The 63,058-nt window shown below is 39.4% G+C and overlaps 6 protein-coding genes across 10 annotated transcripts; 2 read left to right on the top strand and 4 right to left on the bottom strand.

The window, feature by feature from the left end:
- Positions 1–9,286: 9,286 nt before the first annotated feature.
- On the bottom strand, positions 9,287–21,875 carry septin3 (septin 3). 2 transcript variants are annotated; one of them, XM_088420411.1, is made up of 12 exons: positions 21,640–21,875; positions 21,143–21,297; positions 20,088–20,684; positions 16,514–16,915; positions 15,449–15,577; positions 12,287–12,368; positions 11,775–11,912; positions 10,745–10,862; positions 10,077–10,172; positions 9,888–9,984; positions 9,759–9,810; positions 9,287–9,634 (listed from the first exon to the last, which is right to left on the bottom strand). In XM_088420411.1, exons 1-12 carry the CDS (start codon positions 21,840–21,842, stop codon positions 9,514–9,516), a joined length of 2,190 nt encoding a protein of 729 aa, XP_088276537.1. In that variant the 5' UTR covers positions 21,843–21,875; the 3' UTR covers positions 9,287–9,513. The 2 variants fall into 2 exon arrangements, with proteins under 2 accessions (XP_088276537.1, XP_088276536.1); XM_088420410.1 differs by lacking the exons at positions 20,088–20,684; positions 21,143–21,297; positions 21,640–21,875 and adding an exon at positions 18,535–18,681.
- A 799-nt stretch (positions 21,876–22,674) lies between these two features.
- serhl (serine hydrolase like) lies at positions 22,675–40,512 on the bottom strand. 3 transcript variants are annotated; one of them, XR_015866269.1, is made up of 15 exons: positions 40,306–40,512; positions 39,639–39,776; positions 39,315–39,428; positions 39,031–39,072; positions 38,925–38,944; positions 38,755–38,829; positions 38,266–38,372; positions 38,102–38,181; positions 37,970–38,004; positions 37,819–37,895; positions 37,635–37,722; positions 36,995–37,211; positions 28,376–28,450; positions 26,997–27,238; positions 22,675–25,504 (listed from the first exon to the last, which is right to left on the bottom strand). XR_015866269.1 is itself a non-coding variant. In XM_088420413.1 (12 exons), the coding sequence occupies exons 1-12, from the start codon at positions 40,361–40,363 to the stop codon at positions 37,071–37,073; spliced, it is 975 nt and encodes a 324-aa protein (XP_088276539.1). In that variant the 5' UTR covers positions 40,364–40,512; the 3' UTR covers positions 35,951–37,070. The 3 variants fall into 3 exon arrangements, 1 of the variants encoding a protein (XP_088276539.1); XR_015866270.1 differs by lacking the exons at positions 22,675–25,504; positions 26,997–27,238; positions 28,376–28,450 and adding exons at positions 33,349–33,903; positions 33,982–34,063; XM_088420413.1 differs by lacking the exons at positions 22,675–25,504; positions 26,997–27,238; positions 28,376–28,450 and having other exon boundaries at positions 35,951–37,211.
- Positions 40,513–42,740: 2,228 nt separating this feature from the next.
- mb (myoglobin) lies at positions 42,741–43,915 on the top strand. Its single transcript, XM_088419285.1, has 4 exons — positions 42,741–42,860; positions 43,204–43,310; positions 43,406–43,625; positions 43,724–43,915. The coding sequence occupies exons 2-4, from the start codon at positions 43,228–43,230 to the stop codon at positions 43,862–43,864; spliced, it is 444 nt and encodes a 147-aa protein (XP_088275411.1). The 5' UTR covers positions 42,741–42,860; positions 43,204–43,227; the 3' UTR covers positions 43,865–43,915.
- Positions 43,916–46,343: 2,428 nt separating this feature from the next.
- Positions 46,344–53,181, bottom strand: cenpm (centromere protein M). Its single transcript, XM_088419608.1, has 6 exons — positions 53,035–53,181; positions 50,412–50,488; positions 49,808–49,906; positions 48,985–49,064; positions 48,774–48,865; positions 46,344–48,088 (listed from the first exon to the last, which is right to left on the bottom strand). The coding sequence occupies exons 1-6, from the start codon at positions 53,086–53,088 to the stop codon at positions 47,939–47,941; spliced, it is 552 nt and encodes a 183-aa protein (XP_088275734.1). The 5' UTR covers positions 53,089–53,181; the 3' UTR covers positions 46,344–47,938.
- Positions 53,182–53,483: 302 nt separating this feature from the next.
- Positions 53,484–59,398, bottom strand: LOC148421027 (putative RNA-binding protein Luc7-like 1). Its single transcript, XM_088419536.1, has 10 exons — positions 58,592–59,398; positions 57,770–57,864; positions 57,188–57,286; positions 56,566–56,676; positions 56,339–56,482; positions 56,069–56,245; positions 55,594–55,754; positions 55,492–55,521; positions 55,235–55,390; positions 53,484–54,365 (listed from the first exon to the last, which is right to left on the bottom strand). The coding sequence occupies exons 1-10, from the start codon at positions 58,698–58,700 to the stop codon at positions 54,134–54,136; spliced, it is 1,314 nt and encodes a 437-aa protein (XP_088275662.1). The 5' UTR covers positions 58,701–59,398; the 3' UTR covers positions 53,484–54,133.
- On the top strand, positions 58,581–61,818 carry LOC148421026 (essential MCU regulator, mitochondrial-like). 2 transcript variants are annotated; one of them, XM_088419538.1, is made up of 4 exons: positions 58,581–58,667; positions 59,582–59,645; positions 61,315–61,487; positions 61,586–61,818. In XM_088419538.1, exons 1-3 carry the CDS (start codon positions 58,651–58,653, stop codon positions 61,450–61,452), a joined length of 219 nt encoding a protein of 72 aa, XP_088275664.1. In that variant the 5' UTR covers positions 58,581–58,650; the 3' UTR covers positions 61,453–61,487; positions 61,586–61,818. The 2 variants fall into 2 exon arrangements, with proteins under 2 accessions (XP_088275664.1, XP_088275663.1); XM_088419537.1 differs by lacking the exon at positions 58,581–58,667 and having other exon boundaries at positions 59,435–59,645.
- The last annotated feature ends 1,240 nt before the right edge of the window (positions 61,819–63,058 follow it).

Raw genomic sequence — 63,058 nt, 5'->3', positions numbered from 1 at the left:
TAAAACCGTTCTCGAAAGAGCAGTACGACATCGTGTGCCATGTGTATCGTCGGTCAGGATCACTAATATATCGAAACAATTCACTAAAATGACTGAAAAAAATCACACTCACCAGACATGCATCACTGAATGTATTTCATTTGTGACCGGCCACTCGGCGGTGAAATGCTGTATCAGCTGATGCAAGTCTGAAATCTGATTGGTTTTAAGGGGAAACTCAAGTCAAAAACGTCCATTAAAATATGTTCTATGAGGAATACGAAAGCAATAAAATCAATCATTTTGATCTATCTCAGTCGAGTTTGCCATCAGTTGAAAATGGCATCAGACGGCTCAGCTTGTGAACGTCAGCACGTCATTTGCCTTCGGTGTGAGTGTTCAACCCTTGAGGGGGACTATATTGAAAAATGAATGTTCAAAAATCAATGACCCCTTTTAGATTTGACGATGCTTAAAACTTTTCATAAAACCCCATGTATGTTTGTATCAAGGGTGTCTAGGGAACTCCAGATCCTTGCGAGCTGTACCCTGCAGTTTTTGTGGTTCCGTCTGTCAACGCACCTGATTCAAATGATCGTGGTCACTATCAGACTTCCACGGAACTCGCTGGTTTGCTGATCATTTGAATCAGATGTTTTGGGGAGAGACATCAAAATAGGCAAAATACGACCCTTGAAGAGACTGTTTATAAGTTTTCATCTTTTTTTTTTCAATCCATGCCCTTCCTTCTATATGGCCATTACAATTTGATATTTGGTCATTTGATATTTTCATGCAATTACTTCTTTGACACGTTTACCTGATTTCATCAACTGAGGAAAATACGATATTATGTTATTATACACTGCATTAATAATATGTTCTATCCTTACTGCTGAAGGCAGTGCGGGCAACATTTTCCAAACATTACACACAGGTCACGAACAAGTGACAGGAGGCTTGACTTAACTAGTTGTATGAAAAATCGACTAAATCAATAGTGGATATTACATGATTTTCAAGACGGAATTGTAAATACAATACAAAACAGGTCGTATGACACCCGTGGGTCGTACTTTGCCTTCCACATTGTTTGCTCGAAGATGGACTTACTGTATACTGCAGTGTTCAATTCCCTTTTAATTCCTATATCGCTGTTTGAATTTGATTCGCTGAATGAAGGAAACAAGCCACTAGCTTTTTAAATGTATGTGAACTACAAAAGAGAAGAAAACAACCAGTGAGTTAATAATTTTGCCTAATCATTGCAGATGTTCAGGAGAGAGTCATTTCTAGATTAATCAGAGTTGTATTCACCACTTTAAAAATAAGCACACAGTTTCTACACAGTAATCGTATGACGGTCATAAGAATGGAAGGCCATGTTGTCTATTTCCTCATTCTGCTGACCTCATGCAGTAGTCAGCCATTTTGTTGATGTTCCTGAAATGTGCAGTTCCCAAGGCAGCCACAAGGAGGTAAGTCATGCTAATGTAGCACAGCAGCAGAACGCTTCAGTGTTCCTGTTTCTACACTGGCTAATTCCCAACCTGTTGAAACTGTTATGGCACCAAAAGTCTTATGGTACAAAGCAAGAAATGAAAGTTATATCGATGTCCTTTGTTGCTCACACAATTGCACACCATACCTGACCAGTCAAATACAAGTTTGACAGTACCAACTCTGAGCTTTGTCCATAAAAACAGCTGGTGTACAATGAAATTGTACACAACCTATAAAACAGTTAAGGGTTAACGATATATTGATAACCTATAAACGTAACACTGGCTTAAAAAGTTAACATTAAATTCAAGAACACTTAAAAATATTTAAATTTGCTTTACCACTCACGATTTTGAATTGACGCAATATTGTCAAAGAAACATCCATCCATTTTCTAGAGACGCTTATCATTACAACGGTTGCAGGCTTGCTGGTGCCTATCCCAGCTGACTTCCGCAATCGGCGGGGGACACCCTGAACTTTTTGCCAGCCAATTGCAGGGCACACTGACCAACAAGCATTCATGCACTCAATCATACCTATGGACAATTTAGTATGACAAAATAACATATATGATCAAAAAAGTTCAAACTAATTACAAATGCTTAGTAAAATCCTCATTTATGATACATAGCAATGATATCATGTCGATATCATTTTGTCCCTGCAGCAAAGACCTTCATGTTTATTACGCCAGGTGTAGACATAACTTTTTATTATCATTCTTTTGGGCGTGTTTCTGACGCTAATCAAATGCAACACCCAAAAATGCTACGCATAGGTCTACTTTTGAAATGTTTTTTTCAGAATTAACGTCTCTGAAATAACACTAGAGACGGACCTCTTACTTTCCCCTACGGTGAGTTCACTTAAACACCGTGTTATCGGTACTGTTGCTAACCGTCAAATTCTTCAGCGTCATTACGTTCAAGACTTGACTCGGTTCGTCACTTACAAAGAAATTGATGCCTTTGGTTTAGTGACATCTACTGGTTTTTGGAGGGAAATTCCCTTTTGTTTCTTGCGACTTTGAACGATAATTGCACGCACCTCTCAAGATTCTCTGAGAACCAAGAAGTAGCGTGCTAATTAATCTTAACAGACAAACCTAAATATAACACTTCATTCTTTTCCTTTTGTTAGCTGCTGCCTATTGAGCCTTATTCTAGTTGTATACTGTAGGCTTGTTAGAGAATTGGTAAAATAGCAAATCAAAGTTAGACTTGACAGCAGTGATTTGGACAATCAGACTTGTAGAGGAAACTAATACCATTTTGTTCCTCCTCTACACACCGCGGTGACTATGAATAAGATATCTTAAAAAAAAAGAAAAACCTACCTAAAATTATATATATTATTAATTATATATATATATATATATATATATATATATATATATATATATATATATATATATATATATATATATATATATATATATATATATATATATATATATATATATATATATATATATATATATATCAACTTTCAAAAAAGGTTTGCTTTTGACAGGGTTTATACACATTGCAGGTTAGTCTTGACACTGACAAAAACAAGTTAAAGTGCATCAAAGTGCCTGAATAAAAATGTCAATACATATTTAAACTAGAAACATTTTTGAACAAATGATCAGTTTTGATGCTGAAAGAAAATATAAATAATAAATTCCATATGCTGCGTGTCCTGTGCACTGCATGCTGCGTAAGACTTGAAAAATCTGGTCCACCGCCATCCTCCCTGTTCAATTCCACAGTACAGAAAACACCAAACAGGAAAAAGAACTTGGTCAACATCCCGATACAAAGAAGAAGAACTCCACGCGGGCAAGATTTGGTTCACCTTTGCTGACTGATTGGATGAAGCCAAAAGTGACTGCTTCTCCTTGTCTATCTATCCCCTTGTCATCGAGACAAAAGGAGCAAACGCTTTCCTCCTGTTAATTGGCACAGTAAATATATAACTGTTTGAGTCACGATTCATTGAATTCACTTAAAAGTTAAAATGAACGTTGTATGTACTCGCCTATTGTAAATGAAGCACGTGTAACATATATGTATTGTGTTTTCATTCAATGGGGACCCGTGTTACAGTAGGCCTTAAGGCTTACGCATGCTTTGAAGTGTTAACCAAGCAAACCTTTCCACTAACGGCGCTTGGTTTGTTTCCAGAAGTTTAGAGAACATTTTGTTTTCAGTGGCACGACTTGATAATCTCTGCGCATGCGCAGTTTGACTTCCTAAGGAATGTGTGACGCCGCACGGCGCACCGTGGCGGACCGGAGACGCACACAGTGGGAGCGGGTGTGCGGAGTCGTTGCGGAAGCGCAGCGCAGCTGAGAGGAGCTGCAACGCAGTAGGTGGAATCCCTGGGCAACAAGAATGGTGGAGCACTGGAGACTACCCCGTTAGAGTGAGTGAAGGAGCCAAAACTGGCATTTTACTGACTTTAAAATGCAAAACAGTGTCAGGAGTCACACTCACCAAGAGCTTTTCCTCCTATCAAAACGGTCCCATGGGAATACAGTATTCATAACAACAGATCCGCCCACAGGTGAATTATTTACTACTGATGTTGATTGTCCAGGTGTGCTCACATTTTGCCATGTTCTTCAGCAAAACAATGTAACTAATAAACATGGCTTTTTACTTGTTCGAATCGGTACAATTTCTGTCCTCCTTAACTTTGGAACCAAAATGAAACTTAAAGATTTGGTTGAGGTCGGCGTGGATTTACTCTTATGGGTGGGATGAGGGCTTGCTATTGTTATCAGGCCTCTCGCAAGTCATGTTTATCTGCTCGGGTGGGGCCGGTGCTGCGAGGGCAGCATAAGCAAGGAATGGCTAGAAATGCATCAATGTAGGGAAATAACCCTTTGGGCGTGTTTACGGTAAATCACATCAATCAATTTAGAAAAAAAGCAGTGGACACCAATTAGAAATGTTTATAACTCCCGCACAGACTTTATTATTGAGGGTGCCACTGTACCACCTGGTGTTGTGGATGTGTAACTACACTTCACACGGCAAACGCAAAGCCTGTTCCCTGGGGTCATCCGTGCCCTCTCTGGCACTGTGTCGCCCCGGACTATTTGGGAAGGACTGCTGTGAGCAGTCACATCAGTATTTTGAATGAAATAGTGGATATTCATATCCAATTGAGTCTACCAGCAAACAGTCTGTGATGATCAAGAGAATCATTGCTGGTTTAACATATGTGTTTGGTCTATGATTCTGAAACTGCAGCCTGTCCTTCCTTTTGTCCATTCCTCCGCTCAGTGTGTGCTTCCAGACCCTGTAAGGGGAAGGGAGGGAGTGGATGACTTAAGCAGGAGAATCTTACATGAATGCAGATTTTTTTTCTTCAACTCTTTATGTGGGTCTGTATAAGTTAAATGAGATGACAGTCCTATTATTTTCCTCTTGAGGTTGGTGTCAGGAACATTAAACGTGAAATCCGCAGGGGAAGCTTCAAACGCAACTAAAGCTCCACATATGACGATTTAATCTCATAATTTCTCCCCTGTCTAGTAAAAATCTTTGGCAACGACACACTCAGTACAAGTACATCTTTCTTGTGTGTTGTTAATACTTGATGATCCTGCTCATTCTGCATTACCTTGTCAAGACCATTATTGTCAAGATGATACAACTACAAATACGAGCAGCCAGTTGGTGCCAGAACCACAGTAGCCAAATGAGCGTTTGAAATTGTCCTGTTTTATATTTGATGTGCTGTATCTCACAGTTCTGGGCTTGAATTTTCTCTCGGGGTTTGCATTACATTAACATTAACATTACATTAACTGGAGAGTCCAAACTTGTGTGAATGCATGTTTGTCTACACGTGGCCTCGGATTGGCTAGCGACTAGACCAGGGTGTATGCCTTGTTTTGCCCAAATTTAACTTGAGTTGACTCTGGCTCACCGGTGACCCCAATGAGGTCAAGCGCAATAGAAAACAGATGGATGACATAAAAATAACAGCATGTCTTCCAGCCTCTTTAGACTAAATGGTACACCATTCAGTTTGGAAAAAAAAATGTCAGGGGTTGGGGGTGTCCAAGTTGTTAAAAAAAAAAAAAAAACACCATTTTTTTTGTTTGGTTTGTCTATCTCACCAGTGCAAGCCTGACCTCTAGTGGCTACACAAATACACAGCGTGTTTTGTATTTGGATAATATAAGTGTTTAAATGCCTAAATTGCACTCAACGGTTATAAAACCTGCATACAGTTTGCATGGGGCAGGTGATGCCTGGTCTGGTGTGTATTTATCCTCTCTTCTGCTTTTTCCTTCAGGGGTGAATCAAATTTCTCTTGCATCCTCCTCTCTCACAACAACTTCCTTCATGTAATCTTTAAACCATCTAGAAACCTACCCTGTGGTCTTCCTCGAGGCCTCCTGCTTGGCAATTCAAAACTTGGCATCCTTCTACTAAAATTTTTACTGTCTTTTCACCGGACTTTTTCTCCAAAACCCCCAACATGGGCTGTCCCGCTGATGTATTAATGCTTGATCCTATCCATCCGGACCATTCCCAGAGAACCTCAGCATCTTCATTTTTGCTACCCACGGCTCTGCCTCCTGTCTTTTCTTCAGTGGCACTGTCTCCAGGCCAAATTGCATCGCTGGTCTTGTACACCTTTCCCTTCATTTTGATAAAACTCTTCTATTGCAGCTGAGCCTTACAGCCTGCCTGAACACGCTTCTTCACCTCATTTCCACAATCTCCATTGCTCTTGACTGTTGACTTTAGATACAGTAGTTTTTTGCTGTTCATGGGGACTGAAAATCCCCGCGGAAAGTGAAAAACCGCGAAGCGGCATCAGCGCCCCCCTCCCGGTTTGCCGTGCAGAAACTAAGTGTGTGAAATATTTAGTTCAATCCTCCATACCTTTCTTTCTCATGCCCAGTGATCTCCTAACTGTGGTATGGAGGTATAACATTCTGTTTTGTGCCACAAACACTCTGCATTCTGCCAACACCCCTCTCCCCCCGCTCATCTCTGCACGAAAGTCATCTCGGTTGTATCGGCCCACATCCCATCCCTCTTCACAAGTTCAGCACTTTGTCAGACATATGCCACTAATCTGCTTTTTGCCTAACATTGTGCCAGAAGTAGAAAAGCAGTGGTTTGGATTCAAGCAAAAGTGCCTTCATTCAAACTAGATTATGTATTAGGGCTGGCAGATTGCTTCAGACTCCTCATTAGGATTAAGCAAGGGAGTACTGCAGTTCAATATGCGCTTGTGTGAGGTGACGGTCCTTTAAAAAAAATATGTGATGCACTGAGGGCGCGATAGGAGAAGAGCGGAGTAACCAGGGATCACTTTACGTAAAATTCTCCACCTTCTTTATTTTCACTCTTCCACTAGAGTTCCTCCCACCTACACGCATACAGTATACCCTGTCTCGTTGTGGGTAACCTTTATTTCTCCCTTTTTCAGGGCCAACCTCCACCATTCCAGCTTCTCCTACACATGTTCTTTCTTCTCACTACAGATCACAATACCATCATAGTCCATGGTATCCATGGTCAGCCAGTTCAAGGGGCTCAGAGCTGATTCCACCTCCACCTTGAACTCTTGTCACACCTACAGCATACCTCACTCATACTTCTTTGCCACTCCAGACTTCCTCATACATTACCGCAATCCCTCCCTTGGTATCCTGTCATAAGCTTTCTCATTGTGTGTATTTATGCCTTTGTTTAAAGACAGATTCTTTGTAGAAAACAGCCACCGGGTTGTGTTTGAAGCGGCTTAATTTGTTTTCCGTTATTTTCAAAGTGCGTCTGCTAAAGGGTAAGCATATTCACTTGACGGACAGCAAATGTACCAGCTGACTTTTTCACAAACACACACAGTAGGAACGCAAAATTCAACTTGATGGCAAAATGTTGATTTTTAAACATTTACTCGTACAATTACATTTATTCCTTTTCCAGGAATGCAGTGTAAAATTCTGGAGCTCGAGCAAATTTGGGATTTTCATCCTATCAGATCTTTTGCCAGATCTTTGCTTCCTGCTTGTTCATGGCTCTTATCTGCCTTCACTTCTGCCTTCAAAAAGTAGGACATTAGACTGATGCCAGATACTGTATTACCAATGGCAAAACCATATTTTTCTGTCACAAATGTCCAATATCGTGTCACAAATCTCCCCTAATTTATCAGTTCAGTTTGACAGAATTTAACACAATTGATTCAGTTCGATTACAAGAATGTCCTTCAATTGAAATTCTTCATTGACTCTAACTTCCTGTTTTACACATGAGACAAAAGTTAGAATATCTGGCAGAAAAATTCCAACTTTTCTTTGCAAAGATTTAAACCTTTGAACCCCAATTGTGTGACAAATGAGCTAACCACAAGTGTTTTATTTGGTTTGATCAATTGGACAAGTTTCAGCTGTACTGTAAATAATCAATACATTTAAATGAAAAGATTTCTATGGGAATGTACATTTATTAAATAAATCCTAATAAATGAAACAAATACAATTATTAATCATATTTTGCAAAATATACTGTACTGTATTTCAATGATTCACAGGAATTTTGACAAATTATGAATAACTTAAAATGAAAAGGATAGGCAATTTGTGTGGGCAGGCAACATAGTTGCAGACTGCAGTGCTTCAATCCAGTTTCATCCGTTTAATGTATTTAAAATAAACACGTTTGGAAATAATGCACAGACCACGCGGATTCAAGCATGCACAAGTCAACAGACCAAAAAAGAATGATGTCACACTATTTCTTTACATTCCTCCAGACCAGACTACACCAAAATCACAAACAACTACACTATACGTCTAATTTATATCAGACATTCCATCTCAAATTCAAATCACACAAATATGTTCATTCGTATAAAATTAAACTTCATCTCATTTGAGAGAGAGAAAAAAAAAAACACGATCGGTAATATTACCTGTAGTTTTGGCATATTTTTGCACTGCAACAAAAATGCAATTGCAGAGCGTTACCAGTAAATCATTTCAGATTGAGAAACAACTTAACATGTAGGAATATTGTGTAATGCTTGTAAACCTCAAGAGACACGTGATTAATCATGACCTTATGGACATGCAGTATTCTTAAACAATGACCACAGGCAAAAATGTCACAAAAACCCACATGGAATTGTTTTGTGATGATCCAGAGGTATCGAGTGCTGCTACTAAGTGATAGAGGGGAGTATGGCAATTCAATGACCTCTTTCTTAGTCTTTCAGGTATAAAACTGGTTTTAAAATGAAGGAAAAGCTCTCATCTTGCCTCATCTGGGTGCTAATACTGTACATATATTGGAATTAATTCAACATTTTGTGTTAAATATAGTCAACAGTTTAATTATGTTGTCCGACCACACGTTTGATCTCTTCCCGTTGATTATTTGTTTATTTTAAACTGCAGTTTTGTGCATGTAAACAGTTTTGAAATAAAATATAAAATAATAACAAATGTGATTAAATGTACACGTGAGCCACAAATGAATAATGATTGCAATAAAAGTAATTGAAGATCCTATTTGTCAATCAATCACAAAACCTACAGTATGTACTAAACCAGGGGTGTCCAAACTCGGTCCTTGAGGGCCGCATGTTGAGCTGCATGTTTTCCATGTTTCTTTCCCCAACACACCTGATTCAAACCATCGTCTCATCAGCAAGCTCAGCAGGAGCCTGATATCAAATCCTGATCATTTGAATCTGGTGTGCTGGGGCACTCGAGTAATCCGGAAAACATGCAGGCTACCAACCCTCGAGGACCGAGTTTGGACACCCCTGGACTAAACCAAAAAAAACCTTACCGTTCTCGCTGAGACACTTCTTGTACTGTCGTACAAATGCATTGGCAGTCTTTTGTAACATGGCACTAAGTACTTAGTTTGATAAGCACGGGGGATTATAAAAAAATAACATTAAATAATACTGATACGCAGACATTTTAGTGTGTTTTAAGCAGGCTCATATGATGTGGAGCATAAAGGTCAGCATCACTAAAGTTGTACGGCAACCGCCTGATTACAGGTTGCTGTCTTGGGTGTCAACGGGGTGCAGGCCACCGTTCTCGTGGAGTCTCTTGGCACGGTATGTTTCGTAGTGAATGTTATGAGTCACCTCCTTCAGATCCTGTAAGTGAGACCTGTGTAAACAAAAGGGCGTTTCTGTTCAAATGCGGTAAATTCATCTCACCCTTATAAACGTAGCATACAACAGCCCAATCTTGATTTACTCAAGTCCTGAGAATACAAATGAAGCCATTTTACCTGATGATGAAGTCTCTCAGCTGGGCAAACTCACAGTGATTCATGTTTTCAACTGGAACAAATAAAGAAAGAGATACCTTAACCTTTTCACTGGCTAAGGCTGGAAATGTTCAAAGAAGGAGCGCTCACCTTCAACAACTCCCCATGCAGTCTTCCTCCCCAACACTCGCTTGCCATTCACTTGATATTCTTTGTCGCTGCCCACCACAGCAAAGGGCATCGCCTCCTGTGAACACCAGACATTTATTTCCATGGGACTGAATGGAGCGGCGACAAATGCCTTTGGCGAGTGACGTGTGAAGAACACAAATCGCTTACTCTGATTTTGTCATTGTCGCTCTTGTCCTCCATGTCCTCGTCAAACTCTTTCTGCGGGTAAAACTCAATGCCGTTCATCTCCAGCTCCTTCCTCACCTGCATACATAGCCGAGAGTATGATGCCACTTTTTTTTTTTAATTCAATGTCGTTTCTTTGTATTTGACTTATAAATTCAATACAATTGTGTCCAATCCTGAAAACATTTTTTTTTTTTTGCAAAACATTCATTTAGGTTCAAAGTTTAAATCAAATTTAAAAACTAGATGCAGACATTTCTGGAAATTGTGTGTGAATGCTAAAAGAATGAATGCATGCAAGCATGAAAGCATGTAGAATTATGGAATATAATAAAATTATTATATGGATTATATATATTATTATTTGGAATGATATTGGAATTTAGGGGTTCGGAGATGCACAGTTCAACATGAGAATTTGTCAAAGAAATTGTGAAATTACAGACATAAGCAAGAAAAACCAGAATTTCTTGCTTTAATTTAGAAACGTAGGAAAAATATGTTGTGAGTTAAAGACCTGAGCATTATAAAATTGGAACCGTTTGAATCATTTAAAAACTGTGGTAGTTAGGGCAACAAAACAAAATGATTAAAATTTTGACTTTTGGGGAATTTAAATAAATTCTGGAGATGCCCCGAGAACTACTGACCCGCTGTTTGAACTCGTGTCTCTCTTCGGGGGTCAGGGTGTCGGCCTTGGCTATCACAGGGATGATGTTGACGGAGTGACTCAAGCGCTTCATGAACTCCACATCGAGCTGCCGCAGTCTGTCACGTACAGTCGACAAATGAAAGATGAGAAAGTGACTTGAGAGGGGGAGCTGTCACTCTCCATGAATGCACAAACGCTAATAATCAGATTAGCGGACGGCGGCGCGGGAAATTAACTTGTCATGTCTCATATGTCTCATTAACCTTAATTGTTCGGAGAAATGGAGGTTCTCTCAATCGCATTTTGATACACAAACATGACTATAGTGTGGACGGAAGGTTTAAAGCCCAGATGAAGTCGATTTTTGACATACCGTATTTTCCGCACTATAAGGCGCACTGGATTATTCGGAGCACCTCCAATGAATGGCGTATTTTAAAACTGTTTTCATAGATAAGGTGCACCACATTATGAGGCGTATAGAATAGAAGCTACAATAAGTGACAGGGGATGCATTATGCATCCATTAGATGAAGCTGCACCAAAGGAAATATCAACAAAACTATCAGATAAGTCAGCCAAACTGTGAATGTAGAATATTAATTCTATTCTCAGAGTTCTCACAACTCTGTTCACTCTGATTCATTTGATCAAATCGCTCTTTCTTTGACAAAAACTTGGCTGTTTTTGCACCTTGTCCCCATAAAAATTGCTTCAAAATTGGAGCATATATAGCATATCAAAATTTCAAAGGAGGATGTTTTTATTTTCATTTAAAATTTTATTTGTAGAAAATACATATGTAACTGAAAGGCTGAGGTAAATATTGAAGAATTTACATGGCGATTAAGTTTTTTTTTCTTTCCGCGAAAATGAAAACTTTTACGCACAATATAAGGCGCACTTTCAGTCTTCGAGAAAATTGAAGGCTTTTAGATGCGCCTAATAGTGCAGAAACTACGGTATGTCACTGGAAGTGGCTGAGTGAACAGTGGAGACAATTTGAGCCATGACAAAGATCCACTTACGAGTGTCCAGTGGGGGAGATGAAATAGAGACAGCAGTGCACTCTGGTATCTGGGATGCGCTTCTTTCTGGTGATATTCACCTCCTCTTTGAGGAATTTCTCATACTGCTCATTGATGTACTTTGAAATGGGCTCCCAGCTGTGGACGCGATTGAAAATACCAAGTTGAGCAGACGAGAAATAAAGAAACAATTTGTGACTTTATTCAACCCTTGTACAGAAATTTGACCACATTTGGGGCATTTTCTTTTACATCATTCTCACAGTATTTTAGCCAAGGATGGATAACTCCAGTAGTTTGAGAACTAAGTGGTTGTACCATGTTGAAATTTGACATGACATGAAATTTCAGTGTGTCTATTTCAATGCTTTGACTTGAAATGACTTTGATGTAAAGATCAAAGGCAAAATACTGCACAAGGGTTAACAGAATTTTAGTTGCTCAGCTATAATTCATTTTAGTGAGTTTTCTAATGTGAAGTGAGGCTGCCAAACAAGTAGAAAGCCACCCACCAGTTGTCGTTATTGATGAGGTCCCCAAAGCCGGGAGTATCAACGACAGTCAGCTTCATTTTCACGCCGCCCTCCTCAATAACTGCATAGAAAGGGCCATAAAAACAATAAGAATACAATTTAGTTACAAATCTGCTTTAGAACAGAGCTGTCTTTAACACTCTTCAATATGAATTAAATAAGATAAAAGTTGGACTTGGGAAAGAAAAAAAAATCACCGAAGTCGAGTCAGTCGGTTTTAAAAATAGGGCGAATAAACATTAATGCCTCGAAGCTCTGCAGGAAATTTTTGCGCCATTGAGAATGACACGATAACCACACGGACCTCTCTCACACACGAACGCATTGTTGCAAAGGCGGCCACAAGTTTTCGATCATTTCAAATTAAAAAGAGAGACAAAAATAAAGTAATATTCAATTATTTCAAAGTGGACTTGAAATACTATGGCAATACTTAAACTACAACAAAAAAATCACGTATGCAAATACGAGCTTCATTTGTTGTCTTGGTGCACCACCTACTGGCCAGATGACTGAATTGTGTGCTTAAAACGCATTGGTTTTGTAGTTATCAGGCTTTAATAAAAGACAATATCGGCGCACGGAGCTTCTGAAAATAAAGACAGGAAAATGAACTTCCCAAAAAGCACTATTCAAAAATAAAATCTGTCAGCTCAAACAATCTACAATGGCTTGGTTTTAGGTCTTCAAATTAGAGAGGTCGGCCGAGCTCAAACCCAGTGTGAGCTACTCATCAAAAAGAAGAGCGACAAAAAACTGGCAGGAAGTTATTGACCTGGTTTTAGTAACAAGCAGCTCCACGGGACTTGAAAACAGGATGCTGAGAATTTTGTTTGTGTTTAAAGGTAGATGATTAAACCACAATACCACTTGAGGACATAGTGATTCCCATCTACAATTGTTAGATATCTTATCATGTTGCTTCATTTACCATACCATTTGCTTCCTGGGAAGCAAACTGACAGGGCCGCAATTCTGATAAAGGCAACAACGTTTGATTTGCTGGATTAACATCCTGCTTAAAGACAAAAGTTATGTCCAATTAAATTGCCCCATTGCCCAATCAGCAGTGAGTCACCCCACCCACCCCCACAGTTAGTGCGCTCATTTTTGTGTGTGCTTTTTTGAGTGCTCCTTTTTTGTGTGTGTGCTTATTTTTTTGCATTCTCCTTTCCATGTGCTTCTTTTTATTGTGTGCTTCTTTTTGAGTGCTTCTTTGTTTGTACTCCTTTTTTGCATGCTTTTTTATTGTGTGCTTTTTTATTATGTGCTTCTTTTTTGCATACTCTTCTTATTGTCTGCTTCTTTTTTCTTGCATGCTCTCTTTATTGTGTGCTTTATTTTCTTGCACGCTCTTTTTTATTGTGCGCTTCTTCTTTCTTGTGCTTTTGTTTTTTGTTAGATGTTACCATTTTTGTTTGCTTAGTTTTTTTGTTTGTGCGTTTTGCACTTCAGAGCCACCGAAGAAAAGAAACATCTGTAATCGACATACCGACACCACAGAATGCCCACAAAACAAAACAAACTGAAAACAAAACCAGATCAATAACAAAACAATACGAGCAAACTCCAAATGAATTCACAAACACTTATTACTCACGGACATGTAAATGAATATAAAATATTTTCTAAATGTTGTTACTAAATGTTGTACTAAATGTTGTTATACTAAACTATACTAAATGCTAAAATTGTGACTGATAATGCTCTCGAAATGGTGAGAGATGACCAAATTGGTGCACGTTTCATGCTTTTCCCATACTCTCAATTTAGCTGCTCGCTTGAAAAATATTATTTTCATATCTTATTTGTCATAAATACCGCTACTACTATTGTACTGAGAAATATTAATATTTTTCATTTGTACAACACTTTTTCACATATTTTGGTAAAGCAATTTCCTGTGAAATGACAATATATCTTGTTCTACCTTTTCTTTTATGATTTTTTAATTTTTGCTTCATCTTATTTTATACTATAAACACTATACAAACTTACATATAACAGTAGTCCATGTGCTGTTTTGTGGGAAAAGGCATGTTCCAAATCAAAATTTAATAAATGTAAAAGAAAAGACTCTTTGTCTCCCTGCAGACTGAAGTAGTATGATAATATTATGAACATCTATAGATTGAAGCAGATTTTTTTTTTTTAATGTAATCAAATTACATTTTTTGAATCGAAAATTCCTCCTGAATCCAATTCGAGACCCCAAACTTGGAATCTAATCAAATTGTGACCGTCAAGGAGGATCAATTAGAATAAGGAATAGGACGATCAATTTGAAAAAGATTAAATTGTGACAGCAGTCAGATAAAAGGCAGTGTAATGTAAATATAATAAATACATAAAAGGATAGTACAGTAAATGTTAAATGTCGCGGCACGATGAAATGATGATTTGCATGCTCTGTGATTGGCTGGCAAGCAGTCCGGGGTGTAACCCCCGTCTCCTGCCAAAAGTCAGCTGGGAGGAAGCGCTACTAATCAGGACAAATGGAATAGAAAATGGTTGGATGAATTAATGACTCTTTTAATTTATTGCATGTGTTCATTGTTGCTGCAGACATGGCCATAAAAATGGACCACCCAAGCATCTTATCACCCATTTATCACCTCAAACGTCCTTAAAATACACCAGCCAGAATTGCTTTTCATCACTTGCTCTCTCAGCATGCTTGAAACGTTGCATGCTTCTTTTGCCTTTTATTAGGATGCTCTCTTCTCCAAAGCATAGCACACTGGGCATACTATAAGTACACTTTAGCTGAGAACGCGATCAATGCTTTATTTTTGAAACATTAATAAAGCACATTTGAGGCCAGAACCAAAGGCAAATGACTGAGAGTGCACCTACAGTGGCGAAACACTGAACCAAGGGTAAAACAAGCTAAGAAAAAAACACGAGGATGAGTATGTTTAAATTTAATGTAAAAATACTAATATTCTCCACTGCCCTGAATTTTTTAAATATGGATCGACATGTGGGCTCTGTGTCAGAACCAAGATCCTCCGAGTTCCCGTGAGGTACAGAAAGATGAAAACCTCCCTTACAAACACGCTGCATGAGAATGAGCAGGCAAGTGCATTATTTCCTTTCTAAAAATAGAAATGCTGAGTGAGAGTTGCCGCATGTACTCACCGTGAGACACCGATTTAATCTCCACAGTTTTGGGGATCTTGTCATCACGGGTCCATCCTGCGCTCCTCCTGCTCACCTGCGACTTAAACAAGGTGTTCACCAAAGTCGACTTCCCCAGACCGCTGTGACCTGGTTGGGGAAAAGTGTCTGATACAGAGGCCTGGAAAAAAAGACACTGTTTGTGTCCTATGAGAGTGTTGGGATTAAAGTGGGCTCGATACCCCACAAATGACCCAAGGAGAGGTGTAAATAATAACTCAGGAGAGAGTACAGTGAACTGAACTAAATAGTGTTAATTGGGAAAATTTTGTTTTTATGCTTTATGGTGATGTACAATGTTTTATGAGGATTGCCGCTTGTGCTTGGGAGGTGAATCGCTTCACACAAACTGCTGACTGTTAAATGAACATTGACGTTGTCTTCTTATTATTGTCCCTTTACCTAGACTGGACCAAGCATATTGTACAGAGTGGAATGTGCAGCAGACTGATTGAAACTCACACGCTGTGACAACACCGGGCGGAAGGAGTACGGTGAGGATAAAGCAGAGCATTGGGAAGACGTTACAAGTTGTAATAAATTGCTTCCCTGTCACGTTTGGTCAGATCCAGGCTCCACTCTGAGGAGTCTGAGGAGTGCCCTTGGCATGTGCGTTTACAGTCAACTCGTCTGTTTGGCATGCAGAAAACCATCGCATCTCTCCACAGTATATCTTTTTTTTTAACGAAAAAAAAAAACTTGAGGCATGTTACTGTGCTTTCCTTATAATTCATAGCTTTTTAAATGTAAAATGTCCCCTTAGATGCCTCCATATATCATTCTGTTTTGAAAAGCAGATTGCAGTAGATCACGACGATTGTTTGCAAATCAATAGATTGTCGCAGAAATCATGGTCAGTGGAATCATTTTGAACCGAAAAACAATTCATAGACCCAAATCTCTGAGTTAAATAATGAGCCAGTCAAAGATTCCCTGCCCTACTTTAGCCCCTCGCTGTGCCGGAGTCTCACAAAGCTTTACGAGATCTCACGGGAGTCAGCATATGCTGTTGACCGTCTCACTTACCGACAACCATGATGTTAAAGTCAAAGCCCGTCTTCATCGTCTTCTTCCTCATCTGCTCGATGATGGTGTCGATGCCGATGTACCCCAAGAGAGTGGACCCCCCGCCGGAGCTGTTGGAGGTGCTGTGACCATGGCCGCCAATAAGGGCTGCACCGTGAGCCGCACCGTGGCTCACATTATGGCCTACACCATGACCAATGGCGTGAGAGCCCCCGTGGCTCGGGCCGTGACCCCCGATGGGCACCGGAATGGCACTGGGAGGCGGCGCAGATACACCCACTCCTCCCATGCCTGGCCCTTGAGGCGGGAAGGGGCTGGAGGGGGAGGCAGCGCCCACATTAGGGGGTTTGGCAGGGACGGCCGGTTTGGGTCTCACTTCTGGAGGAACTATGTCTGACATGTCTGTAGAGGAGAGAGAAAAAAAAGCATCAATCTTCATCCACAAAGTTTGTCACATGGAAGAAGTAGGCCAGTACTTGTACTGTAGATGGGTCACCTACTTTTTCAACACCGGGGATGAGCAAAGTATGGTTCGTGGGCTTAAAACTGGCACGCTTCATTCTTAAATTTTGAGAGCTTTTTTTTCCTCCTTCAAAAGCACGAGGACTACGAGGTTTGTTGAATTTTTAATTTAGTGGATAACATGTATTTATTCTCGTGTTAATCTCAGTAAATCATTTTATAATTTTCTTAAATATATATATATATATATATACATATTGTTATTAAAACAATACCAAAATGATTATGAATTTTCATTTGATAGAATTAGCAAATGTATTTGCTCCATCAATACTGGCATTTTGTCCAACTGACAAATACAATGAATTTATGATTTGTTGTATTTTTCTTGATGAATGGCATTTAATGATAAAATAGTTAACTGCAGTAATTATAATGCCATTACTAGACTAATGAATGCAAAAGTGTGGCAGGAGGCTCGAGTGCCCAGAGAGAACCCACACGGGCTCAGGGAGAACATGCAAACTCCACACAGAAAGCCAGGAGCGAGCTGGAACTGAGCCATAATGTAGGTGAGCTAACCACTATTTCACCATTATTCTGCCTAATTACTATAACTACTAATCTTCAAATACAGCACATAATGCGCATCCATCTTTTTTTAGCGTTGGAGGAAGGTACTCTTGAGAAAACCCACGAAATTTGGAGCCTCGGAACAGTGAGCCAGTCACACTAACCACTAGGTAACAGTGCTGCCCTACTTTTAATAGCAATTTAAATGCTATTTCTTGAAAATGTGCATTTTTGTTTGTGGGTCCAGACTTTAATTTGGGGACACCCTAAAAGCACCAATCACCTGCCGTAAAACACCTCGAAATACTTGAGCCACAGAAGCTGAACGATAATAGATAAAAATAAAGGAATGTTCCAAATATATCGAGGAAAAGGAGGAATGAAATGAATAAGGATATCTCACCACTGTATAACACCCAGATAACGTTATAAATGCTTAAAAACTCAGACCATCTTGACTGTGATACTTACTTATTGTTTAAAAAAGAACGTATGGGCTGAATCAATGCCAGATGGGAAATAATAACAGATAAAAGACAAGTGAAGTCCTCGCCTTCAGGCTTGTGCACATGTACAGTAGCCGCCTGCACTTCTGTCGGGCTTCCTTTTCCGAGCATCCTGGCCGTCACTGCACATTTTACGACATGCACAAGCCACGCAGTGCACTGTGCTGCCATTTGGCACTCATGCGTGCACACTGTCACAGCGGCGCATGCTGAGACGAATAAGTCTGCACATGATGGTGATGGATTGAATGAATAGTAACGTGAAAATTGCCACCTGTTACTCTTCATAAAACACACCTTCATGTGCGAGGTTAATGATAAAAGAAAACCCCACGTTTAGTTCCAGTCTGTTCCGGTTCGATAAAATACAATCATCCAAGCAGCCGGTGTCGGCCCCTATTGTGTCTCGCGGAGGACAAGACGGCTAGCGGCTAATGGGAGCACCCGTGCAACAATGCTAACAGCTTGTTCGTCACGAACCTGTCGACGTGACGACGTCTCTTCGGGAAGCCGCTGATGTCGCCTAATTTCAACAAAATAGCTTCTGACACAGCGGTGGCGAGATGAGCAGATTGTTCTGGGTACCTCTCCTTCCCTCTGGCTTTGAGATCCCCCTCCCCTCCCTCCTTTTCTTTTCCTCCGTTGCCAGGGCGACAAGACAGGAAAGAGGGCGTGGGAAGATGCTGCGCGCAGGCGCAATGCCGCCACACCCTCAAGGTACATTTAAGCCATCCGTTTTCCATTTCGAAGTGGGGTGCACTGTGGACTGGCTGCCAGTCAAACTCAACACTTATGGACAAACGTCAACCATTAACACAATGTGACAACGAGCATCCCAAGATTGGAACCCCAAACCTATATATCATCATATAAAAGGCATTTTGAAATACAGTGGTAAAATGACATTAATTAACCCCCCCCCCCCCCCAAAAAAAAACAGATGTTGTAAGGGGGGGGGGGGGGGGCACTTCCTAATACAGTATTTATTTTATAAAAACATACAGCATACATGCATCGATTGAACGTGGTGCAAGTCTTTCGTGGCCACCTGGGGGCAGTATTTCACATATGCAATAATTGACACATCTTTTTGTCTTAGATTGTCATCCATCCATTTTCTAAAGCCGCTTGTCCTCACTAGGGTCGCAAGCGGACGTGCTAAGCGCGGTTCTACCGTGCCGCCGAGTTTGTCAGATAAACGCTAATATTAGTCATTTTTTGCAGAGGATGAAAAATATATGTGACCCTCCATCTTAAACAGTTATTTTGGGGAAAATTTAAGAAAGTGAGTTATGTACACTTTCTGAAGAGTTTTAAAATGCCTTCCCATGATGTATACTTTTTATGTGTGTGTATACTGTATTGAGACTCAGAGACTATTCTTTGTTGCACCCTTGAACACACCTTTCCTGTCAAAATCAGCGGTTGGTCAAAGCTGACAGCTTTTCTGCTCATGAGCGCAACGCTCCAGCAGCGTAAATATTCAAGGCCCCACGGATGTAACTGGAGCACGGCATTTTTTACTCTGAGATGATAAGCCAAAAATACACAACTACTGTGTTATTTCAATTTGACTTTGCAATATATGCAAATTACTTTAGTTTTCTCCAAGTGTCAAACAAGGAAAACTGAAAGTAAGCCTAAACGTTACAATTTGTAAATACATATTTTTTAAATGCATTATGTCATTTAGATGAATTTCTAAAGTTTGTTATGTTTTATGCATTAAAAAAATCTAAAAAGTATGTCCCATCCTGCCATAAAAACTGGTAAAAATACACCACACATGCCATTGCTGCAGCTGTGTACTTCACCCGTATGCACATTATTTCATGATGCTTCCATTCTTCTTCAGCTCTTTTTTTGACATACTTTTGTGCGCCCCATTGAAAGGCTAAGGCTCGCAAAGCAATGTTTCCTTGAATAAACATGTCTGCTCCTCCACTGATGAGCAGCGACATCTGAGCCTGATCACGCCTCCCCCCGACACCCGGAAAGAGCCTTCAGCTCTCCTTCGACCGCTCTGTACTCACCCTCATACACCGAATCTGGGTAATAAATGCTGACGTAATAAGGATCCTCCGGCTGGTCCAATCGAAGACGAGTCCTTTTTAAGCCTTCGGGTGCAGACGGCCTGTCAAAGAGATCCTTGTCGAGGTTTGAGGGATGTTTTGTGGTCGGTTCATGACTTTGGGCTCCTTTTACAAAGTCGCTCACTTCACTGGCATCTGCTGATGACATTCCAGTGCGAGGTGCAGGAGATGTTTGCACAGGATGTACCAAACACGTCTTAAATTTTGTTCCTCTGTACGTCCACCAAGGAGATGGCGTTGTTTGCGACTTGTGTCTTGACTCACAGCTGTGTTCCTGATCAACCTCGAAACCCGTCCGAGGAGTTGGCCAGGATCTTTGCTTCTCTATACATTCGTTGACTGATGTGTTGGACAATGTACTTTTCGTATTATCTTCGGGAGGCCATCTGTGTTGAGCATCAGAGAGATGCTCTCTCCGACGCATTTTCCAGTCCTCAACACTGGACATGAACTTTTCAGGAGTCATTGGTCCATCTGCTTGGTTTTCAGAGGGCAAATTTTCAAATCCAGGCTGAGGATAGCGCTGCAAAAACTGGGCTTAAAGAAACAAAGTAAAATGTAATGAAATGAGGAGTATATTACTTAATTAAGCAAAATTATTATCCAGCTGAACAACATAATTTGACTCAGCAAAATGTCTTAAATCAAATAAACATCGTCTGACGTAATTAATTGTAAAATCATCCTAAATTTTCTGCAATTAATTATATGTTTCAACTACCATTTTCTACGATGCTCTTTGACAAATATTGTGTAACATCTTGGAATTAACATAAAATCAACAAATACGAAATAATTTTTTCTCAAATATTGTCGCTGGATAATCCTTTACAAAGATTCTAAGTAAGAAAAATAGAAGCAAGATAAATGCTCTTCCTGGAAAAAAATAAAACAAAAACCAAAAAAAAAAACATCTTGACAGACAAGGAAGAAGCCTTGGAGTTTGTATTTGTGGTCTAAAGAGGAGGATTTTGCTAATGTTTTTCAATGTTTACCTCTACTGGAAAAGTCCGATAAAACTTTCAGATCAAGCCAGTCCTTGGTTTTGTGCTGGGTCTGGTCACCTAATGCGGTGGGAGCTTCGAAATGCTGACCATGTTTACTCCCAGGAGGACACATAGATGAACAAGCAGGTCCATAAAATGTGGAGCTGTCAAGAGGGATGAAAATGTGAAAAACAATGTATTATGGAATGAGCTTTAATGCCACTCACTAGTCATTAGTGGTGGGCCAAGACCTTAGTACCTCTTGGTAGCCTTAAGTGGGGACAGAGCCCACTTAATTCACCTCTTAGTATACCTGCACTAGCATCTCAATTATTAATACGATAAAAGAATCAGGGTAACGTAACAATATATGCTCACAGTACTATAAATTGCATGCTGTCATCCTATGGTCAGGAGTGAAATTACACTCCAATTAGATGGGAGACAAGAAAAAGTAATAGCAGAAACGCTGAAATTTTAAGGAAAAATAAATCATTGATCTTTACCTGTCAGCACCTGAGTGCTTTTCTTTTTTTCTTTCATAAGTGACACCCTCAAGCCTGGATGAAGGGACGTCAATCCCTTTCCTTTTGGCAGGAGCAGACAAAGGAGTGGCTGAAGGTTGAGGAAGATGAGGATGATCTCTTGCTCGTTTGGAAGATGCCGACAGTCGAGGGATTAATGGTGACAGACGGTCAAATACGCTCATTGTTTCTCTGCCTGCTGCTTCTCGAATTGGGGAAATGAGATTGCAGTGTAACCTGGTGGAGAATTAAATAAAAACAAATTTGCCGGAGGCTTGCAATATCTTGTGGAAACAGGGCAATCGGGGAAAAAAAACATGATTTATGTGTGCAAATACAGACTCATCCATGCGTTCATTTTTAGACAAACACGCACATTCACACTGTCACTGTGTGAAAGTCAACCTAGACTAATTGTGTAGCAAACTGAAATAAACACAGTACCAGAACATTTTAGCACAACTGAGTCCCGGTTTTGAGCCATCCGTTGCAAGTCCTGGCGGATTGCTTTGTTCCAATCTTAGTCAGGTCCCAATCTTGGCATCCCTTTTTTATTGAGACCATTTTGCAAGTCGATTGTTCGGACCTCGTTTCTGTCAGTTCCACAGTAGCGATTTATGCGAGAATTCAATTTAAGTGTTCAATTCCTTCCTATTTAGTTTCACATTGATATTTGTCTCATAGAACTGCTTTTGTCTAAAAATCAATGGAAATGTAGTCAGACTGAGCTGAGCATCTCTGGTGGTGTATTTCCAATGTGGTACTGCCAGGTTTATTGTGGCAATTTGATCTTCGGTTGTATGAAGAAGGTTTAGAAATGTGCTTGCGTTCACTGATTAATAGATGTGTGGATTAACAAAACAAAACAAAACAAAACAAAACAAAAAAAAAAAAACCCTCATGTTTGGCAGGTGACACATGGTGCATTTAATGACTACTTACACAGTTGGGAATCTCCAAAATTGATTACAAAATACTTACTGAATAAAAAAAACAGAAATGGCACATTGCAGCGGGTACACGGAAACATTTTCTAATTTATTTGACACACCAAAATCCAAACAACCAAATGTCAAGTCAAGTTGCAGGGGCAGGAGATACACATTTTACTAAATTGACACAACACAAGGAGAAATAAAAAAAAAAGACTGGATAATGGTGAGTTCACTGACTTGGATTGCTGTTGAACTGAAACAAGTCACCATTTAGCATGAGCTAAAGTAATGTTATCATGTAATATTCTGCACAACTTCCAGTCACCAGACTGACTAGCGATCACATTTGTCAAACATTACTAACCTCTGGTGAGAATAGATTTTATATTTCATTTTCAGCTATATGCTTTATGTTCTTGGTTTAAAATTTTGAAAATCTGGTCTTTCTACTCTTGGACTCTTTAAGTTGACAACTGAAACACGCTCGGAAATGGGATTCAAATTTGAATGGCAAAACTGCTACCATGCCCACCTCACCGAGCAGCAAGCACCGTGGCCTGTCTGATTTGGCCAAATTTGAATTGAAAAGTCAAAAACATAAAAACTAACAATCCCAGTTTGGCAGCATTTAAAAAGACTCCAAATGTTTGAAAAAACAATAATGTAGATGAAAAAGAAGTAATTAAAATATCACTAACCTGCTTATGGAGTCTGTTTGGTTGTTGTCAAACTTGAGCGAGAAAAAGAGACAAACAGACTGATGAGGAAAGACACAGTGGGCGTCGCGAGCGGACGAGCGCCATTCTTGTAATTCCTGCACACTGAGGCTGCACTGTTGTTCTACACCCACACTGCATCCTCGCTGGGAGCTCTCTCCTGATCTTAACATCACACATACTCATCACCACTACAGACCATACTTTTATTTTTGGTGTCAACAGATAAAGAAGTGCATGATAGTGGAGTGACTCACTCGCAGTCATTTTCAGTCATCTACAAATACACATTTGCTGCCTTGATTAATCACACATTGTACTATAGTCACTACTACACGGTGGCACAAACCATCCACATGCATCCAGGCATCGATTGCTGCCAGGGACAGGAGAGACACGCCCACTTCCTAAATAAGTCAGAAATATCTTTTAATGATGGCAACTCATATTTAAGAACCCTCAATGATGGAAATGCTCGGTGGGCCACCCTCCGCAGATTTACAGCATCAACGGCCACAACGGTAGGTACACACGGCAGTACAAAAAGGTTTTTTTTACAAAGATACTCATGCGCAGTTTTGTGTATGCAGTGACTATTCAATGGCACTGCATCATACAGACAGCTTTTTGTAACACTTCAGTTAATGGCACTAAAGATATAGCGTTGTCATACATCAGGAGGAAACAAGAGAAACACGGTGGAAAATGCTTGCATTTGCGATTCATACCCTAAATTTGAGTTCCGATTGTATACTTTCAATGGATATTGTTTTGTGGCAAAGTAATCTTTGATTGAAGTTCCCAAGATGCTTTGGAACGCTTGCAAAAGCTAGCATTCCCTTAAAACTGTCAAAATTTTGAAGTTAAAAAAAAAAGGTGAATATTTCCAACTTTTTTCTTGTTCTTCTCAATTAAAAGAAAAATACCCATTCATCAAATAATTTACTAACAACACAGACGTAACTGCAGGGACAGCAAATGCTAGTTGTTTTTACTTTCTTTTTAATAGAATATCTTGTGCACAGTCTTTAATTATTTATAAAATGAACCTTTTATGTTCAAAGATAGTGTTTAAAAAAATTAGGTCAGGTTCAACCAGTTCACTCAATTATTTCAAGCGTGTTATCTCTATTTTGAAATACGAATCTCTGAATGTCATTAAAATAGAAAAGGGGTTTGTCCACCAAAATGGAAGAGCTTTTTTTTTTTTTAAACTTAAATGTCATTAATGTTTCAAACACACTGGTGTATCTCACTAAATATGATTTTTGTTTCAGCAGTTCATTAAAAAATGGACAGCAGTATTTTTTATACATGTACATTAGACTGTATTGCTCTTAAAACTACATAACAAATAGATCTTTTTTAGAAGGCAGAGGTCAAGTAAGAAATTATGTGTTTGACTTTACATGCTCATTTTTTTAATTGCTAAAATCTAATTATTGAATTTTCAAATTCATCGAGACGTTTTGCCATTTGAATGTGAGTATATTGTGTTTGCAAAACATACCTCTCAAGCAGTGGTAGACAGGTGATTAAAAAAAAAAACAAAACTGGATCCAATCAGATTATGTAGGATTACCTGAAGTCTCTAGTGTTCATGTAGATGGCACTTTAACAAAAGGAATTAGAAATACACAAGTCAACAACATTATACACTTGAAATGGCAGCTATAGTACAAAAAAACAAAACACATGTTAAAAGCTGGCACAGGTGGACAATGGCACAAAAATTGACATCAAACATCCCCAAAGGACATCACGTCCCAGCACAATCTCGTTCTGGCTTCATTTACCGTATAGTAGAACCCACCTGCTTCACTTTAGTCTGATTCAGCCCTGAAAAAAACTACAATATGCTTGGGATCAGAGAAAAGTTGGTGTGATGGGATAAGGCTTATCAGATCATCCCTCTTCTTTCCACCGTCGAAGCCTCACTCTGCCCTCCCATGGGGATCATATGAGAGCATCTGTGTCATCATCTCTGCAGTTCACGCTGGCGACCAGCGGGCGATGCCTGCTTTTGTTGCTCCACACGTGTGTGTCGTTCAGCCCGGGCTCCAGGAAGTACAGGCACGCCCCGAAGCCAGCCAGCACCAGGACCGAAACCAGCAGGTAGAGAGGCACGAACCAGTCCAAGAACAACCACGACATCGCTGGGGGAGATCCCGAGTGGATGACGAGGGAAACGGGGGTCTTCATGTTGGAAAGAGGAGACCAAGACAAGTGATTTTCTGGCCCCACACAAAACACTTGTAATGTGTTTTCCAATGAGGAAAATAGTACTAGATTGTAATTTTTAGCTACAAAGAGCAACAACAGAATTAAATAGAACGAAAAGAATTGAACCGTTCCTGCATCAAGATTTAATACCACATTGTGTTTCTCCTTCTTCTTTGCCCATACATACAGACAAACAAAGAAGAGCCTCATTCTTAGTGACTCAATAAGCTTCAATAATTGGTTTTCATATGGGATAAAGAATTTAGGGGAAAACAGTGGTTAGCATAGTGCTTCTCAATTATATTTTGCCAAGGCCCCCCTCCCAAGAATGAGAAAACTTTTCGTGCTCCCAACTCGACGCACTAACTATAAATAAGAGTTAATGATTTTTCACACTAATTTAAGAAACAGCTGTAGTAAATATGTCATTCAGGTGTAATATGAAATGTAAATGTCATACAGTATCTGTCTAGGTATTCGTAGAAAATCACAATGTTCTATCACTTGTAAGCTATTTGCAGAACAAGCCTGCGGGCTATTCATATGATCCTCCTTGTGGAGCTAACGTGTAGGTGACCTCCGCACTACTAGAACCAGAGTAACTAAGCGCCTATTAAAAATGAACCTGCCTGTCTTATACTGCCCCCAGGTGGCCAAGGCAGGCGCACCAGATGGATCCCTCTCCATCAGATAACATGATGTGTCAATTTACAGCAGAAAAACATCTGCTGTGAGGGCTCATCATTTTGGTTCATGTTAAATATTTTTCCCTCTGATTTTAAATGACCTAAAATTGGTCGATTAACTTGACCAGCAAACTGTTTGGTCAGGCCCGACATTATTTTAGCGACGTTTGAGAGAGGTTAATTATCCTTTTCGCAGGCAGTTGTGAAATGTTATGGCAGGATAAATAATTTATGTATCGTACAGTTTAAATGCAGAAGGAATGAATTCGGCGCAGTGTACAAGTGGTTAGTAAGTCTGCCTCGCAGTAATGAGGGTCAACGTTCAAATTCTGTGTGCAGTCCGTATGTTCTCCCCATGGCTTTTCTGCAGGTACTTCATTCCACATTCCCTCAACATGATGGGTTCACTGAAGAATGGACTGTCCAGAAGTGTGAACGTGGTTGTCAGTAATCTCATCCAAATGTAGCAGGAATTGGCTCCAGTTTACCCATCAAGCCAATGAGATTAAGCAGTGCAGAAAACAGAATGGAGGGAATTAATTCAATGCAAATCTACAGGGCTGAATTAGTTTTGAAATTAGAAATCAGTCACTGAAAACATTGAGGTCTCGCTGTATTGAGTGCATGTGTTGTCAAACATGCATCCACAAATCTTGGTTATGTGTTATTCAACATACAAAAGACAAAGGACGCGACATGCATGTACTCGTATCTGATGCCAAACATTTTTTTTTTTTTTTTGCCGTAAAACAATAGTGAGTGAACACACAAGCGCTCACCTGTGCACGCAGCCGGACCGGCGCGAGAAGGTGTGGGAGTCTTTGGTCCACAATCAAATCCGTCCACACGGGATGAGATGTTCCGTCGCAGTTCTCAGAGTGTCACACAAACAGAAATAAAGTCCACAAAGAGGACAGGTGCTCTCCAAGAAGCATGGGAGACAGATGCTGCACGCAGCTTCATCCTCCAAGATCATGCCTCTGACGTTCAAAGGAGGGGTGCGGTTGCTATGACAACACCCCTGCTCATGGCGGAGAGGAAGGAGGGAGTGGGAGGAAAACTTATATAACTATCATCTTTTTGTGCGTGTGTGTGTGTGTGTGTGTGTGTGGGAGGGGGGACGGGTGCAAGCCCTTCAGATGTCTTCGGCTTGCCGCGTAAAATCAATTCCACTCAATTTAACACCCAGGGCCATCGCGCAGTTTCAGTGACATGAAGAAGGTGGATGGCAGTGTTTGGGGGGGGGCTGTCATATCGACTATGACTGAAAGCGGCCGCAATGATGTTGAAGAGTAAAAGCTGATATATTACTATGGCTCACGAGCAAAAGACAAAAGCTCAGCGCAAACAAGTTTTGTGGGTATTTTTAGCCTTGGGGGGATTCATAAAAGCAGCCGGATGACGGGAAGGTCATAATGATGGCATTTCGAAGCAGGGAATGATGATGTGACACTTTTAAGGTGAGAAGAAAGGGTTTCATCATCTTCAGATGTCAAAACGCTAGGCACTTTTTAAAGTTCATTGTAAAAAAACAACAGCTTTACAGATGGCATGTCAGCGCCACAGGTTGGAGGTGGCTTTGTCATACATTTATGGTACTGTTGGCTGGGCTTTTTTTTCCCCCGAAATGTTTACAAATCGGAAATGATAATGAAAATGGGATTTTAAGAATATGTTTGTGTATGTTCTAACCCTAAGCCAAATTTTAGTTTTCAGACTTCAAAATGCAGTAAACAAATAAGACCTTGATCTGTTTTCACTGGTAATGGTGAGGTTACTAAAAATAGCAATTATAATATGTAGTATTGCAATATATTTAGTAATAGGGATGAATAAAGTGTTAGGATCGGCAACTGGTAGATTTTTTTCTGAAACGTCATGGTCATGAAATACAACAGGTAAATTTGTATTGCACAGGTTTTTGTAGGTTAAATGTTAAGAAAAAAACTGGTGTGACAGAAAATAGTAAAATTGTGTTTTAAACTAGCACCAAAAAATACATTGAGAGACACCTTTAAATAAAATTTGCTATTAATCAGTATAATTCATCTGAAGGTGTGTCACATCTAGGGCTCGTCACCCGAAAAACAAAACCTCATCACGATAATGGGGAATTTTACCAACTCAAAACAACGAAAGCGTAAATTGCAAAGCTCACCTGACACTGAGAATGAAAGCATGGAGGCTCTCGTCATCTCGCAGAAGGCAGCAGGATTGCTTCGGCACTGCATCACTATTGTAAAAACAAAGGAGAAAGGCAAGCTCATGCACATATACAGGCCAGACAACTGTGTGGAGGAGTATAAGAGCATTGTCAGTCCAATGAATCACATATATAACTTTCAAAAAATGCCTCTTCGATAAAAATAGATTGAAACACATTGTTTGTAAGAAGGAGCTTGTTTATCACAGAAGCAGCTCAAGTTTAGCCTACCACATAAATGCAAAGCACCCAGTTGTGGGCTGCAGCCACACCTAATAAGAACAACAAAGACACTACTCGTAATGTAGTGAGCCATAGAAAGGCTCTTTGCCAAACTAAACTCAAGAACACCCTACGTTTGAGCAAGTCTCTTACGGACAGGGTGGACAATGTTTTATTCTGTTACCTCATTCAATGCCATTGATGACCGTAGTTGTCAAAGATCCATTTTAACTGGGCTCCATTGACCGCTATGAAAGTCAAAGATCCATTTTGACTGGGCTGGCAGATAATAAGTTCATTTCCAATTATTTGGCTGTTGACAAAGCAAAACTGAACCATTCCTCCTGGTGGTTGAAACTAAGAGTTGCAGCCATTTGGGACTCGTCTCAAATACAGCACAAGGTAAATGGTTACAAACGCATCTGTTAAAAGGGCACCTCCAGAGGTCCTGAATTAAGGTCTTGATGGGTAAAGGGAGCAATATTGTAAGGTTTGATAAATGTCTAGTGTTCTGATTTTTGTGTCCAGTCCCAAAACAGTTTGCATAAAGTCACATAGTTTGTTGACAGGGCCATCCTTTGCGTCCACAACTTGATACGCCAGATCTTGTTATCACTGTTAAAATGGAGTCAATTTCAGAGGAAATGGGCCAACATGGTTGTTTATTTGAGCCACAAAGGGCCTAATTCTGAATCCGACAATGAAAAGATCATGACCCGTTTGTCAGATGAAGAAAATACGGCATTACTTTGGAGACAGAAGGGCGAAAAAGGAGGCTGCTGCTTTGATCAGATGCCAGACTGAGTACTTTTGTTGCCATGAACATAAACCTGCAGTTGATACAATTAAAGAAAATGGACTAAAATTCTTAACTTTGAAAGTTGATTTACCCAACATGTCGCCCACAAACCATCACTCAAACTCATGTACATCAGAGGCTTGCAGAAGAATTGTGTGCGTGCCCTCGCTCAGCTGTCTAACCGGTAAGTTTTACCACAGAACAGAAAACGGTCCTTTCTTGTTGAAATGTAATCCAGACACTTCCCCTGCCATTTTGCTGTTTAAAGTTGGATATTCTCTGATTTAACGCGGTTCCAGCCAGACTTGCGTGGAAAGTAAGATCAATCTTCTGAGCTCCCTCACATTTTTTTTTAACTCAAGCCCTAGGTTATTGTAGCATGGCAAGCTCTGTCTTTTCTTATCTTCCCTCCTCAGTTTTGCTATTCAATATGTACGTTATTTATCAGACACATAATACACATTTTTATCTGCAAACAGAGATGCCTAACCAGTTATTTCGAGCCTTTCGAGCTGTCACTTTTTCGCCCCCCACCATCACACACACAAGACACATAAACACACGGACATGTATATATACTGATTTCACGTAGTCGTCATCAATCCTGCGTATCCAACTTTTTTACACGCCCACTCTATGGCTTTTGGGACCGGTGCTGAAATATTGTCAGCACCGCATCAATTTCAAGCCTCTTCTTAGCCATGTATCCCAGTAGCTTTGCTTGTACATTGTCTTTGTAGCGCGAATCATGAAAATGCTTCTTGCAAATTACACCATTTCTGCCAAACAGTAAAGTTTTCATGTCCCGTATCCATGTTATGAGTGTCACTTGATGTCAGTTTGGTTCTGTTTTTTGTTAGAGAATCTTTTGGTCATTTGCTATCATACAGTATGAATACTGCAGCCTATGTGTATGAACAACACAAATCCACATTCGCACTGGGAGCGTGCAACTGATGGAGTACCTACCCAGTGTAGCCTAACAAAACAATGACAGGATAAAGGAAGCTTGTATGTTTGATGGCGTCTCCAGCCACCAAAGTGTTATGCCTGAAAACAAAAAGGCACTTGGCCTGTTGGGGCCCAAACGTTACGCTTCATTCTTAAAAGGGATGAACAGCGTCTCACAGAAAGAAGCCGCCGGTCTCTGAGGAGGGGAAGACAAATTCTGCCAAAAGAGATGCACAGCCAGCACACCAGGGCAAAGGAAGTGAGATTATTTCCTGGGAGAGGAGATAAAAAAACAAATTCAGCCATTTCAAATTTTATGAGCCCCTCGATCTAGAGCGGCCTTAAACGCGAAGCCGTCACGGCGAACGAGGAGATGCCGCCGAGCAGAATGATGACACATCAGTGTGTCTGATTTGATTTGATTTTCATGACTTCAGCACTCTGCAGTTTAGCCCAAAGTGTCCCTCGTAATAGGATGATTGCTGCCGCCAAACAACTTGTGTTTTTAATTCACTGCACACTGCAGTAGGATAACACTTCTCAAATGCAAACGTTTGCATTGCAAATTCGTCGATTGAACAAATTTTACCAATCCGTCACAATAAATGGAATACAGATTATACTGCAGGAATCTAATTATAATTTAATACAAATGTTTCTTCACAACCTAGGTTTTTTTTAGTCAAAATTTGGCATTCTTCGCTATTAAAAAATGTATACACAAAAACAAACTGAAAATAAAGTGCAATGGTTACAGTATGTACACAGCGGTTTTGAAATGGGGGTACGCGACAGCAGTTCAGGGCGTACAAGAGATTTTAATAGGGTTTTGGATTTAACACTTGAATACTGTGGCAGGAACAGTACATTTTAAACTCAAGGCAAACATGAAGCAACTTATTGCTAAATTGTGTTATAGTGACTCCTTTGTAAAAGATTTTATGTCCTTTATTTTGTTAAAGGTCCCTCATCACGATAATTCAACTTTTGGGTGCTTTTAACTATGTAGCAATGCTAATTTTTCACCAACCCCCAAAGTGTTATTTTCCTTAATTGATGCATTTCTAAGAAGCTATTCTGTGTTTTCAGTACTGGTCCCGCCCGAGCAGATAATAAGAGACGGCCGTTTTCGTCACTTTTTGTAACGTCACAGTAAGAACGAAGGACCTCATACCAATCATGCAAGAGTAGATACATGTCCACGTTATCTATTCAGATTATTTCTTTTTTTTTTTTTTTTTTACTTTTGGGTTCATTCTGGGGTTGGGGGAGGAAAGACTATGCACAGCGTCATCCAAGTAAACGGCAATGTTTCATTTATTAGTTACAGAATTTGACTAGAAAATATCATAGCAAAAATGTGGACAATCACCATAATTAATTCACATACATAATTCACACGTGGAACTGATGTTATGAGGCATAATTTCCCAAGGGGACCGATTTGATAAAAGGAATGGGTGTTACTGTGTGTGCTCTCTTGACACATCTTTTGCTTTGTTGGCTCTCCAGTTCATTCAAATGTGAGTAAAAAAATCACTCCGCCTCTAAATCCCGTTACTGATTGTTACATTAGTTGAAGGGGGCGTGGTAACCACACGGTGAGATGTGCGGCGTCAGTCAACGAGGCGTTTCACTTCCTGGTTAGAAATGTTAGTTCCAAATAAATCTTATATTACATCCAAAATTAATTCACCAATATGTCAAATGTAGTTTAAATTTACATATTTAACTGTACCAAATTGAAAATATCATTATATAAGCCTTAAGGTTTATGGGCATTGTCATTAGTGATGCAAATTGTTGGCAGATGAGGCAGAAATTAAACACCCGTTGTTGTTTTCTTCTTTATCAGATAGTAGTAAGACTTAAAAACTTTAAGATTCAAAAGTAAAAACTAAAATCCTAAAATTCCCAAGAGGTTATAACCTGACATTTCAGCATTTCAGCATTTTTCTTTCACCTTCTTCAGAGTGTCAATGGTGTGTGTTATTAAAATGACGAAATTATGGAACTTTTGGGCGCATTTGTTCATCATATGACGAATAATACTGTTGTGGTTATCGGGAGGCAGAAATGAGACAAGTGCGAGGCAATGCTCATTGTCATGCATGGGAATTTTTTTTTTCTTTTTTGACTATGAATAAAACATTGGCTATTTGTCACAGAAAATTGTCAAACTTCTAACAGGACAAGTAATCTATTATTTACTCAGATTTGCCTTGTAAACATTAACCATGTTGACACGTGAATCACCTCTTGAAACAGCAAGGCTCTGTATTGGAGCTGTCACAATTAATTGATTAATCAACAACTAATTGATTAGCAAATATGAACCTCTAATATAATAAACAAGTAAATATGTTAAAAATGATGAAAAGCCTTCAATTTCAGCTTCACAACAGTAATTATTCCGACCTCTGGAGTCTTTTGTGAAATTTGTTCATTTTTTGTGCATAATGAAAATAAGGCATTTGATCTTACTTTGGAAAAACAATGACCGAACCAGTTTAAAGTACAATATCAATCCCTCCCATGTTTGTTTGTTTTTTAAATCATATACGATACAAAAAAAAACCAAAAATGAAACTATAAATGAGAAAATGATACACCTCAATGTAAAATAAATCTTTATTATTTGATCAATTTAAGGAATAATAGATTCTAAAAATATTTAAAAGCCACAGCCTTACTCTAGAAAGAATTGCACTCAGTTACGCGCTTTAGAAATGTCATTCTGGATTGCTCAAGACGCGCTTTGAAACCTGGGCACATTTTGACACATCACTATATAATTCAGAGCTGTTTAAACATTTTCCTCTGATGGCCACATTCATAAAAAAACAAAAAATACAAGTGCAACTAGATTTTTTTTTAACTTAATTTATTAAGCACACTTGAATCAATCAATCATTTGCATATTGTTTATACTGTATTTTTTTAAGTTTTTTTTTTGGGGGGGGGGGGGGCGGTGGCACTACCTATATAATTCTGTAAGGTGAATTGTTGGGGACTTTAGAAGACTTGGTTCAAATTCAACACAAAAACAATGGTAGCAATGTGTCGTTCTTAGGGCCATACATCTCACACATAGCCCTAAAAATGTCAAGTGCGCACTCTCACACAAACTATTTCAAGTTGGTTGAGCTCAGAGGGCAAAACTGTGTGACCTTACCCGCCGCACTTCATGTCAAATATTTCAAACTGAATAATGCACAGTAAAAAGGCAAAGTTCAAAAGTGGTTGAGCATTTCAAAGAGCTGACTCCATTGTTTATAACGGTTCTTTTTTCCCCTGAAAGAAGACAGTATGCGTGCAACTAAGAATCACATTCAAACATGGGACCCACACACGTCTAGACACGCTTGTGTGATTAACGAGAGAAAAGATGCAATTAGGAGTGCTACATCCTGCTTTGTTCTCTAATTGATGGCAGCACTAATGACATCCCAGTGGCTTACTCTTTCCTGACAGATTGGATGTGATGTGAATCAAGTGGTTCCCTCAACACCTGAAGAGGGTGTGAAAAAGTAGAGTGTCAGCATTTATATGTGATCAGAGCGGCATGTGCGTGCAGCGTTTGACTCACCCGGCTTGTGGGCAACGCTTTTGTCCACCTGTGGCAGATCATCTAGGAAGGGTACTGATCGTTACAGAATATAGCCAGTAACCTTTAAAAATAATCAAGACACACAGAGGAGTGACTTAAGCACTACTAAACATAATGAACACTCTGCTTCTTACTCGTTGGTGCTTTGGTTCATTATCCAACTCTCAAAGAGCAATTCAATCACCGCTTCAAACTTCCTAAGCGATATTACTGTATGTTTTAGTGCAGAAACATGAATCAATTTTTGTTTTGAGTCACTATGTGGGTATATGTATCTATTATCTGTGTGTGATGGTGGACAATGCAGTAAAACCAAGACCAATGAAAGAGGAAGTTCAGGACACCCTAGTAGATTTTGGCCAAAATTAAATGATTTCAGCCTCTGTAATTTCGTTGTTTTCTCCGACAGAAAGTGATGACTATAGATTTGTTTTGTAAAGTACATTATTCGGTCATGATCATTGATGTATACTGTATTGTGAAATGATACATTTGTTGTGAAAAAAATTGTGAAAAAAAAATACACCAGGGATTTGACTATAGAATCTTTATCAAATCTATTACTCTAAAAATTATTCAATTGAATACCCCCCATTTTTTAATCTCTAAGGTTGAATGTGATTTTTTTAGTTTATAATTCTACTAGGGTTAAATATTTACAGTAGTTGAAGTGAGTGGCTATAACTTCTAATTATCTTCCGATCTTCCATACATACATATTTTCAGAAAACCGATGCTAACTGGTTGGCAAATTCCAATCGCTATTAGCATTATCATGCTACCAATTACCATTTAAAGTAAAAAAAATGCAACCCACCATTTAGTTCACACATACAGTACAGTGTACGGTTGTACTGTGCCCTTAAAGTCACATACAAATGATGCTTCAAGAATATCCCATGAGTGCCCCTAAGCGTGGAGCTTCCTGTTAGCAACTATGAAGTCAATAATTTTCTGTTCTTTTTTTTCTGACTGCTTCCTCTTGATTCAATTTATTTTGAACAACAAAAACTGAGCAAAAACTGAGCATGGCAGGAGCGTCCGAGACTCTCCCAAATCTATGCACCAGCGAGGCTTGCCCCCTGCCGCCATATTGAAACACAACACCCATTCGCCGCAATGGAAGATTCTCTTAGAGAGCCATTCACGTCCACTGACTGTAATCGGGAGACACAGGGAGAGCGCATTAGTGAAGAGGATCGAGCTGTTGCCACTGTTGATTTTTTTTGGGCCAAAATGCCCTTATTTAAGTAATGCCATGGCTTCGTCAATGTACAATGACAAGCAGTGGTTTAGTTTTAAGCAAGAGTGCTTTTATTTGCACCCCAACAACATAGAATGTAAACAAGTAGTTAGACTAGTGAAGCCTCTACTAGTCTAAGGGTGGGAGTGTTATTGCAATACACTGGGGTAGGCGCTTGTGTAAAGCCGTGATGTACACTGCATCTATTCTACTACAATATTGTCAAAACATTATGGTCAACACAGACAATCACACATTATATATATATATATATATATATATATATATATATATATATATATATATATATATATATACATATACATATACACACACACACTGTATATACGTATACATACATACTGTATATACATATCTGTACATACATATATATATATTTTTTAAAGGTAAATCATTGAAGTCACAAAGTGAAACATAACATGGCAAGGGAACACTATAAATGTGAAATGTGTATGTATTATTTCAAATGTTTTTATAGACCTTAGTAAATGTTAAATGAGGGCGATAAAAAGGAGTGTTTAAAATATGGGATTGTCTGGGATATGGGAAATATGGGATACAACGTGTATTTAATTCAATATAGAGGTGATCTGGAACATAAACCTTGTGATTGAGGGAGGGGAATGTACACAGTTAATTCAGACACACAATTACAGTACAAAAGAACTGAACACCTAAAAGAGAAACATGATAGATTTTTATTGGCGCCAATCAAATGCACAATGATCACTTTTGAAACTTTTTTTCTGAACAAAGCGCCATCAACTGGAGCTAACAGTGCACGGCACCATTTCATTTATCTAAAACATAGGTGTCACACTAATGTCCTCAAGGGTCGGTATCCTGGTTTTCCTGTTTTCTCTCCCCAACACACCCAATTCAAATGTTTAGCTTATTAGCAACTCTGCAGGGGCTTGAAAATTATCCTAATCATTGGAATCAGGTATGTTTGAGAAAGAAGGTTTGAAAACATGCAGGATAGCAGCTCTCCATGACTGGAGTTTGACACCTGTGATCTAAAACAAAAATTCTAAGCGCCAAGGTGCTTTAGGACTGCTGACCATTATACATTATTGTTGATTGAAACATGGTTGATTTTTTTTCAGCGAGATGGCAAACCCAAAGAAAGCAAACCACAAATGCATCGGAACATTTAACAACACTTTAAAGCCTTGTAAGGCCAGAGAAGCGGAATTCAAGGATGCAAAATGCTTGCGATGCAAATTACAAATCCTCCACAGACCAGAGCAGCCGGACCACCTTACTAATATGCAGCCCCTGAGCCGCTGTGGTGCCGCTGCTTTCCTCTGCTACTAGTTGCCTTTTGATTTATTCATGCAACCTCTGAAATATTAATGGCAGGAGAGTTCAAAGTCAGTGATTTAAAGGGTTGCTCATAGGCAGTGGATAGCAGGTGCTATAGAAACCGCTGTTTGATTTTGCGGGACTGTGGACAGACACAAAACTAAATCAAGCAGACAGGCAGAAAAACAAACAAACAAACAAAAATCACCTAACACCTGAACAGCCCCCCCCCGCTCCAATACTGACTGCGACCGAAGTGCCTGTAGTATGAAACCACATTTTTCCAGTGTCAAGAATAGTCCGAAATTTTACCCTAGGGGCAGCTTAGAATGTTAAAAGTAAAAGTCTGAGGCCGGAAAAAAAGTGCCACATAAGCCTACAACACATTCAACTGTATTACAAATATGAAAAATGGTCACTCACTTCAAGTAACAAGGCAACTTGGATAACGAGCAGAAAGAATGTTGAAATGAGCCGTGACATGCGTGATGTGCTCCTCCTACAGCTTAGCGGAGACTCCATCTGCCTTGACTGACGACGATAAGACTTTGCGGTGGAGGAATTCACACACTAACGGGGCTACCACCTCGGGGTTGTTGAGATGGACGTGATGTCCGCCGGGTACCTTCACCACCGAGTTCTGAGTGAAAGGAAAGAGGATGAGTGAAGGAAGCATTTACTTCACCTCCTTTACCCGCAGGTGGGCTCTACAGGACCTTCAGGCATAGCAAAGCTGCCGTTTCATCATTAGCAGAATTTGACCACGTTCAATTATGTAGGTCACTTGATGAAACATTCACAATGCTGCTTTAGCATCTCTGGAGTTGTAGATGTGCACCGGCTGTTTTCTAAAAAACGTCTGTGAGGCTGTCACAGTTTTTATCTCTCTGCTATCAATTTTCTTATACAGTATGTTAATGCTGCCTTTTGGTGTTTTGTCATTTCGTCTCTCTGTATATTGACCTGTTTGTCAGCGGATGACTGCCTCAATCTTTCCGCCTTTTAACTAACTGTAAATTTCACAAAAGCCACAAGCATACATACTCTGCATTAACCTACTTACATTTTTGTGTCTATAGCCCTGCAGAAGCTCTGATGTAAATTTCTGCTGCTCCGGTTCTGCAAATATTTTCTCAAAACCTTCTTCCGCCCTAGGGAGGATGGAAAAAAAAAGTGAAAGTTGAAAGTTGAAGAGTAGCAATGGAGTACATGTATTATTGTACGTGGCCACTAAATGGAGAACTCACAGAATAACCAGAATGGAGGCTTGTATCCTGGAGAGGAGCTGCAGACTCTGCTCCAAACTGATACGAGCTATGTTTTTCTTCAAGCAAAGAAAAAATATATATTCTTCATGTGTGTGAAATTTTATAGATGAAATGTGCAACAGGGACCTACCAAATTGATACGTAAGTCACGTGAGAAAACAACTCCTACAAGGGAAGATCAAAGTGAATTTATACAAGAAATAAAAAGTGTGAATTATTCCATCTAATGGAACATGAAATCAGACACAGTGTGAAAACAAACCTCCTTCAACTTGAACAAGACCACGTTCTAAAAGGTTGAGTGCAGATGTCTCAGACAGAGTTGGGTTTGCTGCCAACAACCTGTGAAAAAAAAAAGGAAACAAAATCAATAGAAAGAGGCTGAATAAAGCCAATTTCAAAGACAAAAACAAAAATGTGCCATACCTCTCAACTGCCTTCTTATAGGTGTAAACTCGCTCACTCCTTTCAGGCCTCTTTTCATACTGAAGCATTTCATGCATCCCCTGCTGCATTATTTTGGGCATTTCTTTCTGTAAACAAGACTTTACTGTGAGACGTCAGTGTTCTGTGGAGAATTAGAGTGAATTTTATCATTTAAAAAACATCAAACTGCATCCCTTTTAACATTAACAAAAGAAAAAAAAAGCAATATAAATCCATTTTCAACTGTAATCACATTTTTACACGTTAGTCTAAAACAGAAGAAAAAAAATACAACATGCCTGAAATTGAAAGAAAAATGATGCCATTCCTTATTTTTTTGCAATTACGTGTCACAAAGTTCACATGGCAAAAACAACCCTTTTCCCTGGGGTCATCCTCGCCCCTTCTGACATGTGATCACAAGTGATAACTGTAATTGCAAATCAGTGTTGTCCTTGGGAAAAAGAGATATCATTCTTTTAGGTTTACCGAATCGGTGGGTAAGAATCCATAAGAATCCAGCATCACACAAGCTTCCACCATCTCAGGGAAAAGAGCACTGAACTGCATCAAACATAAGGTGGATTCAAGATCAAGATTGATTAAGATGTGTCAAATAAAAATCACGAGAGATGAAACACCGCACATGCACAACTTACCATTCCAGCAATATTACCTCCTGGGGGGAAAAAAAAAGATTGAGAAGTAGAAATTTACCAAGGAGCAATATTCAAATGAATGTGACTGATGTAAGGCTATGCTCACCCATACTATGGCCTAGGATGGAGAACCTGCGCCAGCGGAGGGCTGTGGGAGTTAATTTCACAGATCATCAGGCAGCAACTGCATCTCATCACAATACTACATCCCACAGTGGTTTCACTCGCCATAGAACATCAGGGCTTGTGAGCATGCATGGACATTGAGATTGAAATCAATAAGAGGCTTTTCTATAAACCTTATGTCAAATGATAGCAAGTGTAAGCAAATCAAATTAACAGAACACTATGTTAACAGGCCATACCGTAAAATTTAAAAAAAACACTTACTGTCAACAACTCTGTGAATATCTGCCACGTATGAAGGAAAGGTGTAAAACACACCAGGGGGCCGATGCGATGACAGCCCATGACCTGCCAGGTCCACTGCCACGTACCTGCACTCTGACAGGAAGAAACAATATGACTCACACGCACAAACAGTATTATGTCCAGTTTGTTTATGCCTTGAGCACAAGTAACTATGGATGAATGTGTGAGTGATGAACACAATATTTAGTTTGATTCCCAAATTTCCCAACAATGACTGTTATTATTTAATGTGCAAATAACAGTTATGGTTGATATGCATGTAGATCGGCTATTTTTATTTACCTTTAGGTAGAAGAGGAATAAGAGTGTTAAAAGTACCACAGTTGTCAGCCCAACCATGCAAACACAACACTGGATGTCCATGGTCAGGACCCCAAATTTTTCCTCTGATCTCTCCCCAGGGGACTGTGATAGACAATTCTGATGAAATAAAACACACAGGATCATTTTGATGTTCATTATTGTTCATAGTTGTTCATTTGTTGTTTAGACCTGACTTAATATATTCTATATTAGAACCATACAAATCCCCCATATATGTATATAATAGGTATAAGGGAGTGAGTTTTGAGTGTCACATTACACATACAATACTTGTCTTAACTTAATCTCAGTCAAATTCTTATATTAGGTCGAAGAGTTTGCATTTGTGATTTGTCTAGTAATATTCCTAAACAGAACGCTTAGTTGTTTATGTGATTAGAGTTTAAATGTAAATGCGTACTAGACAAACTTTATTAAAGACAGTAATATATATATATATATATATATATATTACTATATATATATATATATATATATATATATATATATATATATATATATATATATATATATATATATATATATATATATATATATATATACACACAATATGAAAGCAAAACAGCACAAAAACAAAACACAAAAACAGCTGTCATTCAAGGGAAAATTTTTTAACAGATGTCACCTGTTTGTTTCATCGAAGCGGTAGCCAAGTTTCTGACGTTTTTTAAAACTCGTATCATCGAAGCGCACGCGGAGTTCTGCTTACAGCGCAATATGGTTTTAAGGTTTAAACCGTATCGAAAAGATGCCAGGTATGGGAAACTCGCCAACTTTGTAAGTAAATTCTGTTTGCCTTTAGCTGACTAATAGGGCTTTCCGGGTTTGCTAGGTCATGTGATTATTGCAAAGTGAAGTTATTGGATTAACACAGAAATGGTGTTTCAGCGTGACCAATCACCGTTTAGAGAAGGCGGGACTTACCTTTGACCAGCACTAATAATCCCAGTCGTCCTCAAAACCTTTCACCAATAATAATTATTTTTTGGAAATATCTTTTCAAAAGGGAAATACACCCAAAGTCCACCAAGCGAATGGACCATTGGGTAAACGGCCATGCACATTGAAGGACCCTGCATGTGTTTAAACTGGTCACAAATATACAGTATTCTGCAAAAGAAAAAGAAATCTTTTTATAAATACATTGTGTATATATATATATATATATATATATATATATATATATATATATATATATATATATATATATATATATATATATATATATATATATATATATATATATATATATATAGAGAGAGAGAGAGAGAGAGAGAGAGAGAGAGAGAGAGAGAGAGAGAGAGAGAGAGAGAGAGAGAGAGAGAGAGAGAGAGAGAGAGAGAGAGAAAAAAGGAGTGTACGAGGGCAGGTATGAGCAAAGGAGGAAGACTTTTGCCAACGTAATTCGAATAACTTTTTTGGATGTCGGCTTGTGTCTTGTGTGCAACTGAGTTAGTTTCTGATTTGTATGCCAATCATTAATAAAAACAGAAAAAGAGGAAATAGCAGGTTTGTATGCCATCGTAAATAAAATAAGGAGAACAAAGATGGCAGACGTTTCACAACGGTGCACAACAACTGATTTGGGAGTTAAGATGACTAGTTCTTCTACGCATTTGAGTTCATCCACCACCCAACACAAAAGAAAACACCAGCAAAGACATCGCGATACAACAAAAATTTACCTTCGAAAGAACGGCTAAAAAGAGTGACTGTGGCTTCCTTGAATAGTGGACGGCCCGCTGCATGCACCGTGTTGTTGCCTGTTGTTAATCTCAGTGTGCCTGAATCGCTATCCCGCATTCTACATGACAGATGGGAGTTGTGTCTGCATTTAGAAAGTGTGGAAAATGTGCAATTTCGCCCTGGAGTCCGTACTGTGCAGAGCTTATGTCAGTCGTCATGTTGGTGCTGATAAACTTCGCACCTCTCGCTTTGGCCTCCTTGATTATGTCCGTGGGGTATCTGACCGGTGTTGACATATCTGCCAAAGTTTTGTAGATTCCACCCCATTGTGCACAGAATTTGAAATCACTCGCTTGGCATATGCTTCAAATGTACAGTCTTTCTGAGACACAGTAGTTGTGTTGCCAGTAAACGTCAATTCGTAATTCTACCCAATGTGGCTGCAAAGATTAAATGTGAATGAATGTGTTGCATTTCAAAGTTAACCACAACTACATGGTATTTCAAGTGTTCTGTAATGGATTTAAATATGTTTCAACCCATGTGCAAAATTAAGCAGTTATAACAGATTATTTACCAGAGAACAGAGGAAGCCTCACTCAGATTGACTGATGCATTGCATTCAAATGCCACAAATATTTGTAATAATGATTTGAAATAATACAGAACTTGAGTGTTGCTACAGAAAAGGTCACGCTATTAACAGTATCAAATCATGCTATTATGGCAGTAACTTCCATAACATTATTTCATACATTTGAATGAGTGAATATATCAAAAATTGAACAATAAAAATGACCTGAAAATAAAGACAAATATATTTTCTACACAAATAAATCCTCCAATATACTGTACATTAAGTAAGAAAGGTATACACAATCTTTGCTTGCCTTTACAAAAAAATTTCCAATAGTTTTGGTGAGAGTATTATACGTATACATGTTTACTCTAATTACATTTAGGTGGTTTGTCACAAGTGAGCACTAACACATTGTATTATTTAAACATTTTGCAACTCAGTCTTAATTGAAGATCATGAAAATGCACTCTGCTGTTGGACTGTTTTTTCTTTAAGTCATTCAGGAGTATGTGGCAGTTGAAATAAGAGTTAAAGGTTGTAAGTTTCAGATCCAATTAACAGCAGCATTAGACCTTGAGAAAAAAAAATCAATGGATTCCTACTTTTTTTTTTTTTTAGTTTAAAGGGTTGCTGCTCTGCACTACAACACTACAAGAAATCACACACCCACACATTCTATACATGATGTGAAACGTGTTTGATTGTAAGTATGATTCTGCTAATGATCCTGTGGCAGTCTCATGGGTGGTGTTGAGGTGTTGAAGCCATTTGGAGAGATGTGTATGATGGCAGGAGTAGGGGCTGGAATATTTTGGCGATGTGATAGAGGGAGGGGATATATAAGGTTTAGGCTGGTCGAGAGATCATACCAAAAAGAATTGGAACGCAAATTAGGATCATTCATATCTACACAGGTAGGCTTTGCGTTTTTTTTACCGGCTTCATCATTGTAATGTTAAGAGCATTGAATTTCATTGGTTGAGGATGAGGAATTAAGAGGAAATTTTGACTTCGAGGATTAAAAATGAAACGTCCATGTGTTTTAAGAACATAGCACACAATGCAGCTGCATTGAGGTCAAAGCCGATATAATGTATTCAGACTGACTTTTATGCAACGCTTAATGGCTGCTGGCCATTAAAAGTAACACTGGAACAAAAGGATAATAGACTTGATTTTCCTCCTCCTTTCCCTTTGAATTTCTCTCCAATTAGCTTTGTATTCCAGACTGTTCTATAATCTATCCCCCCCACACAGTTTCTTCAAACATATCCTTAAGTCATGGCTGACTTTGACACAATTCTGAAGTTTTGGAATCTAGTAGAAGCAGACTTGAACACATACGGAGGTCTGGTTCTAACTCGGTGAGTTTCTTTTGGAAAAGCATTAAGACCAAGACTAAAAGGTTAATTGATTAAAAAAAAAAAAAAAAAAAAGCCAGCCTTCTTTGTCTTCACAGCTTATTCACGGAGCACCCAGAGACCCAGAAGCTATTTCCCAAGTTTGCGGCAATCGCCCGAGACGACCTGGCTGGAAACTCTGCAATTTCTGCCCACGGTGTCACAGTGCTTAAGAAACTGGGCGAGCTGCTCAAAGCTAAAGGCAACCACGCTGACATCCTCAAACCTCTGTCCAAGACCCATGCCACCAAACACAAAATACCACTTGTCAATTACAAGGTCAAATTGAAAGTCCTGCAATATTTCTCACTCATGTGGCAGTCTTCTCCATGTGTCGTACTAAATGGTCTTACCTGTGTTGTTTCTATCTTTTGCAGCTGATCACAGAAGTCATTGTGAAGGTACTGGAAGAGAAAGTAGGACTGGACAGTGACGGGAAGCAGGCGTTCAATAATGTGATGGATATTGTCATTGCTGACATTGACGCGGACTACAAAGAGCTGGACTTTGCTGGCTGATGTTCAATTGAGAAAATGTGTCATCTTTTAGGGATGCAAATTTTGAAGCATTATATTTAGTAAAACTGTTCGAATATTGCCAATACAGAGTATTCACTGCATACAGGTTGCATGGAAGTGTGACGTGTGGAATGATTTTTTTTTTTTTTTTTGGTGCATGTTTGTAGCTGTTCACAAGCAAATAAAAATGTGTCAAGTCACTCAAGGCTCACTGTGTGTTGAATAAATAAAAGAATGCAAACTGACACCAGGTAGATGATTTTCAGGTTTAAAAAAAAAGCCTGAATGTACATTTATTAATACATTGTTAATGGATACTTGGATCAAATTTAAAGTCTGTCATTCAACGAGTGGGCGATGCAGCCTGAACTTGTATCATAAGAAATTTTGTCTGACACCTTTAAATGCAGCAGTTGTGCAGATTAGAGTGATTTTGTGGCTCTGGACATATTTAGATTTTTAATGGTTATTAAACCCTTAATTTTAACAAATCCTCTCTGGTCTAATTTGATCCATAGGCCATTGCTTGCAAAATACTTATTCATGAATCCTCTAACTCGGTCGGGTGCACAGATAAACAGCATAATTGCTCAAGCCCTTTTTCATGAGAAAAAAAAACGAATAAACAAACAAAAAAATTAGCAACCATGATGCATTGTTGCTTTGATTCAACACTTTATTGGCTTACCATTGAACTGGCTGATGACTGAAAAGCTATACAGACAGAGAGAGGGGAGGACTGTTTTAGAGAGAATTTTTTCATTGTACTTATCTTGCCGCTTTTGCAATTGTTGCTATTTGGGCTATTAAAATGTTTGTTTGTTTTCCACTGACAATTGGTGAACCAATAAACCCAATATCCCCTGTTTTGCTCTTATTGTTACAATGTTGAGCCATTTCCATAGTTAGCTAATCAGTGTTGAATGATTTCGAGGAAAATCACTGTGGGATGATTTCCAAGAAAAACAAAAGGGTGGTTAGGATTTCAGCTACAATTGCAGGCACGCCACATATCTTAAAGTGCAGTACAACTTATGTTGAAGTTTTTCCGATAGACCCCTGTCATATCGTGGATAATTTCTAAAGAGCAACAATGCTAACACCCTCTTGTCCTCCCAATGTTTGACTCCACGTACATGAACTTGAATTATGGATAATTGCCATGATGATAAGCTATTAATAGTGAATGTGCACATGCGCCAATGCTGGAAGCAGACGTGACACCTGACACGACCACCTCATTCTTGGGTCCTCACTGCAAAACAGTGAAAGTTCTAATGACGTTCACGCATATGAAAATGAAAACAAATCCATTCATTAATGAAAATAGTATCTTTGACCATTTTTAGTGTACCGTATGTTACAATAACCACATTCGGACAATCCCGACATACATCTTCAGCTCATTCCTGGTATTAGTGTCTTATTATTAGCATGTTAGCCATTCTCTTTGGAAATAGTGCATATAAAAAATGTGTTCACGTACACTGAAATGCTCATCTGTCTGCCAAAATAAGATTACGGTATATTGTTATCCATAGTGACAATTTAGCTGTCAACATTATTAAATAGGTTGACGAGAAGCATTCTTTCAACAATGAAATGAAATACCAAACGCAAACCCTTTCTTTATGTTTGCTCCATGGGTAGGCTGGCAATAGATTTGACTAAATAGTGAAAGCAACTATTGCTCACTGAGTTCATACATAAGCATGTTCATATCAAGCAACGTAAAGGACAAGACTAATTTGAGAAAAAGGGCATTCAAATACCTTCTAATGACATTTATAACAGCAGCTTTAAGCAGTAATTTCATTGAGTCAGTTATAGTGAATGATTTGGGGATAAGTTCATCTTCCTACTGAAATTAAAATTCATGGTTTCGACCTTTTTGTTTCCACACTTTCATGACATTCCGGTTTTAATAGTGGTGTGCTCTGAAAACTCTGAAATGGTTACAGCAAGGACCTAACAACAAGAGCGAACAGCCAGGAACGCCTTCTCTGCTAGCCTAAACCTCCTCAGAAAAACACATATATTCATGAATCTTTTTAAAATAGGCAGCTCGTCTGCCTCACAGTTCAAGGGACCTGAGTTCAAATCCACCTGGCTCCGGCCTTCCTGTGAGGAGTTTGCATGTTCTCTCAAAGCCTGCGTGGGTTCACTCCGGCTTCCTCCCACACTCCCAAAACATGCATGGCAGGTACATTACTAAATTGTCCTTAGGTGTGATTGGGTGCGTGAATAGTTGTTCGTCTCTTTGCGCCCTGCGATTGGCTGGCAACTAGTTAAGGGTGTCTCCCGCCGACTGCCCAAAGCCAGCTGGGACGCGCACCAGCAAGACGGCGATCCTTGTGTGGATAAGGGGCTCTAGAAAATGGTTGGATGTTTTTTTAAACAAAATTATTCCCCCTGGTCTGTTTTCTGCATGACATATCCACTTTAAATCCAGCTAAATTCACAGACAGTCATTGACATCTTGAGGGAACAAGAAAGGATATCATTTATTTTCAAATGAGGCACTGTGCAGATCCACATTAGTAAGTGCAAACTTTTTTTTGTATTTTTTAAGTTTATTAGGAATTAGTTTATTAGTTCTCTGGAAATGAAGTCATGCTTGATTACTCTAAAATAAGGGTGGCATATGTTTGTATAGCATTGCATTTATGGATGATGAATTGGATATCACCGTTCAGAATGCTATACATGTTAAAAAAAAATAGTCGTAAGAACTACAAAAAAAAAAAAAAAACCCTGGTTTTCCATATATTACTTGTGTCATGTACACTAGATTATTTAAATGCAACATTACATCCCAAAACAAAACATGCTCATCAGAACACGTACAAATGATTTCATAACAATGACTTTAAAAAAAAAACAAGGATCTTTTTTATAACTGATTTTTGCCTCTAAATACTGTACATTGTATGTTTTGTACATCATCTGAGTCGTCTTAGACTCCACTGTCATATAATTTGAGAGTATTAATTTAGTGAAGAATGAATTTGGTTTTGCATAATTTGAGTGGTTACTATTTTACATAGAATTAAGCAGCGGAAGTGACTTCTTTTATCTATGTCAGGTGTTGTCCATTTTACCACATTTACCATGAATTTACATCATATCTGCTCATCAGTTTGATCATGTGACATCCGTGATTGTTAATTTCCTGGTGTTCTTACCATTGTGACTAACTGTGATGTTGAAGTGCCAGATAAAAACAGGGAGGCTTTGCTTATTTCATTCATATTCCACAAGTGCAATATTAATCATAGCGTCATATTCAGATGACTAGTTGGACTGCATAGAACGCAGTTAAGGAATTTTTTTGACTTGACTTTTCCTTTAAATAGAACGGAATTGGTCAGTTTTACTTGATTCAGTTCCAGTTTAAAATGAAGTCTGGCTTGGATTTTTTTAAAATATTTTTTTTCTTTCAATTTAAATGAAACTTCAGAACAAAGAATCTAAATATGCTGAACATTCCTCACCCTCTCCATGTAGTTCCAGCATTTTGCTCTATGTTGCAAAAATGCACGTGAGCATGAATGACGGCTAATTGCCGTGATATTAATAGCAAGTGCGCGTGTGCATCAGCACAGGATGAAGGCGTGACACTGGGCAGAGGCTGCCATCAACAAGCCCCCCCGGGTCCTCAACCACTGCACTGCGGTGTAAGATTTGACACCATTTAAAGCCTCTTTCACCAAAGAAATCTGTTTTTGTGGAAATATCATCTTACATGTTCAGTTTAATTGATGTTTCCTGATTACCCAGAAATACATAATGAGGAATGAGATGTTTTTAAAGGCTTGACATTCAAGGCCTGTCAGGCAACCAACAACACATTCTCTCTGCATCCTGAACTGAGCCTGTATTATTTGTATAGGATTGTAAAGGTACACTTAATATAGTTAGATTTGGACAGTCTCTTACAAAAACAAAAAGAGAAATCATAAACTCCCAAATAAGAGAGATTTTAACTAAATGACAGAACAGCAATGGCGAAGTACAACTACAGGGAATATACACATGTAAAAGTCTCAGTGCATGCCAGTCCAGTGGTGCTAACTAATCAGAATCCACTTCATTAGCATCTGAGGGCATGGTAAACTTTGTCAGGTTGGACAGATAGAGTGCCGTTGTCATGGGAACGAGGCTGGCCGCCACCCTTAGGATGGTTAGCAATTTCTCCGAGGCGTTGGACACACCATCTGCCGTCTGCAAGGGACAAATATTCAAACTGGTGTCACAGCAGACAAAGGAAAAATCGAATGAGAACAACATGTATTTGGTCTTTTTTTCCCCACCTTAGCTCTCTTCCTTTCTGTTCATTCATTTTGTTTTGCTTTTCCACCTTAGCGCTTTTCCTTCCGGGAGTAAAATCTTTGTTTTCCACTTTTCTTCTGGCTTAGGTGTTTCATTTTCAGCTATCTTCAAAGCTAGTTCCCAATTCGGGCGCTGCACCTATAAGCCTACGAGTTCTAAAAAAGCGACGGATTCTGAGCCACCAAAATCTATGTGAAACCTTGTTAAAAAAAAAAAAAAAAAAAGGCACAAGGGAGCCTTTGGAAGTCAATCTGCATCTGTTATCCTACAACCAAGATATACGGTGGCTATACCTGTATGTGAGCAATACCAATGTCTGTGAGATGATTACAATAAGTAAAAATACAAATCCAGTACAACCTTCAAAAGTGCTGACTGACAGAAGTGATGACTGAATAAAGTTGGATTACGTGTTGTTTTAATATTTAAAACTTGCAAGTTGAATAGCATCGCAGGATTGTCAGCGTTAAGCTTATAAAGTGGCATTTAAATATTTTAAATATGATAAAAAAACAGCCTTTGACACAAGTCTGGATTTGTGTTGTGTATAAAGGGTATGAGCAGAGTTGTCACCAACCTGATCTTCAGCAAAAAGCAATGTGCAGTGTAATGATGCAACCAGCTCTCTGAGGGCATCCAAGCGCTCTTTGGGGACGGCGACGTTGCGTGCTACGAGTCACAAGAGACACAAAGCAAAAGGCTGAGCTTCAAACTTGTCCATTTAAAACAAATGCGGGAAAAGTTAGGTACTGAAAATAATGACAAGCACAGATGAGGTTTTGATGTACCGTTAGTAGCCATGAAGCAGACTTTTCCAAGGAAAAACGCAGGGTCCAAGTACTTGAGGGAACCTTGAGCAGACCGCAGGCTGTGACAAAATAGACTAATAAATAAACCAGCGATGGCCACTGTCGCACAATCAGTTCAATTTATGCATTATATTCACATTAAGATTTATAGATGACTGATCTGACATTTCAAAAGACTTTTGAAAGAAAAAAAATACAATTTATAGATAAATGACCTGACTTTTCCAGACTTTTTTTTTTTGTTAAAATCATACATCTGCTTACAAGTCTGAGGTTCTTGGCTGGAATCTTGATTTTGGCCTTTCTTGACCTTGCTCTCATCGTACTTGCATGAGTTTTATTCTGGTACTCCTCCCACATCGCAAAAATATGCATGTTACATACACTGAAGCGTCTAAACAAAGAGATAGATTTTTTTACGATTATTATGTTTGGTATTGTAAAACTGTATTCTATGGATTTCTTCTGTGTGCGGGTGGGTTTTTGTATGGCTGTGTGTGTGCACCTCCCTCCGCCGAATGATTATCAGTGGCTGTCGATCAATGCCAAACTTGAAAGGAGGTACAGTATGCCATTGGTGGACCTGAGCTTTGTATATAACACTCGGTGTCAAATTAACATGCCTGATAATATCTGAATCTTCAATATTAATACTTTCAACGTTTGTGTCTCTGTGGCAATCTGATGATGATATCTCTCCCGGTCGTGCTAACCACTGGCAAAATGCTTTAAAAATTCTGTAGATTAAACATTTCGCCATTTATCAGTACACCGACATGCACACATGAATTAAAAGTCTTACCTGAGGTCAGAGGTGAGGTTGATGATAAAAACCACCAAGTCGATCTTGGGGCAACTGTGCTGGTGCTGGAAGGGCAGAGGCAGGCTCTTTGCTAGTCTCCTGAATGAAAAACACAATTGATAAGTATGACTTCAGTTTGCAAAACGCCAATACGAAGAATGGACGACTCCAGTTGTACAATAATGGAGGGGATTTACAGAGCTCCTCCACTTCCAACACTGACCAACACGACAATGCGATACTAACATAGGTATTAGTCGGGCCACAGCTGAGGGGAGAGTATCTTAAGATGTCCTTGAACAAGACATTGAGAACTCCTAATTGCGCACAGTGGGGCACTTTGCAGCGTGCATTTGCAAGCCCCCATCAGCTCAGCCTCATATAAAATGTCCCCACTGCTGCTAAGAAGCCATATAAATACAGTCCATTGGGCAGGATAGAACTAATGCAGCATAAAACAATTAGTTCCTTTGTGAGGGCGATGATGGTTCTTTTTATTGTATCGGAACACTGTCACAGCTCAGTAAGCCATAGACTCCAAAACGGCTGTTAAAATACATTTTTCTAGCTATATCAGCAATTCTGCGGATGAAGCACAACTCACACATTCAATGTGACTGCCGTTTCCTCCACCAGAGCTTCGGCTAATCTCTGCTGGAATTCTTCTTCTCTCGTCACCAGCTTAAAGAAAAAAAAAAAAAGACGTCTGCTTGAAATGTCCTGAATCCACTTTACAAAATGTAAAACATATACAAAAACCAAAACAAAACAAAAGAAAAGATAAAAAAGACCTCTAAAGAAAAAATATAAAAAACAAACACAACACTTTTTTTCCCTCTATTTTGTTTTCTTTCCACCTCACATGTGGCATACCAATATTCTGATTAGACAGCATTTTATTGTTTGTTGTTGAATACTTTTAAAAAAATCATCAAGAAACAAAATATATTGTAAGTAATAGTATTCGTGCATTGGCTATGTGTATGTATAATATATACATACACATTCGCATACACACACACATGTACATACTACAGTTTTAAGTATAGTATTGTGAACATTAATGCTAGTTTATGTGTTCAATGTGTGTACATAGGCTACATCCATGCTTACATCCAGACCAGATATCTCCAAACCATGCCCTCGGGCTGGGGGCATTATGTATGAAGAAAACGCTTGCTTTCAATTAGTCTAAAAGCATTTTTGAATGTATTTACACCGTTAAAACGTATTTAAAAACACGTCAGTCAAAGCGTTCACCCGATACTCCACATTGGCAGCTCCACTCCATCGGGGCTCTAGTTGGCTTCAGGGGCACCTCGGATAATTCAGCATTCCATTCCACCTTAAAAGCCCACAGGTGTGCTTTCTAGCCTTCAGATGGCAATGTTTCCCACAGGGTTGCATGACAGAAGCCTCTGCTTTTCTCATCCTTGTATCATTAATTGTTAAAACAGATGTAAATGTTTTCCTGCAACTACAATAACACAATGGTAGCTGTGTCTACTGTTTCATGATCTACACCTTGCTAGCCGTCAAATGAGATCCATTTTGTAAAACTGTAATCAATTCGGTTTGAAATGACCAACACTGACATTTTGAGTGCCAAGTCCATACTCCCTGGGTGATTCTGGGACTTTCAGAAGCCACCCATCAGCACCAAAGTAAAATTATTCTTAATCTACACCTTGCTAGATGTTAAATGAGACCCATTTTGGAAAATTTGAGAGCCAACATTTGGAATAAATTGTTTGAAATGGCCAAAAATGACATGGGCTCACCACGTGTGGGAGAGGCCATAGGGGTCAGGTGTTGTGTGAGCTGGGCATCGGCCAAAGACGGGGACCTTGGCGCTCCAATCCCTGGGTGCAGAAGCTAGCTCTTGGGACATGGAATGTCACCTGGGAAAAAGCCTGTGCTGGTGTGTGAGCCGGAAAAGTTCCGACGAGATAATCAGCCTTGCCTCCACGCACAGCTTAGGCTCTGGTACCAGTCCTCGAGAAGAGTTGGATGCTCTTCCACGCTAGACTTTCCCATAGTGAGAGGAGCAGAGCAGGTGTGGGCATACTGATTGCCCCGCAGCTCAGCGCCTGTACATTGATGTTCACCCCGGTGAATGAGACGGATCGAGACCCCGGGTACAAACGGCCAAAATGAGTTTCTTCCGCAGTATGGTATCTTCAGTGAAAGGGTCTTTTCAAACTGGGTTTATTGAAATTTTTGACAATTGGACTCTCCAAAATGGGTCTTGACAGCCAGCAAGACATAGATTAAGACTCAGGTGAGAAACCCAACGCCATTTTACTCCAGTGCTGATGGGAGGCTGCCAAAATGGCTGGCATCATCCAAATAGAGTATGGATTTAGCAGTCAAAATGTCATTTTTGGTCATTTCATACCAAATTTATTCACATTTTTTCCAGTCGGAATTTTCAAAAAGGGTCTCATTTGACAGCTAGAAAAGTGTTAAGTGTGAAACGGGTGAGGAATCTAACTCCATTTTCCTCAAATGGCCAGAATCGCCCAAAGTGAGTATGGGCTTAGCAGTCAAAATGTATTTTTTGGTCATTTCAAACGTGTTTTATTCCGATTTTTGCCAATCGGACTATCCAAAATGGGTCTCATTTGACAGCTAGCATATAGAACGTAAAACCGGTGAGACAGGCTCGCTGCCGAGAATTCAGCTTTTCATTCCACTTTATAAGCCCGCAAGTGCGCTTTATTGCCTTATAGATTGCGATGTTTCCCACAGGTTTGTATAACAGAAGCCTGTTTTTCGCACCCCTGTATCGTTATTAAAATAGATTTAAAGGTTCTCCTGCTGCCACAATAACACAATGGCAAATTAGATGTCTCTCCTGTTTCATGAGCTACACGTTACTACATGTCGAATAAGAGATCCATATTGCAAAATCCGATTGACAAAAATCGCAATAAATTCGGTTTGAAATGACCAACAGACGTTTTGACTGCTGAGTCCACACTTCTAGGGTGATTCTGGTACTTTCAGCAGCCCCGATCTGCACCAGAGTAAAATGGCGTAGAGTTTGAAGCCAACTTCAGCGTGAAGTGTACGTGGCCAACGCTGCTCTTTGAACGATGGTCTTTGAAATGAAATTCTTTGTTGAAATGCTGAGCCGAATTCGAGCACTCAACGTACGTAAAAACGAACACTCCACGCAATCCAGCCTTATTCTTACTCATAAATAAAACGTTGACAACACTTACCAAGACGGTCGCGGTGTTCAAAGCAGGCCTACTAAACGGTTTAAGCAACGGCATGGTGAGCCAGATACAGCGAATACAACTTTCACAAAGATCTTAGCGGTTTAGCGGTAAATCTTAGCTGCGCCATTTGAAAACTTTGCGCGCTTTTTCTACGTATTTGTGACGTCATTAGAACGGCCACCTTGAAACTTACTGCCACTCAGAGGCCGAAAAGAGCGCTACATCATCGTGCGGCCCGCGCGCCGCCCTGAAATGTAGCTTTGGAAATTCCATTTCCTGAATGACTGGGTTAGGCGATGAACTTCCAACCCCAAGTTACCTTTCAGCGCACTTCCAATTATTCCAATAAACGTACGCTTTATTCTATACGTTTATACATTCACCCAAAAGTTGTACATGTGCAGAAGAGGTAAAGTCACATATAAAAAAATACTAACAGCAAAAGTGTGTAATAGCATATTAAGCAGGTTTATTACACTTTATGGCAACACAGCAAAATAAAAGCTGCCCCCCTTCCTTTGCAGATGGTATGCAATCTGCCTTAAAATGTAAACATGCACATCATGTCAGGTCAGATTGAGCAGTAGCCATTTGACTAGTGTGACATTTTAAATTTCAATCATCATGATCTTAAAATTAAAGGCCAATTTCAAATGTCAGTCTGATATTTCAACAGCTTTAAGTCAATAAACAAAAAAACAGAAGTGCCTTCTGTCATATTTTTCCTCCCATATCTAAGTGTACTGCAGTGATTTTGTATTGATATTTCCAAAACCTGTACAATGAATGAGCCACACCTACTGGAACTTAGAGGGGAAAAAAGAGAAACATTGAAAGTTGAACTAGATTGAGATCCGCACATGTGAACCAAGTAAACAGACCTCCACTAAGTCAAAATCACCTGGCATAAACATATGTCATAGTCGTATAAAAGTTGTTCTGACTTTTTAGATTGACAACATCCCTTCATTGTCACGTTACCTTTCCACCCTGCAAATGTACACAAGCCAATTTGAATCCAAACTTAGAACTAAATCGTTGAACAACGCAATGGATCGACAACAAGAAACGCGCTGCATCCCGCTCCTTTCTGTCTTCTTCAAATCTCTCCCGACTCCCGTTCCTCAGAGCTGGAATGTCGATCCCGCTCTAAGGACAGGGATCTCTCCCGCTCCCTCGCCATATCTGGGGAGGTGGACCTCTGCCGGTCATCCCAGTCTTTGTACTCGACCCTATTGTCACGCCATTCTTCCAAGGCGCCCTCCTGATTCCGCTCCATGGGGAGTGAGGGCTCAATGTCGCGGGTGTGTGATGATCTTTCTCTGGAGGACCTGTTGGATAACGAGCATTCGGTGACCAGCATATGCCAATTCCGGAAACATGCTTCCGACTCCACGTGACTCGCGCCCCAGCCCCGCCTGACAGAGTTGAAGTGCTTTCTGGTATTTGGGAATAATGCTATTTTTGCCTCCTCCAAACGGTGGCAGCTGAGTGTTGACCCGCGAACAATGTGATAGACGAAGTCCGAAGCAGCCATAAGTCCGGTTAGATGAGGGTACGCAACGCTCGAACCACGTTATACTATTTTGTACGCAACGCTCGAACCACGTTATACTATTTTATTTCAAAGATTTGTTTTTCTCCCCAACCACATGACCCCATTCGTTCTTTCTATTTCATCTATTATGGCATTGGTTTCATTTTTGATTAGGGTTGTAACAAATAATTATTTTGATAATTTATTAATTTATTTAACACATTTTAATTTCTATCTCTATTCAGAACCAGGTTATTTTCTCAAACTGACAATGTAGAAAGTGAAAATTTATATTTTCATAATTTGATTACAGTTTTGGTCCCCACAATGTTAGAAAATAGATTAAAATATGCATAATTTCTTCTCAAAGAAAAATCTGTTTGTAAATATTCTACTTTTGAGTGAACAAAGGGACTATACAAAACAAGGAAGTTACTGCCAAAACGCTGGGGACTATCAAGGAAGAGTTACTGCCAAAATGCTGACATTCTGAGGATTTGGACAATGTCGGGTCTTTAAATGATAAATTAATTATCACAACGAGTTATTGACCAATTTGCAATTAGTTGTCAATTCATCATTGGACCTCTTATTGACTTTCCAAAAAGGTGCCCAAATGAATTGGGGAAAAGGGCCTTGCAGACTTTGAAATGGTTGCCCCACCTCTTTCTCTTGTGCCTGTGAGAGTGAGAGTGTGAGCGATGTCGGTCCTTGTGGCGATGCCTCCGCTCTCGCTCCCGATCCCGGTCTCCGCCCTCCTCTCTAGAACGAGAGGAGCGGTGCCGTCTTGAGCGGTGAGAGGATGAACCGCCCCCGTCTCTAAATTTGAGTAGGGAAAAATGGATCAATCACCCGGTGATGATTGTATGTCACTAAAAGAACTGTCCAAAATGAAAGACACGAAAGATAGCCGTTTTTACCTGTATCGGTCTCCGCTTCTGGATCGTGACCTGGATGGGAACACATCACATCAAGCTGTATCCCATGACGGAACAGGTCAACGGCAGCTGAGGAGGTCTTACCTCCTGCGATCCCGATCTCGTTCTCTCTCCCATTCTCGCTCTCTCTCCCGCTCCTTCTCCCTTTCCCTTTCCAGCTCCCAATGTCTATCCCGTTCATCGTCTCGTTCTCGCTCCTCTCTGCGTTTTGTCCGCATTTTTTCTTGTTTCTCCACAACTGCTTTCTGAATTTAAAATAGGACCGGGAATAGATCATCAATGCTGAGCAGCAGTGAACATTAACAAGACACAAGTGTAACTTTGATGACTTTGTTGATATTCATGTGGAGCTAGGCAATAAATCAATATCAATGTGTATCGCAATGGAAACATGAGCATTGTTAAGAGAAAGTACATTATATGTTCTAGTAATCCAGTCGTTCTGACAAAATGGTCTTATTGTCAGCAGTGTGCCTTCATCCATGCAAATAACAAAATCCCTAAAATATTGTAAACCCTAAAAATCCGCTGCACATCTGTCTGCGGTGAAGCACCTTACCCTGAGCTTTTCAAGTTTCTCCCGAATTTCAATGAAGCCCAGGTGAAGTTTGCCCCCAAAGTGGTCAGCAAGACGCCGATCATTGTCATGGAGACCCAGGTAGGCTGAGCACACTTCACACACTCGCAGTTTTTGCTGCTGAAAACTGGAGGCCGGCATTGAGTTTCTGTAAATATCCTGTCAAAAATCAGACAAGTGTTATTACACCATTGTCTCTGAGTTGACAAGCATCTCAACGTTCACATTTGAGCAGTCATTCTGTCTTCTAACCTCTGCTTCTTTCTTCAAGATGCGGGTCGTTTCCACCTTTTCAAGCAACTTTTGGGCCTCCTCTACATTGCCCTCTCCACCAAGCTGCTCAGCGCTAGCAAGCAGCTTCCCGATCTCCTCGTTCAACTCGTGGACACGTTCGGCCTAACCAAAAGAGATTAGTGTTGCAATGAATGCAGCTGATAGGTTGGTTTTGATTTGTGCCGCGTTGACGCCATAATTGTCACCTTAGCTGTCACTTCAGCACTGATTTCATCTTGAGTTTCTGCTAATCTCTTCTTGGCCAGCTCTGTCCTGCGGTCACAGTCAGCGATAAAAGACTGCAGGTGCTCAGCAGCCTAAAAACCAATGCAGATATATTGGTAGGTAAATCAAATGGATGTATGTTATTAATATGCACTAATCAGGATCAGGACTCCCACTTTTGTTGTATATTTATGTGCAATGACTATAAATTCATTCTATTCAGGATGCTGGAGCAGTTTGAATTTAATACGTTGTACATTTAATAAAGTACTAAGCATATTTCAAGTAACTTTAATATAATGAGGGGTAGTAAATTGTAATATGTTTAGATTTCAAATCAAAATTTTTACAAAAATAAAAGACTGCTAAAACATTGTGGTACAACTGGAATCGTTTAATGAAAAAAGTCATCGTAGCTTTGATCAGCCACCTTGTGTATGATGCTAAAGTTGTAATGCTTTGAAATCTATGTCACTTGTGTGATGTATATTCTATTCCTCACTTCAAAGATGGAGGTATATTTTACACAACAAAAGGGGCTTTACAGGTTTCACCATCCTGGATGGTAATAACTGGTCTTTTTTTCAAGACTTAACAACTTACATCAAGCTCAAAAAAGTATTCATGCTCCTTGGAGGCAATCTCGAAGTCTGCTCTGAGGGCCAGGTCATGGACTTTGGCACACTCGCCAAGGTCCATTCTCTACAGGGTCAGGACAAATGAGTAAACAAAAACAGCGCGCACACAAGCTTTTTAGGCAAAGTACAGATGCATTGCTGAAAATAGTCATTTGTTAACTTAAGGCCAATAACACCTGGAACTCATTGGTATATCAGGCCACCAGAAAGGTTTTACTGCTTGTTTTTAAAATGTAAAAGGTGTAAATGTTGATATGAAATTCTAGTTGGACAGAGAGGTTGTTGGTCAGCTTTAAATAAAGGAATCTTTGTTTGACCTTTTGCTATTCAATGACACACGGTAGAATGGAGGCTTGCCAAAATGAACTTGATATACAACAAGCAGAAAAGATGAGTTCCGCTCTTCAATTTTGGCATCACCTTTCCAGTTCACTTGCAAAAGGCTGCAGCAAAGATCAAACTTATCAAAACATTGGCCTAAAGAGTATAAGAATTGTAATTAATACATGAAATGGATGTTTTGTGTGTATGTGAGTGAGATACTCACGGTGCCTGACAGAATGTCATGAGGGCAGGAATCAAGAAGGTGACTTTTGCACACCCGCTCATCTGAGAATTTGATTCTCTGCCTCATGGTGTCTCCTATTAAAAGACAAAATTAACTCAAAATTATTGCTTTCTATTGGATAATATCTCATGACAACATTGCCAGTATTAAACTCCTCACTTGCCACTTATTCTGTGAAAATATTCCTGCATAGTTTTAGGCCATATTACAGTCTTACACTAAATCAGCATACATCGTCATCTCATTATTGATCACAGTCAATTGTTTCTCATTTCGTAATATTGTAAAAATATTAGAGAATGATAATTTATCTATTAAATACCCACGTGCAAATATCTAAGACATGGATATGAATGTAACATTTCGTCAATGGTACACATTTTTCTTTGCACTGCATAATTAGAAAGTGTTTGCGTCTGAATTTAACTTTGCTAAACAATTACATTTCTCCGACGGGATGGCTGACGTATCACTGACTACTATTTAGGTGGAGACTTTTGAGTTACACAGGTGTCTAGACGTTTACAAAATAATTAACACTAACAACAACAAACCGTGAAAAAAATATCATCACAAGGTTTCAACGATATTTTAGATCCAATTTTAATGCTACTTTTGATATGTGGACAACAGGTAGCTAACTAACCTGATGACTGGCAAAGCATGCGAGTTCTTATTAGCAATCGAGCTAATGCTAGCACTAACACACACTCTGTAGCACGCAGGCTAATGTTAGCACATAACAAAAAGTCCTGTCATTTTAAGAGACTCTCTTTGATGACAGACACCATCGAGACTTACCGTCTCTCCCCGTCCCCATGAGCTGGTCCAACATCGCTCGCATTTGAGCCTGGGCCGACATGTTTGTGGCGCGTAAGTAAGTCCCTTCTCGCCCGCGGTCTTCACACATGTAACCCTCCTCCGTCTGCTAGGCCTCGGTCGCCAACTTTCACCGCAAGGAGAAACTTTTAGCCGAGAACCTGAGCGTGTGCTGGTATATTTCAGTGTACTTGTGTGTCGTTGAAAAACGAAACACTTTAAAAAGTGACTTTGTGGCCCGTTGAAGGAAGGCGAAGTGTCTGTTTGAAAATTGGCGGAGTCAGCGGGTCGTGTTGAGCGGTGACCACCAGTCAACTCGAGCGAGGGGAGGATATTTGGTTTAGCGCACTAAATAAATAGTCGGAATCAATCACAAATTCGTGTGTAACATTGCGAATAATTATCGCATGTAGGCTAAAAGTTTAGCTTTAGCGTCCTTTCTTCCGTCTTACGACTTCCCGTCTGCGCGCGTTCCCGCGGAGACAGCGCACGCTGCTGCTGCTTCCGCCTCGGGGTACAGCTCCTGTTTGTTTAGCCTGATATTCTGTTTTGAGGAAAGGTTTTGTAATTTATCTGCTTACTCGTGATATATACACTGTATAATATTTAATTACTACTGGTGTTGAAAAATGACAACACGGCAAAACATTTTATCGAATATATGGTCGGAGCGTTACATTTCTTGTTCATTAAATTATGATTGATGACGACATCGTGTATTACTGAATTCGAATATATTGGTTTTACAGGAGTTAAAAAGTAATTCAAGTTCGACTTCGTATATGATAAAGGCTGCAAATGAAACATGACGTTATCAAAAGGAAACGCCCAGCACGTCATTTAGCGGCACCGCCCACATTTGCGACTGAAAAAAATGGCGGCGAGTGTTTTACGGTTCTCCCTGCGGTCCGGTATAAAAAATGTTGGACTACTGGGTCGTGACAACGCCTCGAAAACGTCATTTCTTCACAGGACGACGCAAACTCGAAGTGCGGTTTCGTCGTCGTCTGGGGCAATCCTACCGAAACCGGACAAAGTAAGTGTATTGGAAGGCCATCTTGCCAAGCCGAAGAAACTTGGTTTACCTTGTGGGCGGAACTTAGCTTTGTATGACACCTCAGTTGACCAATCGCCCTTATTAATATAGGTCCGTGATTCAATGGAGCCAATGAACACTATGTGACAGAAATTAGAGGCACTATCAGGAAGTAATTTTTGTCTCCATAAAAAAAGTAAGCGGATAATTGAAGGACAATTTAAAACGTTAAAGCTACCGCATGTTTAATGAAAATTATTCTTGAAGACTATAGCTACTTCAAAAAACGTTTTTACAACCTTTTTTTTTTTTTTTACAAGAATATCAAGCGCAAATGAAACGCTTTCCGAGCACACGACTGAATTATGTACACCGTCTTTAGGTCAAGTGTCAATATTTGCAATTCAAATATTAGCGCTCAAACATTTGTGTTATGCATGAACAAATGTGTCTTTTGTAATAAATTAAAATTTGCTCTACCGAAACGTACACATACACATTTTATGAATCTCCTGTCATGTAGTGGATGAACATTTAATGGTTTAGAGCTGGGGTCCCCAAACGTTTTCATCTGAGGGCCACACTACTCAGACACGGGGGTCTGGGTCAGTTTGTAACAAAAAGTGGAGATATCAGAGATGTCTGAACGTAAACGATTATGTTATAGAATGCCACATATAACTACATATGAGTAACCCTTTGACTGAACAAAAAGAATGAATAATATTATTGCCTCACTTAAACAAATATTAAAACCCGTTTCTGGGATTTATGATAATTGTGTTTGTGGTGGGATTCTTTGTATCGGCGCAGATTACATACTTTAAATATCAGCCACCACTTTATTGACACGGGAGATAAACTGCCTTTTCTTTGCATTGTACCAAAAAATAATTGCGTGTCCAATGCAGGTTAAAAACCCTGCAGTCCGATTCAACCTTTCCCTTACCTAACCTTTTCGCAATTGTTCAGTTTGTTATAGGGGAGTGTCCAGGATTTTTGTTTCTTTTATATGTGTGTGTGTGTGTGTGTGTGTGTGTGTGTGTGTGTGTGCCTGTGTGTGTGTGTGCGCGTGTGTGTGTGTGTTTGGGGGGAGGAGGAGGGTTCAGATGGCACAGAATAAACTGAATAAAAGTGGGATAGAATGTCACGTTCCATGCATGTGCCAGTCTTGATCGCTTGTTCAGGGAAAAACAAAGCAAACAACAACAAAAAAACCCATCATGCATCTAGTATTTTTACGAGGACCGGGAAAAATGCATAATCCATATTTTGAGGACGTGTGGTTTAGAGTGTCAAGAGTATAGTACCCAAAAAAGATCTTGTTGATTCTCTATTTTGTAGTAACAGGATCCTAACCTGACATTTAATTATTCCATTGGCTTTTGAATTTGCTAAAAAAAAAAAAAAGCTAAAACTCTCCCAAATTATCATTGATAACAACCTTTTCTTGTTTTAAACATGGATTATAGATATATTTGATGGGTTCCTATGGTTGACTTGTACCCAAGCGGCAAGAGTTTTTGTCAGGGACTGTATTTCGCTTGGTTAGATAGACAGAGATAGAAAATACTTTATTTGTAGATTCCATTCTATTCCATCCATTCCATCATCTGCTTCAAGTTTGGGTTTCAAACGTCCATCTTTTCTCTTTTTTTCCCCCCTTTAGACACCCTTTGGGCTCATCCGCATGACTGCAGTTGTGGTGCCATTCTTATATGTGGGAACACTGATCAGCAAGAACTTTGCTGCTCTCTTGGAGGAGCATGACATCTTCGTCCCAGAGGATGATGATGATGATGACTGAACTGACTTAAGACACACTGTCTCTTGCAACCCTGAGTAAGACACACCCAAATTTTGGTATTATATTTTGACTCATTGTGTTGTACTGTTTTGCAGCTTTCCTTATTTATTTATTTTTTTTATTCATTTTCAAGGTGCATTGTTGAGTGGAAGATATAAGGCAAAAGGAACATAAGGAAGATGAGACACTTGTCCTTCCAGATACATCCACCTACCTCTGCCCAGCTTCCTGTGTCCTCTACAATTAATCTCACCTAAACATATTTTAAGAATTCTCATATCATGTGAGACTTACATGGTTAAAAGCATTTATTCTTGTTTGCATGTCTGCATCTTGCTTACTCATTAAAGTGAGTGAAAAAATGTCCTTCTCTTTACATTGCAGTTTCACAAGTTTTATCCCATAACACTTGTTTTGGGTGGGAGTTTTTAAATGGAATTTTTAAGACTGAGCTTCATTGGTCAAAGGTTTCCCTCGTTTTCTCTTGCTGAGCAGCTTTGACCAATCTCGCGTGTTCATTGAGAGAATCTATCTCCAATCTGCTTTGGCCCTTCAGGTTACTTAGCTCGACGTAAGCTTCCTTGTAGCGTTCATAGGCGGCCTCCTTCTCCTAAAAGAAAGGATATTTGAACAGTGAATTGGCAACTCCAGGCTGAGAGAATGTAACATATAGTTGTCTCAATGAGCTACAACATGTGAAATCTAAACCACCAATTCTGATTTCAAAGCATTTTAATTCTGATGGTCAAATTCAGATTAGTTAAATAATATCTTACTAAGAATGATCATTGGCCAATTATATTCAAACTCATATGTTTGTCAGTAGTTGGAAGCACTTTCTTACTATAGCAGTCCTCAAATAATAGGGCAGACCCTCCTGGGGATGGGTAGATGATGCCCCGGGGCACGCATAACCCCAGGGAAAAGGCTTTGATTTTGCAATGTAAGTGTAATTGCAAAAAAAAAATGGCTGGGTTTTTTTTCTTTAAATTTTTTTTATTGAGGCTTTTTTTCCTTCCTGTAACCTGTGTAAACAAACAAACAAAAAACACTAGTTACCAGTTACTGAAAGTTGAGTTATCTTGCTTTTTTCTTTTATGTTTAAAAAGATACAGTTTTAGGTATATCAATTCAATTTTTATAAATAATAATCTCAGTTTATGGTGGTGGTGGTGGTGGGGGGGGGGGGGGGGCGTTTTCTCTTTCCTGGGGGGTTTGCAAAATATAAATGAGAAGAGCTGCTATAGCAATACCAATATAACACTATACGTTTAGGACATCTGTACACAGTTATGCAATATAATATGCAAAAGAATAGTGTGGCTAACGCTAGTCAAATACCTGTATTATGGTGACTATCGTGTCAGGCAAACTTACTTCGAATGCAAAAATAAAAAATAAACACTACATGCACTAAAAAAGAAAATGGAGATTTGCCATTGCTGGGGTCAGTAGCTTGTCTTTTACAATCGTACCTTAGTAAGAGATTGGACTTCATTTTGCAGGCAGCTGACCTCCCTTTTAAGAGACTGCACCTCATTTTCTTTGGCTCTGAGCAGCGTCTGAAAGGCGAAATGATAAAGGAGCTTGAAAGTGTTTTGGACTG

Source organism: Hippichthys cyanospilos, chromosome 7, assembly GCF_059441005.1.
Source record: "Hippichthys cyanospilos isolate Australia breed blue-spotted pipefish chromosome 7, RoL_Hcya_1.0, whole genome shotgun sequence".
Lineage (NCBI taxonomy): Eukaryota > Metazoa > Chordata > Actinopteri > Syngnathiformes > Syngnathidae > Hippichthys > Hippichthys cyanospilos.
The sequence above is the reverse complement of the archived record's forward strand: the minus strand, read 5'-3'. Positions and strand labels throughout refer to the sequence as shown.

Bases quoted from the DNA above. Each gene is read 5' to 3' on its own strand.
- septin3 (XM_088420411.1), bottom strand. From the start codon at position 21,842: ATGAGCGTATTTGACCGTCTGTCACCATTAATCCCTCGACTGTCGGCA. The intron at 10,173-10,744 runs GTCAGTAGTTCT...CTATGTATGCAG, and splicing joins GACACGAGTTCAAACAGCGG to GTGAGGAAGGAGCTGGAGAT. The intron at 9,635-9,758 runs GTAAAATGGCTT...TTGTTTACACAG, and splicing joins CTGAGAGACTTCATCATCAG to GTCTCACTTACAGGATCTGA.
- serhl (XM_088420413.1), bottom strand. From the start codon at position 40,363: ATGATACGAGTTTTAAAAAACGTCAGAAACTTGGCTACCGCTTCGATG. The intron at 38,373-38,754 runs GTAAACCTAAAA...TCTTGTTTACAG, and splicing joins GATTCTTACCCACCGATTCG to AAAGAAATGCCCAAAATAAT. The intron at 38,182-38,265 runs GTATGGCACATT...TTTTTTTCACAG, and splicing joins TATAAGAAGGCAGTTGAGAG to GTTGTTGGCAGCAAACCCAA.
- mb (XM_088419285.1), top strand. From the start codon at position 43,228: ATGGCTGACTTTGACACAATTCTGAAGTTTTGGAATCTAGTAGAAGCA. The intron at 43,311-43,405 runs GTGAGTTTCTTT...TTGTCTTCACAG, and splicing joins GGAGGTCTGGTTCTAACTCG to CTTATTCACGGAGCACCCAG. The intron at 43,626-43,723 runs GTCAAATTGAAA...TATCTTTTGCAG, and splicing joins TACCACTTGTCAATTACAAG to CTGATCACAGAAGTCATTGT.
- cenpm (XM_088419608.1), bottom strand. From the start codon at position 53,088: ATGCCGTTGCTTAAACCGTTTAGTAGGCCTGCTTTGAACACCGCGACC. The intron at 49,065-49,807 runs GTAAGACTTTTA...ATTTTGTCACAG, and splicing joins AACCTCACCTCTGACCTCAG to CCTGCGGTCTGCTCAAGGTT. The intron at 48,866-48,984 runs GTACATCAAAAC...TGTGACTCGTAG, and splicing joins CTGCTTCATGGCTACTAACG to CACGCAACGTCGCCGTCCCC.
- LOC148421027 (XM_088419536.1), bottom strand. From the start codon at position 58,700: ATGTGTGAAGACCGCGGGCGAGAAGGGACTTACTTACGCGCCACAAAC. The intron at 56,677-57,187 runs GTAAGTTGTTAA...ATTGGTTTTTAG, and splicing joins AATACTTTTTTGAGCTTGAT to GCTGCTGAGCACCTGCAGTC. The intron at 55,522-55,593 runs GTAAGACCTCCT...GTTCCCATCCAG, and splicing joins CGAGATCGGGATCGCAGGAG to GTCACGATCCAGAAGCGGAG.
- LOC148421026 (XM_088419537.1), top strand. From the start codon at position 59,484: ATGGCGGCGAGTGTTTTACGGTTCTCCCTGCGGTCCGGTATAAAAAAT. The intron at 59,646-61,314 runs GTAAGTGTATTG...TCCCCCCTTTAG, and splicing joins TCCTACCGAAACCGGACAAA to ACACCCTTTGGGCTCATCCG.